This window comes from Bos mutus, chromosome 1 (genome assembly GCF_027580195.1).
Source record: "Bos mutus isolate GX-2022 chromosome 1, NWIPB_WYAK_1.1, whole genome shotgun sequence".
NCBI lineage: Eukaryota > Metazoa > Chordata > Mammalia > Artiodactyla > Bovidae > Bos > Bos mutus.
The window spans coordinates 120,760,809-120,832,897 of NC_091617.1; the positions used below are offsets into that span (position 1 = coordinate 120,760,809).

At 38.2% G+C, this 72,089-nt stretch overlaps 1 protein-coding gene and 1 long non-coding RNA gene across 9 annotated transcripts; one reads left to right on the plus strand and one right to left on the minus strand.

The window, feature by feature from the left end:
* Positions 1 to 12,702: 12,702 nt before the first annotated feature.
* On the minus strand, positions 12,703 to 31,931 carry LOC138988650 (uncharacterized). 4 transcript variants are annotated; one of them, XR_011464922.1, is made up of 6 exons: positions 31,708 to 31,931; positions 31,499 to 31,618; positions 29,047 to 29,093; positions 27,818 to 28,307; positions 17,927 to 19,387; positions 12,703 to 15,445 (listed from the first exon to the last, which is right to left on the minus strand). It is a non-coding gene; the product is annotated as an uncharacterized lncRNA (long non-coding RNA). The 4 variants fall into 4 exon arrangements; XR_011464921.1 differs by having other exon boundaries at positions 12,703 to 16,148; XR_011464923.1 differs by having other exon boundaries at positions 12,703 to 19,387; positions 27,818 to 27,931.
* Positions 31,932 to 32,295: 364 nt separating this feature from the next.
* LOC102280979 (phospholipid scramblase 2) lies at positions 32,296 to 60,307 on the plus strand. Of its 5 annotated transcripts, none has more exons than XM_070374877.1 (9): positions 32,296 to 32,612; positions 40,667 to 40,706; positions 44,049 to 44,090; positions 47,433 to 47,635; positions 48,950 to 48,992; positions 51,528 to 51,748; positions 53,933 to 54,094; positions 56,763 to 56,924; positions 59,350 to 60,307. In XM_070374877.1, exons 2-9 carry the CDS (start codon positions 40,694 to 40,696, stop codon positions 59,401 to 59,403), a joined length of 900 nt encoding a protein of 299 aa, XP_070230978.1. In that variant the 5' UTR covers positions 32,296 to 32,612; positions 40,667 to 40,693; the 3' UTR covers positions 59,404 to 60,307. The 5 variants fall into 5 exon arrangements, with proteins under 5 accessions (XP_070230978.1, XP_005899405.1, XP_070230974.1 ...); XM_005899343.3 differs by having other exon boundaries at positions 40,681 to 40,706; XM_070374873.1 differs by having other exon boundaries at positions 32,296 to 32,585; positions 40,681 to 40,706.
* Positions 60,308 to 72,089: the final 11,782 nt, after the last annotated feature.

Here is a 72,089-nt window from a genome sequence, read left to right on the forward strand (position 1 = left end):
TAGATAAGAGAGGCTGAGACACAATCTCTCAATAAATCCCACCCTCATCATGGCACAACAGGGGGGAAATTCAAAACTCCCTGCATCTTCTTGAGCACCAAAGGGTTTGACCCCATATTTGACACCCCACCTTTTAACACTTTCACCTAAGAGATGGACTCCCCAAAACATCCAGCTTAGAAAGCCAGTGGGATTTGCATGCCTAATATCCACAAGGCTATTGCAAACTCAGAGAAAGAGCTTAAAAAGTTAGTGTGGACTCACAGTGGTTATACCCTTAGAGCAGAGGCAGCAATTAAAACACAATCACTCTTTTCAAAAAAGAGGCCTATTTCACACGCTAGCAGCTGTATCCCAAGGAACAGGCTTCTATTTTAGCACATACAAACAAGCTGATTGAAAGACTCTCCAGAGACCAATTATCCAGTGGTATGAAGCTAGAAATGAATTACAAGAAGGAAATTCACAACTATGTGAAGATTAAACAACATGCTATTACACAACCAACATGTTAAAGAAGAAATCAAGTGAGACGTCAAAAAATATCTTGAGACAAATGAAAAAGGAAATACAGCATTCCAAAACTTATTGGATTCAGCAAAAGCAGCTTTAAAATGAAAGTTTAACCTACATTAAGCAACGAGAAAGATCTGAAATAAACAACACAACTGTACACCTTGAGAAACTAGAAAATGTGACACAACTAAGCAAAAAGTTAGTAAAAGGAGGAAAATAAGAAAGATCAGAGTGGAAATAAATGATAGAGACTAAAAAAAATCAAAATGATCAATTGAACAGCTGATTTTTGAAAAAAAGTACAAGGGAAAAAAAATTGTCCCCCCCACCACCACCAAAAAAAAAAAACAAACCCAGAGGTCTCAAACAAAATCAGAACTCATAAGAACATATTATGAACACATATATGCCAAAAAATTGTATCATTTCAGTTCAGTTCAGTCACTCAGTCATGTCCAAGTCTTTGTGACTCCATGAACTGCTGCACGCCAGGCCTCCCTGTCCATCACCAACTCCCAGAGTTTACTCAAACTCATGTCCATTGAATCGGTGATGCCATCCAGCCATCTCATCCTCTAGTCGCCTTCTTGTCCTGCCCTCAATCTTTCCCAGCATCAGGGTCTTTTAAAATGAGTCAGCTCTTTGTGTCAGGTGGCCAAAGTATTGGAGTTTCAGCTTCAATATCAGTCTTTCCAATGAATATTCAGGATCAATTCCCTTTAGGATGGACTGGTTGGATCTCCTTGTAGTCCAAGGGACTCTCAAGAGTCTTCTCCAACACCACAGTTCAAGAGCATCAATCCTTCAGCGCTCAGCTTTCTTTATACCCTAACTCTCACATCCATACATGACTACTGGAAAAACCATAGCCTTGACTAGATGGACTTATGATGGCAAAGTAATGTCTCTGCTTTTCAATATGCTATCTAGGTTGGTCATAACTTTCCTTCCAAGGAGTAATCATCTTTTAATTTCATGGCTGCAATCACCATCTGCAATGATTTTGGAGCCCCCAAAAAATAAAGTCCACCACGGTTTCCACTGTTTCCCCATCTTATTTGCTATGAAGTGATGGTATCAGATGCCTGATCTTAGTTTTCTGATTGTTGAGCTTTAAGCCAACTTTTTCACTCTCCTCTTTCACTTTCATCAAGAGGCTCTTTAGTTCTTCACTTTCTGCCATAAGGGTGGTGTCATCTGCATATTTGAGGTTATTGATATTTCTCCCGGCAATCTTGATTCCAGCTTGTGTTTCTTCCAGCCCAGCACTTCTCATGATGCACTCTGCATATAAGTTAAATAAGCAGGGTCACAATATACAGCCTTGACGTACTTCTTTTCCTATTTGGAACAAGTCTGTTGTTCCATGTCCAGTTCTAACTGTTGCTTCCTGACCTGCATATAGGTTTCCTAAGAGGCAGATCAGGTGGTCTGGTATTCCTATCTCTTTCAGAATCTTCCACAGTTTATTGTGATCCACACAGTCAAAGGTTTTGGAATAGTCAATAGAGCAGAAATAGATGTTTTTCTGGAACTCTGTTGCTTTTTCAATGATCCAGGGCATGTTGGCAATTTGATTTCTGGTTCCTCTGCCTTTTCTAAAACCAGCTTGAACATCTGGAAGTTTACATTTCAAGTACTGCTGAAGCATGGCTTGGAGAATTTTGAGCATTACTTTGCCAGCCTGCATTGGCAGGCAGATGCTTTACAACTGAGCCTCCTTGGAAACACATAAAATTAACCTAATGATGTGTTATTTCCACCTAGAAATCCACAAAGGCTTATACAGGACTGGCTATGTGCTTCTCTACTTTGTGTGCTTATATATTTGGGTTAGTAAGAAGAACTATCCAGAGAATAAGTCGATTTTTATATAATAATTTTTTGCTTCCCAGGTGGCACCAGGTGGTAAAAAAAAAAAAAAAAAAAAAAAAAAAAAAAAAATTCTGCCTGGCAATTCAGGAGATGCAAGAGATGCAGGTTCAATCATCAGGAAGGGTCAGGAAGATCCGCTTGAGTAGGAAATGGCAACCCACTCCAATACCCTTGCCTAGAAAATTCTATGGACAGAGGAGCCTGGTGGGATATATTCCTTGGGGTTGCAAAGAGTTTAACATGTGTGAGCACAACACAAAGAAATGACATCGGAGACAGCAGGATTCTACACAGCAGAAGGAAAGTGAGCTCAAATAATTCTTCATAAAGGTAAAGCCCATGTCATAGGCTCAGTCATTACACTAAAACTATTCATTTGAACTTAAGTTTTCATATATTCTGTCTCAAGCAAATAAATCACTTACGGATGAAATGTCAAACAAGTTATTTGCCATCCCACATTTGACAAACATCATACTTAACCCAATTTTAGTCTCTACGTGTAACACCTAAATTTTCACCTAATTAAACAGTATCTCTACTATATATATATATATATATATATATATATATATTGTTATATATAACAATATCTACTGGAGAAGGGAATGACAAACCACTTCAGTATTCTTGCCTTGAGAACCCATGAACAGTAATGAAAAGGCAAAATGATAGGATACTGAAAGAGGAACTCCCCAAGTCGGTAGGTGCCCAATATGCTACTGGAGATCAGTGGAGAAATAACTCCAGAAAGAACGAAGTAATGGAGCCAAAGCAAAAACAATACCCAGTTGTGGATGTGACTGGTGATAGAACCAAGGTCCAATGCTGTAAAGAGCAATATTGCATAGGAACCTGGAATGTCAGGTCCATGAATCAAGGCAAATTGAAAGTGGTCAAACAGGAGATGGCAAGAGTGAACGTCGACATTCTAGGAATCAGTGAACTAAAATGGACTGGAATGGGTGAATTTATCTCAGATGACCATTATATCTACTACTGTGGGCAGGAATCCCTTAGAAGAAATGGAGTAGCCATCATGGTCAACAAAATAGTCCGAAATACAGTACTTGGATGCAATCTCAAAAAATGACAGAATGATCTCTGTTCGTTTTCAAGGCAAACCATTCAATATCATAGTAATCCAAGTCTATGCCCCAACCAGTAACGCTGAAGAAGCTGAAGTTGAATGGTTCTATGAAGACCTACAAGACCTTTTAGAACTAACACCCAAAAAAGATGTCCTTTTCATTATAAGGGACTGGGATGCAAAAGTAGGAAGTCAAGAAACACCTGGAGTAACAGGCAAATCTGGCCTTGGGATACGGAATGAAGCAGGGAAAAGTCTAATAGAGTTTTGTCAAGAAAATGCACTGGTCATAGACAACACCCTCTTCCAACAACACAAGAGAAGACTCTACACATGGACATCACCAGATGGTCAACACCGAAATGAGACTGATTATATTCTTTGCAGCCAAAGATGGAGAAGCTCTATGCAATCAGCAAAAACAAGAGCAGGAGCTGACTGTGGCTCAGATCATGAACTCCTTATTGCCAAATTCAGACTGAAATTGAAGAAAGTAGGGAAAACCACTAGACCATTCAGGTATGACATAAATCAAATCCCTTATGATTATACAGTGGAAGTGAGAAAAATATTTAAGGGACTAGATCTGATAGATAGAGTGCCTGATGAACTATGGATGGAGGTTCATGACATTGTACAGGAGACAAGGATCAAGACCATCCCCATGGAAAAGAAATGCAAAAAAGCAAAATGGCTGTCTGGGGAGCGCTTACAAATAGCTGTGAAAAGAAGAGAAGCGAAAAGCAAAGGAGAAAAGGAAAGATATAAGCATCTGAATGCAGAGCTCCAAAGAATAGCAAGGAGAGATAAGAAAACCTTCCTCAACAATCAATGCAAAGAAATAGAGGAAAACAACAAAATGGGAAAGACTAGAGATCTCTTCAAGAAGATTAGAGATACCAAGGGAACATTTCATGCAAAAATGGGTTCGATAAAGGACAGAAATGGTATGGACCTAACAGAAGCAGAAGATATTAAGAAGAGGTGGCAGGAATACACAGAAGAACTGTACAAAAAAGATCTTCATGACCAAGATAATCATGATGGTATGATCACTCACCTAGAGCCAGACATCCTAGAATGTGAAGTCAAGTAGGCCTTAGAAAGCATCACTATGAACAAAGCTAGTGGAGGTGATGGAATTCCAGTTGAGCTACTTCAAATCCTGAAAGATGATGCTGTGAAAGTGCTGCACTCAATATGCCAACAAATTTGGAAAACTCAGCAATGGCCACAGGACTGGAAAAGGTCAGTTTTCACTCCAATACCAAAGAAAGGCAATGCCAAAGAATGCTCAAACTACTGCACAATTGCACTCATCTCACACACTAGTAAAATAATGCTCATAATTCTCCAAGCCAGGCTTCAGCAATACATAAACTGTGAACTTCCAGATGTTCAAGCTGGTTTTAGAAAAGGCAGAGGAACAAGAGGTCAAATTCTCAACATCCACTGGATCATCAAAAAAGCAAGAGAGTTCTAGAAAAACATCTATTTATGCTTTATGGACTATGCCAAAGCCTTTAACTGTGTGGATCACAATAAACTGTGGAAGATTCTGAAAGAGATGGGACTACCAGACCACCTGACCTGCCTCTTATGAAACCTATATGCAGGTCAAGAAGCAACAGTTAGAACTGGACATGGAACAACAGACTGGTTCCAAATAGGAAAAGGAGTACGTCAAGGCTGTATATTGTCACCCAGCTTATTTAACTTCTATGCAGAAACGCTGGGCTGGAAGAAGCACAAGCTGGAATCAAGATTGCCGGGAGAAATATCAATAACCTCAGATATGCAGATGACACCACCCTTATGGCAGAAAGTGAAGAGGAACTCAAAAGCCTCTTGATGAAAGTGAAAGTGGAGAGTGAAAAAGTTCACTTAAAGCTCAACATTCAGAAAACGAAGATCATGGCATCTGGTCCCATCACTTCACGCGAAATAGATGGGGAAACAGTGTCAGACTTTATCTTTTTGGGCCAAAATCACTGCAGATGGTGATTGCAGCCATGAAAGTAAAAGACGCTTACTCCTTGGAAGGAAAGTTATGACCAACCGAAACAGCATATTGAAAGGCAGAGACATTACTTTGCCAACAAAGATCCATCTAATCAAGGCTATGGTTTTTCCAATGGTCATGTATGGATGTAAGAGTTGGACTGTGAAGTAGGCTGAGCACTGAAGAATTGATGCTTTTGAACTGTGGTGTTGGAGAAGCCTCTTGAGAGTCCCTTGGACTTCAAGGAGATCCAACCAGTCCATTCTGAAGGAGATCAGCCCTGGGATTTCTTTGGAGGGAATGATGCTGAAGCTGAAACTCCAGTACTTTGGCCACCTCATGCAAAGAGTTGACTCATTGGAAAAGACCCTGATGCTGGGAGGGATTGGGGGCAAGAGGAGAAGGGGGCAACAGAGGATGAGATGGCTGGATGGGATCACTGACTCGATGGATATGAGTCTGCATGAACTCTAGGAGTTGGTGGTGGACAGGGAGGCCTGGTGTGCTGCGATTCATGGGGTCGCAAAGAGTCGGACATGACTGAGAGAGTGAACTGAACTAAACTATATATTGAATGATGTAGTAGAATTCTTGATAGCAAAAAAAAGAAAATCCACTCTGGATAATTAACGCATGAAAAAAATGTATTAAAAGGTATAGTTTGCAGGGTCTTGGGGATGGCTATTGTGTTGGCACCCAGAAAGAAACAATGTCCTAATCTTTCAAGGAATTCTCCAGAATGCAGGTCTTGTGTGGAATTGTAGAAGAACATCAGGAATGAAGAAATTAGAAATTCATGAAGAAGATGAAAATGTGTAGCAGATTTGTTAGAGAGGACACTATGGCATCAACATATGGAAAATGCAAACTCTCACAATATTTTCATCTTCCATAGTTTTCATTCATAAGCCTCAACAACCAGGGCTGGAGCTTTGGAGAATCATTAATTTGAAAATAAAATGTGAGCATTCAACAGCTAAAGCGAAATGTAAAGAGAAGTCACAGCTACAATAATGCAAATACAGCTAAACTGTGAGAGTATCTGAAGACTTCAAATTTTAATTCAATAAAGTTAATTAGAAATGGCTGTGAACACAGGGTCCCTGAAACAAATTATGCTTGTTATAGGAGTTCAAATGATCCAGGTTACACAGAGACTGGAGAATTGCTGTCATTGTGACTGAGAGACTGATACAACCTACTGAGAACAAGTACTCAGGGCACGGGGTTTGAGATGCTTAGAACCAGGCTGAGTATAGGCCTTAGTGATATAGATGATAAATATTATAAATGTTGTCACATAACAACAAAGACAAGGGAAATTATATCATGATTACCTTTCATTATCAGTTTCGCAGTTTTCTCCAGAATCTATTTTAAAGATAAATCAATTTGAGGGTAAAGTTAAAATCCTAGCTGTTTTGTTCCACCAGAAACCATGAGTCTTATTTGCTACGTGATATTTGCTAAAAATTGGGATAAATTCCTTTTTTATAGAGAGAAAACAACATCTTTCAAAAAATAACCTTGACTCTCTACACCTTGAGGAGATTAGGCAGAGACTGAGAGGGAGAAAGAATAAATCAGAATATGATTTGCACTTTAATTTGGAAGAAAGCTGGAAATGCCAAATAAACTTTTTAATGTCCCAAAATAAATCTCTGTCCTTATGTCCACCCAACACTCTCTGAAGCACCAAGTTACTAATGCTGTGGTTTAATCCTAACCTCAAAGAACCAAAACAGGAGAATATTATAATAACCATACTCTGGAGCTCTTTCAAAGAGCCTCACCTGTGAAGCATGCCGATTGCAGAGAGCCCTATTCTTACCTTTTTCTTTTTTCTGCAAAAAGCTTCATTGCTTCCCTTTGGTCCACAGCTTAGGCAGGGCTCCTGGGTGTTAGAAAAGCTGCCTAGAGCCTTCAGAGAGAGGCTCAGGCAGAAACCCCTGGTTATAAGGGATGCGGAGCAGCCCCTCAAAGCTGCTTAGGTTCTGGAGGTTCTAGCCTTGCTTGAGGGTGAGCCTTTGGAAGAGATCCTCGCCCCACTCCAACTGGGCCCACCAGCCTGTGCAGGCAGTCACGGGATCACCATCTTCCTGGTGAGCTTCACCTGCTCATCTAGGACAGGGCTCGCCAATAAGTCACAGAAATAGGGGTCTATGCAGGAGGAACCCAGGGCATGCACATCCCAAACTGCCTGGTTCATGTTCTTTTCTAGGGCCACTGTGGCTTCCATCGTGTCCAGGGCTTTACCTCACTTACTGTGGGGGTGGCTTCTGCCTGTCCTAAAAAGTAGCTGTGGCCTTTGCATTGGTTTTGCATCTTCAGGAGATACTGGGTGCCCTGAGCTCCTTCGTCAAGTCGAGGAAGAAGTGGCCCAAGCCCTCTGGAGCTGCAATATCTCAGTGGAATCAGAAGTGCTGAGAGGATTTTTGTTGATGAGGAATGGGCTGTGGCAGCTACTGTTAATGGCAGGCAACAAAGGCAGAGCTCCAATCACCCATTTTGGCTGCTGAGTGTATTTCTTCATTAGTAAGCAGAAAGAAGTATCTATCGCCCTTTTTTGGCCCAGCACAAGCCTCAGCTTCTAGGACTGTGTATCCCTTAAGGCAGGGGTCCTCAACTCCCCTCCCCACCCTGGCCATCATGGACCAGTACCAGTCTATGGCTTGTTAGGAACCTGGGAACCTGGAAGTGCAGCGAGAAGTGAGCAGTAGATTGGTAGGTGAACAAAACTTCAGCTGTTTTTATAGCTGCTCCTCAGATGGGACATTCTAGTTGCAGGAAAACAAGCTCTGGGCTCCCAATGATTCTGCATTATGGAGAGTTGTGTAAATTCTTTATATATCACAATGTAATAATAATAGAAATAAAGTACACATAAATTTAAGGTGCATTAATCATCCTGAAACCAGCCCCCAACTCCCAGTCTGTGGAAAAAAGATGGTTTTCCATGAAACCAGTCCTTGGTGCCTAAAAGGTTGGGGACCACTACCTTAAAGAGAGTAGCAGCACCCTCGTCTCCCTTAACCAAGCTGCTGCGAAGGAAAGCAGAGTTCGTGTCTGGCAGTGCAGCTTTGAAACAAGTCACAATATAGTCCCTCCCTCCACATAATGTATTGTCTATTTGATACGCTCATTCTAAAGTTTATCTAAAGTTTATATATATATGTATATATATATATATATATATATATATGAAATACATATTCATATATACAATGTGAATATAATTGTATACATATACATATATGCCGGGAGCCGGTGAGGCATTCCACTCGTGACAAAGGTCATGAGGAAGGAGGCTCGGCATACGCAAAGGCGGGATCGAGCCTCAGGAGTCCCCCCAGATATTCTCGAGCATCTACCCCCAAAAAACCAGAGTCTGCCTGCTTTATTGCTTTGTGCTCTCACCTCTGACTTTACTGGGGGCTGTCCCCCACCACCATCTCGCTCTCTCTGTCAAAGAGTTAACTTACAGCTCCAATTAATAAAGTTCCTGGGCAATTAGGAGTGTTTAAATCCAAACCCCTCAGATGGCTCTCTAACTCGCCTGACAAGTTTACCCGGACTCCTACAGCTATGCACACGATTGTTTACAGTCTCCCAGCCTCGAGAGGCATGGGAAGCTTAAGATATTCAAATAGCTTAGAGCCTCTCAGAGAGTTAGAAACTGTCAGAATAAACTAGTAAAGGATTTCATTGATGAGCCAATGCTTGTTGCCAAGTTTTCACATCCCCTGAATTGTGTCCTTGAATGTGTATTAATTAATATAGTTGGTATGTAGAAAAAATAAGTAGTGGCCTTGATGTTAGTAACTTTAGACCCTTAAGGTAATAAATTCTTTCCTTTGTTGTAAACCCATTACACATCCACCCTATAGGAATGCAATTTTATCTTTGGAAGATGGCACCAAACCGTAAAATAATTACTCTTAGAGAAAATAAGTCTTTGTTGATAAGTCCTTGTCAAGAGTCATAAAATGTTAATAGGCCTTCTGGCCAGAAGATGATGTAAATCACCTAAACCATTTGTATACGATAAATTTGCAGGAAAGAAACCCTGGTTTTTGATAAGGGTCAAAGACTGCTGACTTTGCATCCCCTATTACCCTCTATGTGTAACTTAGAGTATATAAACCCCTGTTAAAAATAAGGCTACGGGCCTTGCTCACCAACGCTTGTTCTCCCCATGTCATTCTTCCCTTTAACTTCCGGCTGAAGTCTCCATCTGGAGCGCGGATATCCTCTGCGACCATTTATTTGCCTGGGCTTCTAAGACCCACTTGAGAAGCTGTCTAAGGTGGGGCACCTTCCGCTATTCGAGAGGGCGCCTGCCGTCTCCGTGGTCAGAGCTAACCTGGTGTCACGGGTTATATTGATTTTCCGTGTAAACCAAGCTACTCAGCCTCTTTTCTCCACTGAATTTTCCTACTGAGCTATCCTCATTCTATTACTCTTTATATCTCTAATTACCATTTGAATAGGTCGCCGATGCAGTCTCCCCTTCGAATACCCTGGATCAGCCGGGGCTGGACCTCAGCACATATATAAAATATAATAGCTAGGACATGGAAGCAACCTAGATGTCCACTGGCAGATGAATGTATAAGAAAGCTGTGGTACATATACACAATGGAATATTACTCACAATAATATTTTTAATATTATTATTAAAAATAATGCATTTGAATCAATTCCAATGAGGTGGATGAAACTGGAACCTATTATACAGAGTGAAGTAAGTCAGAAAGAAAAACACCAATACAGTATACTAATGCATATATATGGAATTTAGAAAGATGGTAATAATGACCCTATATGCGAGACAGCAAAAGAGACACAGATGTAAAGAAAAGACTTTTGGACTCTGTGGGAGAAGGCGAGGGTGGGATAATTTTAGAGAATAGCATTGAAACACGTATATTACCATATGTGAAATAGATCGCCAGCCCAGGTTTAATGCATGAAACAAGGTGCTCAGGACCGATGCACTGGGATGACCCTGAGGGAGGGATGGGAGGGAGGTTGGAGGGGGTTTCAGGATGGGGAACACATGTATACCCATGGCTGATTCATGTCAATGTATGGCAAAAACCACTACAATATTGTAAAGTAATTAGCGTCCAATTAAAATAAATTAATTAATTAAAAAAAGAAAGAATAGTGAGGGAAGATTATTATAAATATCGAAATATACTGTAAAGTTAAATCATTAAAACAGAGTACTACTGCACATGGTACTTGAGGAAAACGGTAAATAAAAACCAATGGGTCAAACTAGAGAAGCCGTGTACATATGAAATTACACATACAATAAAACTGGCATTGTCAAATACATATTGGCGCTTGCCAAGGGCATTTGCCATCTGGCTCTATTGGAATTGAATTCTGCGCTGCTGCAGCTGCTGCCCTTCACCACACCCTGAAGGGAGTTCAGTGTGGAGAATGAGGCACTTTGTACTCCAGGGAAACTCGTGGAATGGTCTTTAGATAGATATTTTCAAGAACTTATTTCATGATCCCAATCCTTGTATCTCCTCATATCTAGAAAAGCACTAAATCCTTTCATGGTGACATCAGCTTCTCAAGACTAACAGAAAACATTTTGCAAAATGAGTGCTTGATTGCATTGAACTCCCCTTCACCAAAACCACATATATGACCTTCCCCCACCACCACCTCTTTGATTCCCTGGTGGCTCAGCCAGTAAAGAATCCACCTGCAATGCAAGAGACCCTGGTTCAATTCTTGGGTCGGGAAGATCTGCAGGAGAAGGGATAGGCTACCCACTCCAGTATTCTTGGGCTTCCCTAGTGGCTCAGCAGGTAAAGAACCTGCTTGCAATGCAGGAGGCCTGTGTTCAATTCCTGGGTTGGGAAGATCCCCTGGAGAAGGAACGGCTACTAACTCCAGTATTCTGGGCCTGGAGAATTCCATGGACTGCATAGTCTATGGGGTCTCAAAGAGTCGGACACGAATGAGCGACTTCCACGTTCACTACCTCTTTGGAACAGTTTCTCAGAGCTATCTGAGGTGCTGTCTCCAGGGCTGCAATCCTCATTTTGCCCCAAATAAAACAACTTGCAGCCCTCACATTGTGAATCTTTTTTAGCCAACAGCACCTTAAAGCAGTGGAGAAGAATTAGCTATTTTTAAAATGGCATTAGAATAATTTGAGGATATTTAGGGAATAAAGGATCAGCTTATATGACATATACAAAAGCCATTATCAGATGAAAAATAAAATGCAAAAAACAAAAGTATAAAAAGATTAGAATAACCAGAAGAGATTACTTTCAAAATGATGATTTGAGGAAGGTATTCTAGAGGAAAAAATCAGGAAAATATTTTCAAACTTTAACCAGCTCAAAATTTAGAATCCTCATATTGTTGGGGGTAAATGTCTTAAAAATTAAAAGTCTCAAAGAAAATACTAATATCAGTGGGCTATAAGTTTCTAGAAATCTATAAAAATTAAATTCCATAAATGGATGGAAATCATATACAATATGAGCATCCAAGGTATCTATAAATATACATTTGTTCTCAATAGCAATCAAATCATATAGATTATGAATTTTGTCACCTTGAAGTCAACATTCATGCATATTCATTATTTCAAACGATGTGTTAAAAGAAGTTATTTCTTTTAGAAGTTTCAGAAGTGAAAGTTTTATATACTTATTCAAAAGTCTTAACTCTCTACTTTTGCAAAAATGCAATCATCTTTGAAAAAAAGATTAGACAACCTTAAAACTCAATTAAATCACAATACCTTTACATAATTTTAAACCTCTAAAGATATAGCTAATTTTCTCATGTTTAAAAACACAAGAAACAAAATGAATTAACTTATTCACAGTTTTTAAATTACTAAAAGTTAAAAATGTTGATATACAGATTGTCAGCATAAGTATGAAACCTGTGTGTCCTTGCCCCTTAATTCTGCATACTTTCAAGCAAGCTCAGTCTTCATCTGTTTCTGAATACTTATAAATTCTGATATATATATATTATCATATGTGAAATGAATTGCCAGTCCAGGTTCGATGCATGATACAGGATGCTCGGGGCTGGTGCACTGGGATGACCCAGAGGGATGGAATGGGGAGGGAGGTGGGAGGGGGGTTCAGGATGGGGAACACATGTACACCCGTAGTGGATTCGTGTCAACGTATGGCAAAACCAATACAATATTGTAAAGTAATTAGCCTCCAATTAAAATAAATAAATTTATATTAAAAATAAAAAATAAATTCTGATATCATGATTTAACAAAGTTGCACCTATTAAACACTGTGGATATCTATCAAACTAATTCTCCAGAACTCAGTTGAATATAAAGAGGCAATCTGGAGGATTCTAGGGCTTGTAAAAGAGTTGGACATGACTTAGCAACTAAATGACAACAACACAACAACTAGTAGTGAATGTTTAGGAAATTTTGAAATTATTTTTGAAATTTTGTCATGGCCCATAGGCCAATTAGCTCAGTGAATGTAGTTGCAAATATACATATATCCTCACATATATTTTACATGTGTGTGTATGTATGTGTGTGTGTATACCTGTATACACATAAGGTTGTCAACTTAGATTTTTCTTTTAGAAAATGAGAAGTACTAATGATGTCATCTAGTTGCTGGGGACACAACAAAGATTAAGGCATCCACTGACTGATCTGCTCTCAGCTTTTCCTTTCCTTTGCCTGTGTCACATGCCTCGTGTGGTAAAAGAAAGGGCAAAGCAGCCGTGCTGAGATGGTAGACATTTATCTCATGTAGAAATCATTTTCTCTGAATGGCATGATGGAAGAGGACTTCTATTTTGTTTCAGAATGAGCCTTTCAAAGGAACACATCCTGAACCCAGTTAAATACAAAAATTTATATGTGCAATCATGACTACAGTCCTTAATAAAAGAAGGGGGAAGTTCAACTGTTAAGTCTCATAAATAGATACATTTGATGTCATTTGAATGAAGAAGCATCACAGAATGTTTAAAATATTGACACTGGAGATGGAGTGAATGACTTCAATCCTACCAACTGTGGTCACATTTCTTAACTCTCTACAAATATCCATCATCTGTAAACTTGGGGAAAATTTACCCTTAAGTATAGAGAATGAAATCTTAATTATAGAAAATTAAATAAGCATATATGTTCAACCTTAGAGAATTAATAAGTATATATATTAAACTTAGTTCACAATATAGTACTCAAACCAAAGCCTGCTACATAATAAGTGCTCATTGCTGTTTTATTCATAAAAATATGTAGATTTGTCCATTTATGACATTTTAAATCTCTTAACCCTTGTGAGGGCTCTAACTGTTCCAGATCCAATCACCTACTACATATCTGGAAACTGACGAGAGTAAAACATTAGTAGAAAAATATGAAGTATATTTTATGAAGTATAATATATGAAGTATATATTATGAAGTAAAAATATGAAGCATATTATTTCTATTTGTGTTTGTTATTAACATTTCAAGTATATCCTGAAGTAATTAAAGTTTCATCTTAAAAGAGAAACTGAATTTATATAATTTGATATCTAGTTGATATCTAAGATTGAATATCATATATCTACAATTTAATTTTTACTAATATAATGGTACTGCATTTTTTTCCATTTGGGGGCTTATAGAAAGGATATCTTTCTTCATCTATGAATTTTAATAGATATTTACATCAAAGAGCTCCTCAGAAATACTGCCTATTGGGAAACAAATTTGAAAGATTGTAAAATTAATCCAGTAGGTTCCCTATATCTCTTCTCTCTTCATATGCAATTTGCACACCAAAAATGATTATTAAATTCCACATAAATGTCAAACATTTAATATAGCTGTAATTGTAATCCTGATTAAGTATCTCACATGATGCACAGTTCATAATGTTCATACATATATAAACATACATACGCAATATGCAGTATAACATAAAAGAATAAGAGAAGTCAAAAAATATGCAACAATTCTAGATCCAGATGAGATGGAGTAAGCACACTGCTCCCTGTGCTTAACACAGCTATAAAGCCTGGGTTGGCAAGAGATCTGCTATTTAAGGACTCCAAAAATTTAATAGTAAGTTGCAGATTAAGTGAAGACCCCAAGAGCTTTCATTTATGCATGTCTTTATCTCCTGATACTTACTGTATTAGAAATTAAAACTAAGAAATTGTTAAAACACAAGTTATATTCCATCAGAACTATAGAATATAGCTAATATTCCATAGCTATCAGATTAGTTATGTCATCACCACATATCACAAGCTTCTGGAAATGCTCACTGTGACTTCATATAAAAAAAGAGTAAAAAGTGCAGGTAACATCTTAATGATACAGGAAACTATATCCACCACACTTTGAGAACTGCTGTCTTGCATGTGATGGATAAAGAATACATATTATTTTGATACATACATGCAATATTCACCTTGTGAAACAAAGATTCACACATATTTTAAACACTAGTTTCATACTAAAAATTTAAAAAGAATACTCGATGTAAAAGCTAAAAAAATTTTTTTTTTTAAATGACATTTCTAAGTAATACAGACACATGTCATTTGATATCTTTCCCCAGTTCTGGTTCCCAGCATTCCTTTCTAAGGCTTTCCATTTACAGAGGATCATGGTAAAGTTAAGGAAGATATCAAACCCTTTTACAATTGGGATTACATTGCCATTGAGAAAGAACTCACTTTAATCAGTTCGGTTGTTTATATATAAAAAATTCTACATCAGGTTCCCCTAATTTAGGGACCAAATTCAATACTAACAAGGCCATGTCTGGGATGGTAGAGATGACTAAAATCAGTATTCAAATATCCTTGAACAGTCTCAAGTTTTCCAGAGTTCCAAAGAGAAAACTTGTCTGTTAAATTTCTTGTTATCCAATGACTATTCGGAAAAAGACAAATGGTTCAGCATTTATTGAGGAACATCTGTGAGAAGATATCAGATATTATGTCTATTAAAAATTACAGACTTAAGATGATCTATCTAGAGTAATATTTTTGAAACCTGCTAGAAAGAATATTATGTAGATTACCTTTGATTTTTTTTAAGGAAGATTGATTTTTAATATTTTTTTAAAAATCAGTAAAAATCATTTTCCTCACTTGGCTTTAAAAATGTCAGGGGCTAGGAATTTTCAATACTCAAATAATACTTTTGATTTTTTTCAAAGAAAATTTAACTTCAGCAGAAGAGAAATTATACACGTATAACCATTTTAGAATTTTGAACAATATAAACAAATATAGCATACATGATAGAACATAAGTGGATTTGGAGAATATTAAAATATAAATGTTAATTTATGACTTTAAAAGATCTTAAGATATTTTAAGCATGGTCATGGACTTTGGCATCAAGGGAAGGTATAATCTCTTCAATAAATGATGCTAAAAAAATTGGATCTCCACATGTGAAAGGATGAAACTGGATCCTGATACTGTACACAAAAATCAATATAAAATGGACTAAAGAGTTGAACAAAAGATCTGTAATCAGAAAACTACTAGAAAAAAACAAGGGCAAGCTTCTTGAGGTTGGTCTTGGAATTCATTTCTTGGCTATGTCACCAAAAGTATAGGAAACAGCAGGAAAAATTAAAAAGCAGAACTTGTATCACACTAAAAACTTCTGCAAAGCAAAGAAGTAACAAAATGAAATGGCAACCTACAGAATGAGAGAAAATATTTGCAAAATATATATCTCATAATGGGTTAATATTAAAAATATATTTTTAAATTATACAACTCAATTAAATAATAATCCAATTTAAAAATGGGCACAGGAAATGAATAGCTATTTCTACAAAGAAAGCATACAATTAACAGGCATACAAAAAGATGCTCAGTGTTACTGCTGCTGCTGCTGCTAAGTTGCTTCAGTCGTGTCTGACTCTGTGTGACCCCATAGATGGCAGCCCATCAGGCTCCATAGTCCCTGGGATTCTCCAGGCAAGAACACTGGAGTGGGTTGCCATTTCCTTCTCCAATGCATGAAAGTGAAAGTGAAGTCGCTCAGTCGTGTCCGACTCTAGCGACCCCATGGACTGCAGCCATGGGATTCTCCAGGCAAGAGTACTGGAGTGGGGTGCCATTACTAACATCAGGGAAATGCAATGAGTTATCTCACCTTACATCTGTTAGAATGGCTAATATGAAAAAGACAAAAGAGAACAAGTTTGGCAGGTTATGAAGAAAAGGGAACATTTGTACACTGTCAGCTGAAATGTAAATTAATGCAACCACTATGAAAAACATTATGAAGACGCCTCAGAAAAATTCAAATAGAAGTGTCATATGATCCAGCAATTCCACTTCTGGGTTTATACCAAAAGGAGTGAAATAAGGATCTCTAAAAGATATCCGCACCTCTATGTTCATTGCAGCATTACTCCCAATGGCCAAGAAATGGATGCAGCCTAAATGTTTCTTGATGATAGAGAAAATGTGGCATATAAACATATGGAATATTATTCACCTTTAAAAAAGAAGGAATTTTTGCCATTTGCAACAATATGGATGAACCTAGCGGACATATGCTAAGTGAAATTAGCCAGACACAGGTGGATAAATACTAGGTGATATCACTTACATGAGAAATCTAAATAGTCAAACCAATAAATGCAGAGTAGGTGCTGGGGTAGGGGGGGAAATAGGGAGGTATTAGTCAAGCAGTACAAATTTCAGTTATGTAAGATGAATTAAGTCCTAGAGGTCTACTGTAAAATATAATGTCTACGGTACACAATACTATAGTATATATTTAAAAATTCACTGAAAGTAGTACTATATTAAGTTTTCCTATAAAAATTAATAATGATAAATAAAGAGGGCAGTGAGATATTGTAGGCAATGAATATGTTTATGATATTGATTTTGGTGGTTCTTTCACAAGTGCATGGTTGTGTGCTAAGCTGCTTCAGTCGTGTCCTACTCTTTTGTGACCCCAAGAACTTCAGCTGCTAGGCTCCTCTGCCCCTGGGATTCTCTAGGCAAGAACACTGGAGAGGGTTGCCATGCCCTCCTCCTGGGGATTTAGGTGAGATATTTCAGGTAATGAATATGTTTATGATATTGATTTTGGTGGTCCTTTCACAAAGGTATACTTATGTATAAACTTAAACACTTGGATACATTAATTATGTACAGTTTTTTATATGTCAATTATACCTCAATAAAGAAACTTAAAAAACATATTTTAACTGCCTAATTTTGTTTCTAATCAAACAGGTAAGTTATTGGTTCACTGTCATACAGAAGGACTAAATGATATGTACTCACTAATCTGATAATAATTCCAGAGGACAGGAAAAATCAAAACTGGTAGTATGACCATAACCCTGTTTTGCCAGGTAAGTAGTAGAAATAGGGAAGAAAGGAATCAAAGTCCAAACATATTACATATCTTACCTTGGTTATCTTTGTTATCCTCAGTGAAGAGAGTCATGTCACTATTGGCATCATTTTTGCAATTTGATAGTAATATTAATAGTTTGCACAAAGTCAAATGCAGACATCCCCAAAATATTTTCAGTTCAGTTCATTGCTCAGTCATGTCTGACTCTTTGTGACCCTATGAATTGCAGCATGCCAGGCCTCCCTGTCCATCAGCAACTCCTGGAGTTCACCCAAACTCATGTCCATCGAGTCAGTGATGCCATTCAGCCATCTCATCCTCTGTCGTCCCCTTCTCCTCCTGCCCCCAATCCCTCCCAGCATCAGAGTCTTTTTCAATGAGTCAACTCTTCGCATGAGGTGGCCAAAGGACTGGAGTTTCAGCTTTAGCATCATTCCTTCCAAAAATCCTAGGGCTGACCTCCTTCAGAATGGACTGGTTGGATCTCCTTGCAGTCCAAGGGACTCTCAAGAGTCTTCTCCAACACCACAGTTCAAAAGCATCAATTCTTCAGCGCTCAGCCTTCTTCACAGTTCAACTCTCACATCCATACATGACCACTGGAAAAACCATAGCCTTGACTAGAGGGACCTTTGTTGGCAAAGTATTGTCTCTGTTTCTGAATATGCTATCTAGGTTGGTCATAACTTTCCTTCCAAGGAGTAAGCATCTTTTAATTTCATGGCTGCAGTCACTATGTGCTTTGATTGTGGAACCCCCAAAAATAAAGTCTGACATTGTTTCCACTGTTTCCACATCTATTTCCTATGAAGTGATGGGACCAGGTGCCATGATCTTAGTTTTCTGAATATTGAGCTTTAAGCCAACTTTTTCATTCTCCTTTTTCACTTTCATCAAGAGGCCCTCTAGCTCCTCTTCACTTTCAGCCATAAGGGTGGTGTCATCTGCATATCTGAGGTTATTGATATTTCTCCTGGCAATCTTGATTCCAGCTTGTGCTTCTTCCAGCCCAGCGTTTCTCATGATGTACTCTGCATATAAGTTAAATAAGCAGGGTGACAATATACAGCCTTGACGTACTCCTTTTCCTATTTGGAATCAGTCTGTTGTTCCTTGTCCAGTTCCAACTGTTGCTTCCTGATCTGCATATAGGTTTCTCAAAAGGCAGATCAGGTGGTCTGGTATTCCCATGTCTTTCAGTTTATTTTCCACAGTTTATTGTGATCCACACAGTCAAAGGCTTTGGCATAGTCAATAAAGCAGAAATAGATGTTTTTCTGGAACTCTCTTGCTTTATCGATGTCCAGCAGATGTTGGCAATTTGATCTCTGGTTCCTCTGCCTTTTCTAAACCCAGCTTGAACATCTGGAAGTTCATGGTTCATGTATTGCTGAAGCCTGGCTTGGAGAATTTTGAGCATTACTTTACTATTCAGCTGGTTTCAAACACTTTGAACATGAACAGGGACCAATCTAGCTTGAGGCTCTTCAGTGAGAAAATCATTCCTGGAGAAACTGAATAGTCAAAGGGAAAAAAGAAAAAACTCTAGATTTTTGGGGTATCTGCAAAAAAAAGTTCAGTTACAACGCATTAACCCTATAGTGAGGCACACAGATCAACAAAGCCTGTTGCTGAAATCTGCTAGTTCACTGCATCTTAAATATATAAAAATAGGCTATCTAAGAATCACCAGATACCTAGGGGAGGTCTCAGACAACAGAGACAAAAACAAGAGAAAAGCAAACATGGAAAAAATAGATGATAAAATGGAAAAAATAAAGTGGAAAAGATAGTTGATAAAATATTGGGAAAAAATAAAAACCCATAATTAATATCCTCCGAGACATAAAAACTATTTATAAAACATGAATATAAAACTGTAAGAAAAAGTATTTGGGGTCGTGGGCAGGAGTTGAAGACATAAATAGCAAAAATTTTAAATCAAATTTAGGTATGAAAGAGAAATTGAGGAAAATCTCTTGAAAATTAAAAAAAAAAAAAAAAAACCGAGAGGGGAAATAAGGAACAAAAGGTATGAGAGGCTAGAGGGGAAGGAAGTGGGAGAGAATTGAAATAAAGGGAAAGGTGAATTTTGAATACTCTATTAAGAAGGAATAAAGGTTTACTTTGGCTATTGTCAAAAGTTCAGAAATAAAATAAGTAAAACCAGTTCATCACCAAAGTAGTAAAAGTTTTCTGTGCACACACTGGAAAGACAGTTTGAGAACTGGACACACTCAAATACTGAATGAGGCTCTGGGTAAATGATTAAAGACAATGACTATTTTTTATTCACAGTGATTGGTTACAATCTTATAATTTTCTTAAGGAATAGAGAATAGGTTAGTGGCTACCTCATATCAATTTTGGGAAACACACTATGTTGTCCTTATGATATCAAGACCCATAAACAAGAAATTTAATGACCTAGACAACCATGATGATGTGGTCACTCATCTAGAGCCAGACATCCTGGAGTATGAAGTTAGGTGGGCCTTAGGAAGCATTACTACCAACAAAGCTAGTGGAGGAGACAGAATTCTAGCTGAGTTATTTATAATCTTAAATGATGATTCTGTTAAAGTGCTGCACTCAATATATCAGCAAATTTGGGAAACTCAGAAGTGGCCACAGGACTGGAAAAGGTCAGTGTTCATTTCAATCCCAGAGAAAGGCAATGCCAAAGAATGTTCAAACTACTGCACAATTGTGCTCATTTCATATGCTAGCAAAGTTATGCTCAAAATCCTTCAAGTTAGGCTTCAGCAGTACATGAACCTAGAACTTGCAGGTGTACAAGCTGGGCTTCAGAGAGGTAGAGAAATCAGAGATCAAATTGCCAACATTTGTTGGATCATGGAGAAAGCAAGGCAATTCCAGAAAAAAAATCTACTTCTGCTTCATTGACTATGCAAAAGCCTTTGACTGTGTGTTTCAAAACTAACTGGAAAATTCTTAAAGAGATGGGAATACCAGGCCACCTCACCTGACTCCTAAGAAACCTCTATGCGGCTCAAAAAAGCAACAGACCCAGACATGGAACAACTAAGTGGTTCAAAATTGGGAAACGAGTAGGACAAGGCGGTATGTTGTCACCCTGCTTTTAACTCATATGCAGAGTACATCTGGGCTTCCCTGGTGGCTCAGTGATAAAGAATTCATCTGCAGTGTAGGAGATGCAAGAGATGGCAGTTTGATCTTTGGGTGGGAAATATCCCCTGGAAGAGGAGATGGCAATGCACTCCAGTATTTTTGCCTGGGAAATCCCATGAACAGAGGCGCCTGGAGGGCTACAGAACCATGGGGTGGCAAAGAGTCAAACAAGACTTAGCAAGTAAACAACAGCAACAAAGCAAGAAATGACCCGGGCCAAGTTAATATCATGAAACAAGCTAAATTAAGCTTTGTAAAACTAAACTGACTTTGTCTGCTCTGGAATTTTCAAGGCTGCTTTTCCATTTGTGTTTAACACCATTGAAAAGAGCGTTATACGTGCAGCCAATGTTGGACTCACTAAACACCAAGGCCTCTATAGTCTAGAGGAAACTAACTTAGGAGGTTATTATATATTTTCTAAGAATGGAGGAAGAATAAAGGGAAAGGGAAAACTGAAGCATGCCTACTGAATCTCTATGTTCAGTTTCACAGCTCATGAGTGCTAACCATCTCTTCTTTGCAATACTATTAGACAATTTTTTGAGAGAGTCCTGAAAGTATGATTTGCTAAGTTTGGTTCCGTTTTAATTACAAATGGAGATAATGCTCTTATTTTGAGAGACCACTCTGTATCCCAAATTAATCAACCCAACTCTATGGTTATTCCAGGCCTCAAAACTTCTCTAAAGAATGGATTGTGAATTTTCAAACTCTAATCCAAAACAGCTGGTGCTGGGAAAGATTGAAGGCAGGAGGAGAAGGGGATGACAGAGGATGAGCTGGTTGGATGGCATCACTGACTCGATGGACATGAGTTTGAGTAAGCTCTGGGAATTGGTGATGGACAGGGAAGCCTGGTGTGCTGCAGTCTATGGTTGCAAAGAGTTGGACACAACTGAGTGATTGAACTGAACTGAACTGAATTCAAAACAGGTCTCTCCATAATATACCATATTGAAACATCTTGATATATTTGAAGCTGAAGCAGACCTGTATATTTTAAAATTTTTTATGAGTCCAAGCTTCCATGCTCAATTGCTTCAGTAGTGTCCAACTCTTTGAAACCCTATGGACTGTAGTCCACAAGACTCCTCTGTCCGTGGGATTCTCCAGGCAAGAATACTGGAATGGGTAGGGTAGCCCCAGGATACCACCAAATAAACAAGCAGCTTTGTTTCAAATCTCAAAGCTTATTTTTTTTTATAGGCACAAAAGATGATAAAGTTTAATTTGATTGATCTCTGACAATTTGGTCTCTCAATGAGGGAGTTAACCTTGCAGAACTGCTGGGAGGGTGCTATGGGGTGGGAGGTGATCAAGAATGGTTCACAAGATAAACTAGCTATGGCTACTAAATTTGGACCCCATTATGATAACCAACAGAGAAGGCAATGGCACCCCACTCCAGTACTCTTGCCTGGAAAATCCCATGGGCAGAGGAGCCTGGAAGGCTGCAGTCCACGGGATCGAGAAGAGTCAGACATAACCAAGCGACTTCCCTTTCACTTTTCACTTTCATGCATTGGAGAAGGAAATGGCAACCCACTCCAGTGTTCTTGCCTGGAGAGTCCCGGGGACCGGGGAGCCTGGTGGGCTGCCGTCTATCGGGTCGAATGGAGTCAGACTTAGCAGCAGCAGCAGCATGATAACCAACCATGGCAGAGGAATAAGTGGTGCTTTCTCAACCAAGATTAATGAGAAAAGGAATAGGGCTGACCACCAAGATTATGACACCTCTCACTGCTGTTAGCATTAGATTACATTCAGGAATGACAATCAAAAGTGTAACTGGTATGGCATGAGGCCAATGTAATCAGAATAGGTGCTGGGAATAGAAAGAATTCTAAAGATTTCTCCTCCAGTTGGCCCTAGTTGGCTGATTAAGCCCAAACACTTGTCTTGGCACTGCCATGAAAGTTATTAAGGTTATTAATTAGCTAAACTTAACATAGGGATATTTATAATCAAATAAAGCATAAACTGGGGCTTCCCTTGTGGCTCAGCTGGTAAAGAATCTGCCTGCAATGTGGGAGACCTGGGTTCAGTCCCTGGGTTGGGAAGATCCCCTGGAGAAGGGAAAGGCTATCCACTCCAGTGTTCTGGCCTAGAGAATTCCAGGGACTGTATAGTCCATGGGGTTGCAAAGAGTCAGACACGACTGAGTGACTTTCACTTTCCATCACACTTTCCAAAGTGTAAATACCTGAATATTCACAATCCATGTAGATTGGTCCCATTTTGTACAGGTATTTAGTGGCAAGGGCCAATAGTACTGATACATAATTCACTACATACCTAGGAGTCTAACACATCTAAAACATTCTAGACACTTATATGTTTGATATAGGACCCTTCACAGCATTTTACATAATAGAATAAATAAAATATATCATGACACAATTATCATATGAAATATTAAATGCAACCCTCAAATAAATTTTTGAATGAAATAATTTCTATATGAAAGCAGGATACTAAATTATGCAGGCTACTAAATTATGTCAATGATCTGAGTCTAATTTTATTAAAATTACAAATACACATGGACATACTAGAAAGAAATATGTTATGTTATAGTGTTCATTAACGTGTGGTAGGTTATTAGTAACTTTTACATATTTTATTTGTATTATCAAAATCCTAAGTATTATTATTATTTTGCAATTTGATATTTTTTAGAAACACTGAACATTAATTTATGCAATTAGTTTGCTATTTATACATATGGCACTAATTCTATATGTTATTTTGCCAAATTGACCTTTTAGTACATTGGTTCCCTCATCTTCAAAAATCATTTGACTTAAAGGATCTAATATCTCTTTAAACACAAAAATTCTCAGAATATCTAAATATAGAAGTGTCAAGAAAGCCCTAGGTTTATAATGTATTGTCCTAGAATCACTGCTTGGACTTGGCACTTTGCTATTTTGAACTCTGAACATGATCATGTCTTAAGTCATAATAAATGATCTTATTTTTCATTCTATCATTACATGAGTTTTGAACACAGCTAAGAAAGTACAAACAAGAGCACAAACTGTTGGGCAGTTGCTCTCTTAATTTTTCTTTATATTATTTTAAGTAATATTCTCATAGAAAAGTCCATATTGTCAAAGCTATGATTTTTCCAGTAGTCATGTAGTAGTAGTAGTGAGAGCTGGACCATAAAGAAAACTAAGCACCAAATAATTGATGTTTTTTGAACTGTGGTGCTGGTGAAGACTCTTGAGAGTCCCTTTGATGTCAAGAAGATCAAAGCAGTCAATCCTAAAGGAAATCAACCCTGAATATTCATAGGAAGGACTGATGCTGATGCTGAAGCTCCAATACTTTGGCCACCTGATGCAAAGAGCTGATGAAACTTTTTTCTTCACCATTATCTTATTACAAACGAATATACTTGTGATCATGCTAATTCACTTCAGTTGTGTCTGACTCTGTGACCGCCCCCCCCCCCCATTGACTTGACTCTGTAGCCCATCAAGCTCCTCTGTCCATGGATTTCCCAGGCAAGAATACTGGATTGCGTTGCCATTTCCTCCTCCAGGGGATCTTCCCGACCCAGGGGTAGAACCCACATCTCTTATGTCTCCTGGATTGGCAGGTGGGTTCTTTAGCACTAGTACCACTAGCTTCATCAAAATTCTGGTGCAAGAGTTCCCATGTGTTGAAGGGCAGGCTGGTAGAGTACGATCTTCCCAGAAGAATAAAGATCACACAAATAAGTGCAACTCCTGATCTGGTATGATTTTAAATGATACTACTTTGCAAATGAATTCAGTTCACCATCTGAGTTTGCAAATATGTTTCTTTGCATATTTCTTCAATACCAAGCAGTTTCTTCCTTGTACCACAAAACAAAACAAGCAAAAACAAAGCAACAGAACTAAGTGCACATCATTACTGGAAAGATTAATACTAAAGTTTTCTTTTTTAAAAAATGTACATAAAATGTTGAATTACCATGAATACTAAACTAATGAAAGTAGAGGTAACATCTAACAGAATCATAAGTAGCTGCCATATGTTATGTGTTCAATGTTGAATTCATTGGTGACTTGACTGCAGGTGATAACAAGCAAGCAGTAATGTGATCAGAGGAGAAAGCAAGCAAAGGGTGAACATGATGAAGTGTAATTAAGTAATTGAGATTTTTCTCTATTGACCTTATATGCTACCAATAATGAACTCAGATTAACATGTGACATTCTTACTATAATGATTCACTGAGAAGAGGAAGATATTATTGACCTTCTGTGGGGTTTTGTTTGTAATGAGTTACTTTATTATGTTTAAATTTGGGATTCATAAAGGGGTATAATACTCGAGCTCACCCTCTGACTCAGTAATAAAAAATTTGTTTTTCGTAAGCATGACACCTTATAACCTGAATATGAAGTTCCTCCATTAACAGGGCTTCAAATTGTTCTTAGAGTCTATTAAAGTGTCTCTTCTCTTGTTTTTGCTTGTGATACATCCAAAAAAGTTAATGTTTTCTATTAAAAATGTTAGTCTAATGAACTTGATTCCTTTTAGGGCTTTTCATTACATCTTCTTGGTTAGTAATCTTATAATTGCTTATGCTTACTTTTAAGTAAGCTTGATTAGCAGTCATTTTATTTACTTTTAAAAAAGTCCTAAAGTTGTCTATATTTCATTACTGCTACTGCTGCTAAGTCGCTTCAGTTGTGTCCGACTCTGTGTGACCCCACAGATGGCAGCCCACCAGGCTCCCCCATCCCTGGGATTCTCCAGGTAAGAACACTGGAGTGGGTTGCCATTTCCTTCTCCAATGCATGAAAGTGAAAAGGGAAAGTGAAGTCGCTCAGTCGTGTCCGACTCTTAGCAACCCCATGGACTGTAGCCCACCAGGCTCCTCCGTCCATGGGATTTTCCAGGCAAGAGTACTGGAGTGGGGTGCCATTGCCTTCTCCGCTATATTTCATTACTTCCTTTTTATTCTGTAAACCACTGAAATATGATGTCCATTCCTAGCATTCCGATAAAATTGTCCTTGCTTAGATTGGTAATGGGCTTTGTACTTACTAGACCCTCTGGAAACTGTTAAATATTTAACTGATAGCAAGAACAAATGTATATTAAAATGTCTCTTGTGCTCAGATTTCCTGGATTTTCTTTGAAACCTAATAATTATCTCTCTAGATAATTGTTTGATATTGGCTAAATAAGTAGAAATTTTATGCCCAAAATTTAACTCTTTGTTTTGTTGGTTTAGATTTGGGGTAAGTAAAATTGTGCAAAGTGAAGAATCAAAACAGATAAGCTCATCAGATGGTGACTGATAAAGCTGTAGCTACAAGTTTAAACCTCAGGAAAAGATTTAGCCCTGTGCCTCCTCCCAGGGCGACAGTAGCCAGCGATGCAGCAGCCTGGTCACTCCCTTCCTGCTCACTGGAACAGAGCTCTGGAGCACTCCTTCTCTCTCTTTCTTGTCTACTTGTCCCTCACCGCTCCCTCCAAAAAAGGGAACTACGGTACCACAGGGCCCTGAAACTACATAGCGAAATACTACTTTATTTCCACTTAACTCATATCCCCAATAGGCTTCGGGTTGTGGTTAAGATCATGGGATATATTTTCTGTTTAGTGACTTCCTTTCCCTTCTAGGATAGGGAAGTAGAGGTCATAATAAATTAGACATGGTATTGAACTCGAAGGTCTGTGTGAGTACTCCTTTCCTTGTCATTAGATGCAAAAAATGACAGGATCTTATGACCTAAGGGCTAAGTGCAAGACTCTGCCCCACAACCACAATTTCTCACACCTCTTACAGCTATAACACCACTGATCACTTCCCCATTAAAAGTCTCTCCCTCCTTAGTTTTAGAAATATTACACTTCTGTTATACATGGTGCTCTTTGTCCTTTCCCACTTTCAGTCTCACCAGTGTTTAATGAGCTCATTAAACACTGGGGTCTCTTATTTCCATGCTTGACCCACTCCTCATGCTCCAAACTCAATACTGTAAGTCTGTTTCAATATATTCAACTTTTGTGCATATTTCAAGTTTTCTCAACAGATATATAGGATCCACTGTCTCAGGTTTGATACCCCCAGGCATCTCACACTTGCCTAATCTAACTAGACTTTACTCCTAATCTCATTCTGTGATGTCTATATGTATGCACTGTCATCTATCCAGTTTTTCAAAATGAAGCCATTCTTAAAATAATCCCCTCCCTATTTCCTCCCCCAAATCTGCTGTCACCAAGCAACATCTATATTTTTACTTTTTCCTGTCTCTGGAATGCATCTTCTCCTTTCCGAATTCACTAAACACGATCTCTCTCGTTATTTTTCAGGAAAGTATCTTTGTCACTAAAATGATCTCCTTTCTCTTCCTACTCTACAAATCACTCTGTCACAATTTAGTCCTTCTTAAAGCAAGAAGTGACTTAGTATGCATGCAAAGCAAGAGCTTAATAGTGTCTTTTTCATACTTAAAATTGTATCATACTTCAGTCTCCAGGATCAAACCCAATCTCTTCAGCACAGTGTATGACCTCTAACTTGTGGTTCCTGCCCAACTTTTCCAGAATTGATTAGTCTGGATGCTGATAGCTCCTGTAACAAATTGTAATGACTTTTCTCACTCCAACTTTCTTTCTCTTCCCCATAACTGACAAGGTGAAAATTTCTAATCCATGGGCAGCTTTCATTCACACAGTGTTTCAGGGCCACAAAACCTCTGTTTTGTAGTTCTGTCATCTCTTAGGGTCTTAGCATAAACCGATGGAAGAGAAACAGTATGGTGAAGGCTCACCTGCTGCTTAAGATTCTTAGCTTGGAAGTAATAACATTTGTTTCTTCTCAAACTCTGTTGGCTGAAATTCAGTCATAGGGCCACATGTTAGTTGGCCAGTTCTCAGTAACAGTTCTATACCAAGGAAGAAAGAACACAAACTTTGGTGAACAGTGTACTTTCTCTGCGTTAACACAGACTGTCTCTTTCCATTCCATGTCTTGCTCCCTCATGCACTGCAGCCATACTTAACCCTCATAATCCTGAAATACACTACGTCTCTTGGCATATATTGCTGCCTTTTGCTCATGGCTATCTTCTACTCATCTTTAAAAAACATAGCTGAGAAATCTTTTTGTGTAGAAAACCATTACAGAACTCTTATTTTTGGATTAACAACCTCCTTATGTATTCTATATTTTTTTGTTGCAATAGGTTCTTGGAAAATCTTGATAGATGCAGTTATGTACATCATAATTTCAAAAATGTCCATTTCTCTTTTCAGTGGGACCTGAAAAAATATGAGTATTAAAAATGAAGCCTGACTCATTTAGACCATATTAAAAATTTATGAAAATATTTTTTGGTAAAGTCAAATTTATGATTTTATAAGTAGCTGTTATCATACATCTGGCAATATACAGTTTGTTAAACAGGAGCTTTTTGTTATTTTTAATCATATGTAAAAAACCTATAAAGATGGTATAAAAATCAATTCCTTAGTAACTCATTACTTATCTTTCTGAAGAGATACAAGTGAGGCCATATAATTGAGTTCTGCCCAAGGAAATGTAGACAGAAATACGTATATCAATTTCAAACCTGGCCCATAAAAACCCTTCATAGGCAACAACTTATCCTTTCTTATGCAGACTCAATGTCAAAGCCCAGAAAAATCTCAAAAACCATACATGAAATTTCCATGAGCCTGGGTCCTTGAGTGATGCTGTAAAACAGAGCCCCAAGTCCACCAATAGAGAACATTTCCATTTGGCTGTTGTGTCATGAAAAAACAAAACAAAACTATGTCATTGATATTTTGAGGTTGATAATACCATCAGCATTATCCAAAATTATGCCCAGAGTTAATGACTAAAGAATTCATATATGGTGACCTCTTGGAAAATTAAAAATCTTTGCTTACATTAATAACACAAAATAGAAAATTTTGTCTAATGGTGAGCCTGAGGTACCCATATGTCAAGACCTCCTTATGCTGTTTCCCAGGAAATCTATTATACCAACTTCACCTTGGGGCTGCGGCACTCTCTTGGAGCTACTGGTTACAGCAGCTGGCCTAAACAGGAAAACAAAGAGCAAAAAAGAGGATTTTAGAATATGTTTAAGATTTTCAGTGGTACAATGCTAAGATTACTTTATATTAATGCTGTGCCATGCTAAGTTGCTTCAGTCACGTCCAACTCTTTGTGACCCTATGGACTGCAGCCCACCAGGCTCCTCTGTCCATGGGATTCTTCAGGCAAGAATACTGGAGTGGGTTGCTATGTCTTCCTCCAGAGGATCTTCCTGACACAGGGATTGAACCCATGTCTCTTAAGTCTCCTGCATTGGCAGATGGGTTCTTTACCACTAGCGCCATATGGGAAGCACACTTTTTATTAATAAATACTCTCAAACAGCTTAAACAGAAAGCAAGAATCATGAAGAGTTACAACCATGGTGTAAAATTATTAAGACATAAACCCCATCCAGGTAGAAGGGGACAGCAATATAGAAACTTGCTCATTTTGAGTAAGAAATCAGGTGAAAAACAAAAATAAATACTCTTGGTGAGTCCACAACCACAGGCCAGACTTCATAAAATAAAACATCTGGAACTATGTAAGTCAGGGTCAGTGCTACAATTCAAAGGGGTCATCAAGTTCTTGGGATCTTCCCACAAGTCCTATATGTTTGTGTATATATGTGTGTATATGTAAGTGTGTATTCTTTGGAGGGAATGATGAAAGCTGAAGCTCCAGTACTTTGGCCACCTCATGCGAAGAGTTGACTCATTGGAAAAGACTCTGATGCTGGGAGGGATTGGGGGCAGGAGGAAAAGGGGATGATAGAGGATGAGATGGCTGGATGGCATCACCGACTCAATGGATGTGAGTTTGAGTGAACTCCAGGAGTTGGTGATGGACAGGGAGGCCTGGCATGCTGCAATTCATGGGGTCACAAAGAGTTGGATATGACTGAGCGACTGAACTGAACTGATATATGTATTTGTGTATGTATATACAGGCTTCCCTGGTAGCTTAACTCAGTTCAGTCGCTTAGTCATATCCAACTCTGTGACCCCACGGACTGTAGCACTCCAGGCTTCCCTGTCCTTCACCAACTCCTGGGGCTTGCTCAAACTCATGTCCATCGAGTCAGTGATACCATCCAACCATCTCATTCTCTGTCATCCCCTTCCCTTCCTGCCTTCAATCTTTCCCAGCATCTGGGTCTTTTCCAATGAGTCAGTTCTTCGCATCAGGTGGTCAAAGTATTGGAGTTTCAGCACCAACATCAGTCCTTCCAATGAATATTCAGGACTAATTTCCTTTAGGATTGACTGGTTTGATCTCCCTGCAGTCCAAGGGACTCTCAAGAGTCTTCTCCAACACCACAGCTCAAAAGCATTGATTCTTCAGTTCTTGGCGTTCTTTATAGGCCAACTCTCACATCCATACATTACTACTGGAAAAACCATAGCTTAGTAGATGGAGCATATATATATATATGTATGTGTGTGTATATATACACAATTATATTTAAAATTAGGTAGGAATGCTTTTCTAGAAATCTTCAAGATTTTTCCTCAGCCAAATCTGAGAAATATGCCAACATGTGCACCAATAACAGGCAAAGGAGACAGGCTGGTGTCACCATGATTGTCCACCAATCAAAATTCATACTTCAGACTAGGACCCTTGTTCCATGAATGCACTGCTCCCCAATATCTGACCAAAATAGGATATCTTAACCAAGTGGTTCTTAAAGCGAGGTCCATAGGATAACATTATCAACATCACATTTGAATTTATCAGAAAAGCACATTCCAGGCTCAATCCCAAACTACTGACTCAGAAAATTGAAAATAGTGCTTCACAAATTGAGTTTAAACAAGAATTTCAGGTGGTTCTGATGCACATTAAAGCTTGAGAACCACTACTTTACCCTATAAAAGCAGATGCTGAGTTTTGGGTAAGCAACTAATAGTTTATGCTATGCATAAACATTTTCTAATTAAAAGTACTTTTCTTTAGAGATCATAATAAAATGAAAGCAAATGTAGTTAAAACAAAACAAAAACCAAAGCTATTAAAAGTACAAGAACAACAAGAAAATGTTAATGTACAGAGGGGAATAAAATCTTAACATGTTTGAGAAAATAGGAAGAGGCAGATGTAACTATTTTGTAATAGGAAGTTATAGTGTGTAAAGAGGGGTGTAAGAAGAAAGAGATCCAACTTAGCACCACAGAATCTGAGAGAGACTGTCCTAGAGACTGAAGACTTCCTGATTTCAAACAAAAGGGGGAATAAAGTTGAAATTATAGATCAAAATGAGAAATTCTTGGAAATCCATATTCAAGAGGCTGAAGCACCGACCCTCATTCTCTATTGCCATGGAGAGAATGTGGCAATGGTATAAACCAACCGTAAGCAAGATGATGGAGACAGAAATGGCAACCCACTCCAGTATTCTTACCTAGATATTCCACGGACAGAGGAGCCTGGTGGGCTGCCGTCTATGGAGTAGCACAGAGTCGGACACGACTGAAGCGACTTAGCAGCAGCAACAGCAGCAAGCAGATGAAGGAGATTTCTTCTGTTAAAAGAAAACAGAACGTCTAGAGATTCAAGAACAATATTCATAGAAGAGGGGAGATTGAAAAATAACATTGTAATGCAACGTACTGGATCTCTACAGTTTTCCTATTCCTTCTGCAATAGATAATTAGCAATCAGAGAGCTAAAAGGCAAGGTACATCTCACTTCTTTTCTCCATATTCGGCTTTAATTGTTTAGAAGGTCATGTGTCACTTTGGTAAATGAAAGTGTGAATTGAAAAACAACAATGAATCTTTTATTTTAACAAATATTTTCTTGATGTGCCTGTTTGCTAGTAGGAGCGCTGTAAACAGTAAACATTCTAAAAGGCCCTTCAAAGGAGTTAAACGCCATTTAGTGGAAAGAGAGACAGACAGGAGCAGAGAGAGCAGAGAACAAAACAGAAAAAGGCTTGTTTCAAGAGATAAAACCATCTCAACTCGTTGCCATGTGTACTCTTTACTGCTCTCAGCTTCCCGGCTGGAAAGCTACTGGACTCTAAGGGACAGAGGTCGGTCAAGGCAACCGTAAAGGAAACTCCGCTGAACTCCGCACCCAGAGTGCCCCCGGAGGCGGCCACTCCCTGTTAATGACTTTGTAAGTTTCCAGCTGATTTCGATCTCAGTTCCTCGCGGACCTGAATCTCAAGACACAAGTATTTGGTGCCGCTCTAGGGGGCAAGGAAAGCAGCCTACAGCCTCTCCTCGCCGCACCGGGGCGTCGGTCCAGCCCCCAGGTCTCGCGCAGAGACGCGGAAGTGCCCAAGTGAGGAAGAGGGCCGGAAGCCCCTTTGTTACCCAGGATTTAGGAAACGAAACTAGAAACCACGGGTTTCGTCACCGACGTCGCTCAGAAGCCTGGGTAACTCCAGCCAAGATTGTGTGTAAGGAGCACGCTCGATCGCCAAGCGTTGCAAGCAGAACACAGGCTCCGCTCCCGGGTTCCCGCAGCTCCTCTCACCGCAGGTAGCCCCGGAGCAGCTGTGCAGACAGGTGGGCGGGCACCCGGCGCGGGGCAGCGCGGGTTCCCAGGGTGGGCGGAGGGGCGCTGGGGCACTTGGGAGCGAGGGGCGCGAGCGCAGGCGGGTTTCGTTTGCGCTGAGATTGGGGGTAGAGAGTGGGGGCTGGGGCCCCAGCGGCCTAGAAAAGCGACCTCCGAAGCTGAGCAGGGACTGAGCCCGGGGCCCGGGAGTCCCAGTCCCATCCTGGCCAGTCTCAGAGTCTTTCCAAGGTCAAGGTATTTCCTTCCTGAAACCGCCTTGTAGGTTCGAATTAGCTTAGTCCATCTCTTAACATTGGCCACCTCATGCGAAGAGTTGACTCATTGGAAAAGACTCTGATGCTGGGAGGGATTGGGAGCAGGAGGAGAAGGGGACCACAGAGGATGAGATGGCTGGATGGCATCACTGATTCGATGGACGTGAGTCTGGGTGAACTCCGGGAGTTGGTGATGGACAGGGAGGCCTGGCGTGCTGCGATTCATAGGGTCGCAAAGAGTTGGACACGACTGAGCGACTGAGCGACTGAACTGATCTCTTAACGAGCGGAGCAGCGTATCTCCCCGCATTTGAGGGAAATCAAAGGGACGATTAATAGAGCCTGCTAGCTGTCTTTGAACAGGAAGTATTAATTAGGATTGTGGATGGAGGCAAAACTATGCTAGGCACCCGGAAACACAGGAAGAATTGCCAAGACAGGTGGTTTATCACGTAGAAGGTAAAGTAGGAATCCACCTGCCTGACTTGAACGTGTCTCTACTACTTGATATCTGTGGACTCCTGGGCACTTTCCTCCTATACATTCCTTTCTTGGCTCATATCTGAAATTGGGTAACGATCAAAAGTTACAAGAGTTAGAGTATGATGTATAACTTTGGCACTGCAGAATATGCTCAGTAACGTTAGATTTATTACTTTTAATATCTGACCAAGCCCCTGCTTCTCCAGGCTCACTGTCTGGTTCCCATGTGATTTATTCAGACAGCTCTTCCAGCAAGTCCTGGCACAGCCACTTTCCAGTTCCAGGAACAGGCAGGCAATATTTCTCTTAGTTTAGCAATCTGAGATACATGGTTAATGTATGTGCCACTTGCTTAGTGAGAAGTATCAGGCGATTCAGGATACCCTTCTTCTTCCTGGAACTTTCTCGACAATAGAACTTTCTCTTAATAGCGCCCTGGCAAGTATTAGGATTGTAGGGCTTTGAACGCTGAACAAGCACAAAGAAATGGAAAGGGAAATGAGTAGGTTTCTGCATTTGGATAGAAGTATCAGATAAGATGGCCGAGTCACAGGTTAGCCAGACTTCACATCTGATTGGTAACTGTTCTTTCTGACCAAAGGGAGTGAAATAATACTGAACACACTGTTGAATCAATCATCAAGCACCAATTAAGTGTCCTGTCCTGACAGTCCATGTGCTGGCTTTTGAGAGTTTAGAGAGACAGAAAACCTGTAAGAACTGCTCCCTGTCCACCTCTCCATTTTCTTGTCTAATGATCTCTTTCTTTGCTCTGCCACCCACAGATCTTCATAACCTTGAATGAGCCAAGCTCTCTCACTCCAGCCACAGGACTTCTACCCATACAGTTCCCCCTGCCTCCCTGCCTCAATGCCTCGCCCCCCCAACACACACACACACACACACACACCTCCCTAACCTGGTTGATTTTAAACTGCCTTTGGCACTCAGATCTCACTTTTTGACAACCCACCACCACCATCTAAATTAGTGCCCCCATAACACTTTTTATAGAGCCATTATTTTTATTCATAACACTATTATTTGTAATAATATGTTAATTGTCCATCATTTTGTCCTAATGATTGTTATAGTGCCTTCCATGCTCTGTGCCTTCAAGCAATATTCCTGGAAAACAGGCACAAACTTTATACTGAGTGAATATTTACAGACATATGTATACATATATATGTGTGTGTGTGTGTGGATTTATTTATGTGTGCATGTGTGTGTATGCTCTTGCATTTTCTTTCATAGTGCTAACTTTAAAAACCAAAGCATTGTAGTTAAACAGTGCTAACTACTATGTTTATATTTTTCAAATTTTGAAAATAAGTGTTTACAGAAAAACTCTTGCATGCTATCCACCTTACATAAGAAAGATACCATAAAGAAAGTCTTTTAACAAATTTCACTGGAACTTGGCAATTTGGGAGAATGTCCTTTTTTTTTTTTCCTCAATGAGTCAAGGACATAATGGCAAAGGAAATGAATCATGAATCATTTAAATGAGCTAGATGAGTGAGTGAGTGAAGTCGCTCAGTCGTGTCCGACTCTTTGTGACCCCATGGACAGTAGCCTACCAGGCTCTGCCGTCCATGGGATTTTCCAGGCAAGAATACTGGAGTGGGCTGCCATTTCCTTCTCCAGAGGATCTTCCCAACCCAGGGATCGAACCCAGGTCTCCTGCATTGCAGACAGATGCTTTACCATCTAAGCCACCAGCTAGATAGTGAGGTATATAACATTAAGTAACTATCTGTGCAGGGGTCCAGCCCCAGCAGAATCCAGGGGTATCCTCAGGATTATGGTATAGGCAATAAGGAAAGTAAAAAGAGAGAGAGAGGCTTGATCTTCCTTGGTTTACATAGAAAGCCAATAAAGCTCCTGTGTTCCAAGGAGTCATCCTGAAAGAAGAACAGAAAGAGAAAAGGAGAGAAAAGGAAAAAAGAATGACACGGGGAGACCAAGCTTCGGTGAGCGAGGCCCATAACTTTATTTTCAAAAGGAACTTTCATATCTTGACTTGTACATAGAGGGAAATGAAAGATGCAAAGTCATACAGAGTCAGCCCAAACATTACATCTGTTTTGTCTTTATCAAAACCAGGATTTTTTCTGCATACCTTTCCCACAAACAATGTTGTGTATAATATCTTCTGGCCTTGGAGGCCTGTGGACATTTTATGACCCTTTTTTGATAAAGGCTGATCAGCCAGAAAACTTGTTTTCCCTTAAAGTGTTTCTTCTTTATTTCTCCAGCCTCAGAAAGTACTAAACAGAGTTACATTCTCACTGAGCAAAGGTGCAGTGGGTCACAACAAAGAAAGAACCAATTAGCTCAAAGGTCTGATGTGGTTAATTCCAAGGCTGCTACTTGTTTTTCTTACATTCCAACTATGTTAACTAATGCACTCCCAGGTACACACTCCCAGGTATGGGCACTTGGCAGCAAGCTTTGGCCCAATAATGAAGCCCTTTACCAGTACTATCTATTCTAACAATTTTTCATCCCTTAAAGGACTCTATGCTCATTAGGACTTTTAGAATGTTTTGGCTTCCCGTGCCTTTCAAGGTTGGGGAGTTGTGAACAATCATGTGTGTTAATTGCAAGAGTATGGATAAACCTGTCAGGCAAGCTAGAATGCCAACAGAAGGGTTAAAATAGAAATATTCCTTTCATGCCCAGGAGAATTATTAATTAAAGCCCTAAGTTGACTTTTTCCAGAGAAAGGTGGTCAGGGATAGCCCCCTGTTAATGACAGAAGAATTGGTGAAAGGCACAAAATAGTAAGACAGACAGATTCTGGTTTTGGGGTAGATGCTCTAGCAGATTCAGGGGGTCCCTTGAGGCCTGATCCGCCTTTGCCTGTCAGATTCTCTCCGCATGACCTTTGTCATGGGTGGGATCTCCCGTGGTGGCTTCCGGCATATCTGGGCTTAGTTTCCTCATTTATAATCTTTCCGGACTTTGTTTCCTCATTTATAAGGAGGAAAGGAAACAAAACAAATTTGTGAGGGAGCTATAAGTTGCCAGGGAAAGGTTTTTCAGGAGTAATAAAGCAACCAAACTAGGATAACTAACATAAAGATTAGTTTATGTGTCTTTGGTCTCTTTGGTTTAGTTGTTTTGTAGGACACTTGACCACCTGTCAGATGGCACCAATTGATGTAATGCCTATGATTTTCTTCAAGGTTTACTGTTAAATGCTATTCCAATGTGGTTCTAAGTATATTTGTTTTCATTTCTTGAATGTAAAATACCACAGTGGTATTTTATAGATAGGGTTCTTCCCTGGTGGCTCAATGGTAAAGAATCTGCCAGCTAAATGCAGGAGATGCAGATTTGATCCCTGAGTTGGGAAGATCCCCTGAAGAAGGAAATGGCAACCCACTCCAGGATTCTTGCCTGGAAATCCCATGGACAGAGGAGCCCAGCAGGCTGCAGTCCTTGGGGCTGCAAAGGAATCGGACATGACTTAGTGATTAAAAAACAAAACACATTTTATAGATAGACTCCTTCTCATCAGGTCCCTTGCACTGATAATAGCCTCAGCCATCCCACTCTGTGCCATCTTGGATGTGCATGTTCTGATGTACTCAAATCCACACCAACATCTTGGCTACCTATTTGTGTGAACCAACCCATCTGTGTTTGCTCCATTTGCCCTTTACTAAAACTACAGTTCAACAAATGAAATGCTTTCCCTTTAGATGTTAACCTTTTAAATGTGTAAATTTTACCTGCAAACATAGCTGAGCAACATGGAAATTGCTTGATTTGTGACTTACCTCAGCAAGTACTGAGTTCTCCACTACCTCTGTGTAATTCCTTGCCTCTCCCTTAGTCTAGTACCTCATTTTCACTTATTCACAGGAAGTTAAGGATATAGAATTCTGGGATTGTGCTTAGGACAGTAATGTTTTCCTAAAATAATAACACATATTCCCATCCTGGGACTTGGAGAAAAATGTCAACTGGCTTGGTTTTAGGCAATTAAGAAGTGGATTTGGATAAATAATCCAAATCTAGTTAATACCTAGTTTATAGGCATAGTAGTTTCAGAATCTTTCAAAAATTAGGGATATTTACCCTTTGAATTGCAGGTTATACTTTAATATTTCTTGACACAATAAGAATGAAACTTCAGAACCCTAAGAGATGGGTCAAAGGGTTTCCTGGAATATGAATTGTGGGAACATAACTGTATATGACCTGCACTATTTCTCCTTCTCCCTGGTAGGAGAGGTTTATGATTCATATCCCAGAGCATCGATAGAATAGGTCTGATAGAATAAATCTGACAGAGATATGCTTATATGTGTATAGTGTATGATGCTTTAATTTTCTCAGATGCTCTCATTTAACAGGTTAGGAGTATGTAGTAATCCAGTTATAATTTGAAGTTCTGTATTTGTCCTGAAGCAGTTATGATTCCAGTGGTACAGTATATAATATGATTTCATTAGAGGTTATGATTCCAGTAGTACAGTATATAATATTATTTCATTAGAGATCTTTTTCTACTACTACAAGATAAATATGATTTTCTTGGAAGTCTTTCTGTGATTTGTTTCTTACTAGGAGCAGTGGAAGACATGATTTAAAAGTTATATTGAATTAAGTAACTAATTAATTATTCCAGGACACAGCCCAGTCATTTCCAAAACTGAGTGGTGTTATTTATATCTTGTAATAGACCCATTAAGTCTGTCGTTTTACCTTAAAACAGCAAAGGAGACCAGACAGGGATGAACATGGGGGATGTCTTTAGTCCACAAATACGTTGTTCTACCTGGCACACGTACAGGTTCCACTGTTACTTCACATTTTATACCAGAGCTTATGATATACCATTTTTCCTGCTTGAGATATTATGAAATTGTGAAAATTCTAAAACCTACAGAAAATTGAGGACCCAGATTTTGTTCTGTCGTTTTACCAACAGATACTCATCCTCACAAAGCTATAGGTTAAGACTCAAAGTAATGTGACCTGGTGAAAGTGAAAGTCGCTCAGTCGTGTCCGACTCTTTGCGACCCCATGGACGGTAGCCTACCAGGCTCTGCTGTCCATGGGATTTTCCAGGCAAGAATGCTGGAGTGGGCTGCCATTTCCTTCTCCAGGGGATCTTCCCAACCCAGGGACTGAACCCGGGTCTCCTGCATTGCAGACAGACGCTTTACCATCTGAGCCACCAGGGAAGCCCAAATGTGGCCTGGTAGGAAGGGAAAATGTAAATATGAGCCAATTAGCTCTGAGTCTATTTAGTTTCCCTTCCTTGGATTTCTGTGTAAGGAGGGAATTATCTCTGGCTTCATGAAAGGTAAACAGCCTTATAGTCACAGTTAGTACTCATTCGGCAAGGATTTGGGAACTTATTTCTTTGTTATTTAAGAGCCTCCACCTATTCCTAATGTGATACACAGCATTCGTGTATAAATTTCCTCTCTTTTTAGCACATTCTTTATTTCTGACAACACTGGATTTCCCAGGATCAAACAACAAAATGATAAGAAATACACTGTAAATTAAAACAATTTTTTCCATTTCAAATGGATAGACTTGCCCTCCAGAAACAATGAATTTTTTTTTTTTTTACTAATTTAGTGATTTTCTCATAAAAATAAATTACTTAATTCTAAAAATAATATCTCCGGGTATTATTTGAGATTTTTCCTTGAACTGAGTTTCCTTCTGGCCCTTTAGGAAAGGGAAGAATGACTGAAACAGTACTTCCTTAAAATTACTTAGTTGATTAAAGAGCCATATAACATTTTTTAAAAACTAATCATACTTATAAAGTGATCCTAAGAGAAACAGTGGTAAAGTAAAAACTTGAGCTGTTTAGTGTGTTAATTAAAGGATACTACCCATTTCTACTCCAGAATGTATTAGGTTTTAAATTTTTGTATATGTTAAGGAACTCTTAGTACATTTGAAGATAATGAGTATGAATTTCAATATACACTCTTTGATCACAGAAATGAGTGTTGACAAAAGTAATCATGGCTTATTGTATATAAGAATTTAGTCTTTTTTAGCTCATGTGATAGAACATAAAACACTAATATGGCCTTTGAAAATTTTTGGCATACGTTTATTACTTGTGTTTTTTAGTTTATTGTTCACTGTTCTAGAATAACTGCAGAAAAGCATCAATGTTATTTTTTTGTTCTTTTGGCCTGAGGAGGTCCATAGCACTTGGTTTCTGACCAGTTAATGCTAACAGGGGTTATTATTGTTCTAAAAAAATCCAAAAAGTCAACACTGCAACAAGAAACATATTTTTTTAAAATTTTCCAAGGCTAAGAAAACCCATTACTGAACTTCTTGAGTATATATAATTAAGAGGTGACTATAATTGGAATATATTTAAGAGCTTTGCTGTATTATTAAAATTTATGCTTATGACAGGCAATGACAAATCAATAATTTGGAAGAGAGGAAGGATGCGGTTTCTTCTCGGGAACACCAGATTTTAGTTATGGATATGGAAGGATCAGTTGGCTTTTACTTATCATTTAGGGTAACACAGTAGTTGGAGTTATTAAAGGGGCAGCAAAGACTGGAGAGGGCCTGGAAAGGGTTGAGCTGATTCATGTTAGTGTGCAGGTCCCAGATAAAACAGTCAAGTAGCAAGTTTTTGCCTAAGGTGTTAATTATAATTAACATGCATACCGGGATTTAAGGTGGAGAGGTGGAAAAAGTAGTGACTAGGTAATAGTGGGAAAGACTAGGATGGGATCAAGTCACTAGAAGACAAAAACAGCTTCTACAACCTCTGGGTGTACGTTTTTAGGCTAAAAGTCATTAATTGATATACAAACGGGGAGCCAGGCCTTCTCAAATTTGCTATTCAAGCCGGGCAGAAAATATCCTCAGGGCCTGGGATTTCCAGAGATATCTGCGATAGTGTGACCTGATAGCTAAACTTTCTCCCTTTTATGGTGGACCACAGCTGGAGCCCAGCACTGTGGCTCGGTCCTGGATTACATGCTCCCTGTAGGTTGTGTAGATTGGAAGGCTCAAGTTTTTAACTGGAGGGCCTTGGGCTCACAGTGTTTCTTTTCTGTCTTCCTTCCTCTTTGGACCCTTTCCTCCCAAGATATTTAGAAATCGTTCACCATCCTGGACTGACCCACAATTTCTAAAATCCTACTCAGAAACACAGCAGTGGGAAACAGAGTCAAGACCGAAGGGTTCAAATGACCAGATTCTCAATGGTTCGATGAATAGAGGAGTATCTTGTGTGAATATAGTTTCCGGGTATCCTTTTACATATTTGACCTATGTATTTATATCAGGTCTTCTTTTTCAGAACTGTTTAAATCATGGACAAACAAAGTAAGTAATCTGTTTATTTTCCTCCTATAATATTAAATCTCTTGTTAATGTATTATTTGTCAAAATGTTTTATTCAGTTTCTGAAAGAATAGAATTTGATTTGTGTTGTTTATGTTCCAGAACCCTCAGTCTGGGGCAGTGTTTTGACTATAGAGAAGATGTACACAAATATCCACTACCACTAACTTTCCCTTTAAAAATAAAAAAGCCTTAGATAAACCTATGAAATTTTAGGCTTAAAAAAAATGAAATCTTAGGCTTACTGGAAAATATATAATTTAATATTATACTTCATCTGAATCAGGTTTCCCTTTTCTTTGTACATTTTATATATATATATATAAAAGACTATTCAAGTCATATTATTTAATAAACAATGGACTTAATATGCCAGGGCATTGTAATAAAATGCTCAGTTACATCCCCAATATATATCTCATAAAATACACATTTGAATAGGTTTAAATAACTATGTCTTTATTTTCTGGCTTTTTTTTTTCCTCAAGAAAATTATAAGATGAGTATTGGCCAAACATGTAATAAAAGACTTTGTCTTTTAAAAAATCTAAGTTTCTGAAGAGAAAAAAAATCAAATGGGAAAAAAAATCCTGTCTTCGGAAGGATCTCTATTCTCTATCTTTACTTAGATAACCAAAGAGATGTTTATCTCTACCACAATGCCAGCCTTGCTACATATATCAGATCCTCTTTAGGGCCAGAAACCTTGACTTTCTTTCACAAAGTTTCATGATTTTTCTTAATATATGCTATATTAATTTAGTTAACAATACTAAAAACTTTCAGAATGTAAATTCATATAATATTAAGCTATTTTCTTTGCTGTAAGCTTTAAGATGCTTCAAGTCACTTAAATAATTGATTGGGTCATGGTCATAATTACCTTTTAACTCTTCAGCTTCATATATACAAATGTATGAATTTGTGTGTATATGTGTACATAAGTAGAATGTGAATGTATGTGTGTGTATATATATATATAAATATACATATACACTGATATAGAGAAATAACAATAAAAAAACTTGTTGACAATATGAAAGTCCTATGATTTTTTAAGTTATTCTAAGTTGCATTGCACAAATGCAGAAATACATCCATAATTCATTTGCTCTTTGATCTACTTGAGCACTTGCCCATTCACTTATTGTTTTTCTTTGTATAACTCCCCCCTGGAATTCCTGAAACTGGGATTGTTGCTCTGATACTGAAACCCCAGAGATCATAGCCTCCTAATTTCTTGACTCTGTCAGCTCCTTGGTTTGTGTGTGTATTTACTGTTGCTCAAACAGCGGTACCTGGTAAGAAGTGCCAAAATGTGACATACCATTTAAGGATGGGTCTCTAAGTCACACTTGTAGTGTGTTTCCTTGAGATCTGTTGAGTCTTACTCTGTGAGGCAGCTGTGGGCAGAGCCTGAGGAGCTAGAGAACTAGAGCTGGCCCACTCACCTGAAGCCAAGACAAACAAAGAAGAGATGGTTAGGACAGAATGACTTGTGATATTGCAGTGATGTGTGATAATTTGGGGTATGCTGTGGTCCGTATGGGGAAAAGCCCTAACTCAAGTAGAGGATTTTCTGTTGCCTGATTTGCACAGTATCCATGGACTCCATTCAGCTGAAGTTATTATGAAGCCAATAATGAAAAAAAAAAAAAAGAGGGTAGGAATAGGGCATAACCCAGTCTTCCTGTGAAATCATATGACTTGAGTGGTCTTTCAAGGCACATGATAGAGAAATATACAGGAAATGTGTCAGATTGAAAGCCTAGTCAACTTTTTCTTCTCCATTCATGCTATGTTCCCATTATTCAAAAACAAACTATTTTGAATTTACAGTTAATAAGCCATAGGAAAGAAAGGAGAACATTGCATAAACAGAGTGTCTGAAAGCGAAAGTGAAAGTGAAGTCGCTCAGTCGTGTCCAACTCTTTGCGACCCCGTGGACTAGCCTACCAGGCTCCTCTGTCCATGGGATTCTCCAGGCAAGAATACTGGAGTGGGTTGCCATTTCCTTCTCCAGGGGATCTTCCCAACCCAGGGATTGAACCCAAGTCTCCCACATTGCAGGCAGACACTTTAGCCGAGTGTCTACTAGACCATAAATTCCATAAAGGCAGAGCCAGTGTAGCCATTGAACCTAACTGAGGGCTAACACAGGACATGCTAATAAATACTTATTTTCTGGCCAAGGTGGTTGCTAAAGGAATGACTAGACAAATGCAGATATGAAGAAATAGGAAACTGAAAAATTTGTACATACATTGAGATTATTGAAAGCACACTGATTAGCATATAGCAAAATGTAATATATTTGTTTATTGTAATTAACTCAGTTATGATTTTTGTCAGTCAAATACTAGGAATTTCCTATGGTATAAACTTAATGGGGTAGTTCCAGAGTAAGTATTAAAAGTATATTTAAATACTGAAGTACATATAAATATTTAAAACAATTCTTAAAGCAACAATTATCAGATCAGATCAATCGCTCAGTCATGTCCGACTCTTTGCGACCCCATGAATCGCAGCACGCCAGGCCTCCCTGTCCAACACCAACTCCCGGAGTTCACTGAGACTCACGTCCATCGAGTCAGTGATGCCATTCAGCCATCTCATCCTCTGTCGTCCCCTTCTCCTCCTGCCCCCAATCCCTCTCAGCATCAGAGTCTTTTCCAATGAGTCAACTCTTCGCATGAGGTGGCCAAGGTACTGGAGTTTCAGCTTTAGCATCATTCCTTCCAAAGAAATCCCAGGGCTGATCTCCTTCAGAATGGACTGGTTGGATCTCCTTGCAGTCCAAGGGACTCTCAAGAGTCTTCTCCAACACCACAGTTCAAAAGCATCAATTCTTCGGCACTCAGCCTTCTTCACAGTCCAACTCTTACATCCATACATGACCACAGGAAAAACCACAGCCTTGACTAGACAGACCTTTGTTGGCAAAGTAATGTCTGTGCTTACCAAACCCACATCCAACTAATTTCATTTATCTGTTTCTCTAGTCTATATGTGGTTTTAAAACAATCTATTTTTTCCTCATAACAAAATCAAAATATGGAAAAGAACACTCATCAGACTTTTTTGAGACATAGAAATTCAGTACCAGTAACTTAGCTGCCTATTTTATTCAAAGAGAATTTGAATCAGGATTCTACTGCAAATTACCTTTGATAACAGGCACCACTTTTGTTAAGTGAAGAATCCACACCGTTTCAGTACAACACGAGAACATGTAAATGAAATTATCTAAAAACTATGCATTTTTCTGATATGTATATATATTTTTAAGAAGATATATGTTTACCTTTTGTTGAATTACAGATGTGCATATGAATCCTCCACACCCAGGAACAAATTTAACAGGTGAGTATCCCCTTGAATATCCATCAGCAGCATTCCCAGGTAAACATCGGCTTAAAGAATAAAAAAAAAACAAAAACCAATTTATCAGTTATGGACATTCCCCAAAGGATGTGTGTGTGTGTGTGTGTCTGTATGTGTGTGCCTATCTCTGTGTGTATTTTAGTAGTGTCTTTTATTAAAGGGGCAATAATGAAATTGACAGTGTAGTTCTTGATTTTTTCTTTGATTATATGTTTTCATAAAGATCATTAAAATATTTTTTCTATACAGGATAGTAAAAATATAGTGTTAATAAAAACAGTAGTGAGTTGACAGTAAATGAAATATAAGGTTGCACATAAATTGCACAAAATACACATATTAAGTAACAGATTTTATTCGTTCTCCATTTGTTTTGAAAAATATGGTTATTCAATCACATTTAGGAAATTTGTCTATGGGTATTTCTGAGTTATTTATTATCTGGAGTTAATTGTGTTTGGTGATTTGCAAAAGAGATGACTGCTTAAGCATGGAAGCTTCACTCAACTGAAACATAGCTACCCGGGATAATCCTCACTTTCATTTTGAAACACAAAAATGTGAAAGCTTTACTTTTATATACATACTCAACTGTGCCTTGCCTTTCTAAGAAAGGTAACTGAGTCGTATCACTACATACACCAAGGAATATATTATGTCTTTTGAACCACTGCCTAGAAGGCTTCAGAGATTTTCGTTTAGACAAACGCAGTCATCAGCATTTCCAGAACTTTACCAGATGGCAGAGTTCATTTGCAAGTGGGCAGGCTACATCTTGAGAGACCAGGACTTAGGATCAAAAGGGATCCAGTTTGGCCACAAGGGTTTATGCATTTTGTATTCTGCTCTGAGCAAGCACATCTCCTTGGAGCTGAGTGACTTGTTTAGCTGTCTAGCCAGGAACCTCTCAGTGGAACCTGGATCTCCTCCAGATGTTTGTGTTTAAAAAAATGTGAAGTAGAAAGACTGCCAAGGTTCTAAGATAATAGTTCTCAGAGGTGCCTAGGCTTAAGTATTACTTGTTAACTATTGAAAACCTTAGTACCAGGGCACCATCCCAGGAAAATTGAAGCAGAAGTTCTGGTTGTGGCACCCTGGGATTAGTAATTTTTTAATTTCCCAGGTGATTCTAATGTGCAGCCAGGGCTGAAAACTGCTACTTGAAAATTTTATATGGTTGGTGTTTAGAGAATTATTAGCACTTGGGGGATATTTTAATCCACCCATGGCTAAAAAACAGTAGATGGTACATAATTAGGTTATAACCAGACTGGCGAGCTTGTGAGAAAAATAGCTCAACTTTGTTTCTCAAGTCTAAGGCTCATGTAGCACAGGTCTTTTATGATAATGATGCTAACAACAGTGATGGATTAAAATTGAGAGCTTATCATGCCGACTGTGGATTAACTCATTTAATTGCCAGACAATATTAACAGGGTAAATACTATTAATTATTGCCATTATGCAAGTGCAAAAACATGCATAGAGAGACTGGATCAGGCTTCAAGTTCTGGCTTCTGTATTTAATCACTGTGTAGTGGTTTTAAGCAAGTTGCTGTGCCTCCAAGCCTCAGTTCTTGTGTATAAAATGGGCATAATATTTTCTAATTCAGGTGGTCTGAAGATTAAATGAGACTATGTGTAAAACACCCAGAACAATGCTTTACAATTAATAAAGGACAAATATTTGCTCTTATATTAGTAATATATTAAATCAGTTGGGCTTTAAGTAAATGAAATATTATTTCAGGTAATTCCATATGCCTATTTAATCCATTGATTTGGAAAATAACTATTCTCTCAAAGAATCCTGTGAAGATTTAATAATGCTAGTAATGTAACCAATTAATTCACATCTCTCCCTCACTGGCTTCCTATGGTTTGATCTTTGCACTATAGTCAGTGCTGTTTAAAAATAGATATGTTAATGTTACAGACAGTACCTAATGGGTGAGGCTTCTCTGGTGGCTGGCTCAATTGTAAAGATACCACCTGACAATGCAGATGATATGGGTTCACTCTCTGGGTTGAGAAGATCCCCTGGAGAAGGAAATGGCAATCCACTAAGTATTCCTGCCTGGGAAACCCCATGGACAGAGGAGCTTGGTTGGTACAGTCCATGGGGTTGCAAAAAAGTTGGACACAACTTAGGAACTGAAAACAACCAACAACTATTAAAATATTGTAGGACACAGAATTTTCTTTGAAGTTATATTCCATTCCTGTGGAACAGTTCCTCTGTGGACTATTCATTTAAATTATAAAGTTACAAAGCTTCATATTTGTAATCACAAATTCATGTGGAATAGAATAAATACTTATTGAATTTCTTCCAAGACTGTGCTTAATAAATATTTGAGACAATTTTGCCTGCTAGAAGTTTTTACCTTCCTTGATTCTCAAGTTATATTTTCCAGAGAGTTGCTAAATTATGAAATTTAAATTTGGAATGTAAGTATCATAATTAAACTTTTTTTTTTTGTCTATGTGGAGGGTTTTAGGAATGGAATATACCATGGGTTAAAACTTCAGGCAAAACTGTTAACCCAAGGGAGTATCTGGACAGTAGTGGAAGGAATGACATGCATTTACCTCTTTATGAGGGTTTCTCAACAAAGGCACCATAATATTTTCAGAGGGATAATTCTTTTTTTTTCAGGGCACTGTTCTGGTGCTTTTAGGCTATTTAGCAACATCCCTGGCTCTTACCCACCTGATGCTAATTCTACCCTCCAATTGTAACAGCCAGAACGGTCTCCAGATGTTGTCAAGTATGCAATGAAGGGACAAAAGTACTGTGAGATCTATATATATTGGAAATGTCACTTGTTAGAATTCTAGAATCATTTTTTCACAAGGTGATTTCGCCATAGAAATGCTGAGTCAGAGCCTCTATTTGGGGCTTTCTACTCAATGCCATCCCTCTTTTTCAAGAAGCCGTTTCAGAAGTTTTATGTACCTGACTCTAGATTGTTGTTGACTTTCTTTTACTTTCTTAGTTTTCAGGCATATTTTCATCTAAATTTTGAATGACAAGGGTAAGTCTGTGTGGCAACTCTGTACACAGAGCCTAAAACCCTCAAAATAGGAGTGGACATGAAACCACAGCTATCTCATTGAAAAATCACTGAAAGATAAAAATATCTTAGAATCCTAAGAATCTTAAATATCTTAAGATTTTAAAATATCTTAGAATCCTGTTTCTTAGAAACAGGATTTCTGAGTAGAAAATGTAGTTTGTAGACAACTGGGGTGATCCTAAAAGACTTGGTTTGCATTTTTCTGTGCAGTTACGAATTATTTCACATGCTCATATTTCAGGACCTCCAGGACATATTGGCTATCCTGGCCCCCAGGCTGGCTATGCAGTGCCACCACCTGGCTATGCAAGTCCTGGCCCAGTCGGCTTTCCTGTCCAACACCAGCCAGTGACTGGTCACCCAGGAGCACCCACACAGGTGCCATGGATGCCAGCACCACTACCTCCATTAAACTGCCCACCAGGACTGGAATATTTAACTCAGGTAATTCAATACCTAAAACACTCATTAAAAACAAAACAGTGCTCCCAGTTTACTTAATGAGATTAACAATTAACTAATTCACAAAAGCGTGAAACAGTAAACAACTTTACTAACAAATTACTCAAATTCTTCTAGGTCAGGTTTACTTTTACAGCAAAATGCAAATGTCTTAGGAAATTGTGTGTTCTATGATCTTGAATATAATCTGCAGTAACAACCAATAGCAAACCTTTAGTAAGCACTATTTTCCATGCTTTATTCTTAAGTATAATACATGTTTTAACTCATTTAATTCTTTATGAAAAATTCTGTGATATGTAAGCATTATAATTATCACCATTTTACAGAAGAAGAAACTTAGGTACAGAGAAGTTACATAATTTGCTCAACATCAAAATGCACAGGAGTAGGAACAGATTTTTACTTCCGGGACCTTGCCTCTGAAAACTGTGCCCTTTAATCCCAACACTGAATAATTTCCCAGGAGTTGGAAAGAAACATCAAACTCGATTTAGTGTTCGTTTTCTACAAGTGGTACTAAGAAAGGAGTTAATAATCTGTGTATAATATGACCTACCTTTTATAATAATTAGAAAAATATGTTTTTATGTTGCTTTTGTTCTTTGGAGGACCCAATTTTATTAATGCTACCAATAAGGAAAAAACATTCCTGGGTTTTAATGTACAGCATAATGGCTTACCTCAGCAATATGAGGTTTAGTATTTGTTTGCCATTAGAAATCTGGTAAGTTAGTTTTCAGCAAATGAGCTCTCTCTCTTGCACTCTGCACTAATTTAATTTCCCATAATGCACTTGAGCAGCATATAATATAAGAATTTGGTAGTTCCTAAATTGTCTAAGAAATACCCTAAGTATATATTTTTTCAAAGAAAAATTAAGCCCTTACAATATATTTGGGGAAGTCATCACCGACTACAAATGATATTAAGCACACTTAAAAAGAAAAATGTTTTTATTTGTAGAAAAAAGCTCTTCAAATGGATGACAAGGTCTTAATATTTCTTAGGCCCTTTCTGGAAGGAACATTTTTTTCTAATTTTATAGGGATTCCAGTGTAAGTCAATTTTGCTTGACTTGAATTTGCCCACATTAAAAATAAACACGTTTCAGTAGTTGTTAAAAATATACTAACTTTAGTTTTATATCTAGAAGTGATATAAAGTTATTAACTATTGATAATATTGATAAATGTTGATAACTGATTATATACATTCTTTTAAAACATACAAACACTGATGTTAATTTGTTTGGCTTAATAACATGGTTACAGCTTTTTTTTTTTAATATAATAGATAGATCAGCTATTGATTCATCAGCAAATTGAACTTCTGGAAGGTATGTATTCATTGTATTTATCATATTTCTAGGAAGAGGACATTTATGCAGACAAAAGCGTATCATCAAACACAGATATAACACCTTCAATGATGTTGAAATTAAACTTGGTTTTAAAAATGTCTCTTTGATAGTGATAATCCTGATAAGGATTATCAGCAGCTCATTTTTTGAAATTAATAGTCAAGTGGTAAAATACCATTAAGCTGGACATCTGTCCTCATGATACAGACCATGACTTGGGAGGAAACCAATCAAAACTTACTTATGTTCAATCTTCTCTCTAGAAATCACTTCAGTGATTCTATCACTAACCCACCCTAACCTCTATCTCTTCAACTTTTCTTTCTGCAGTTTGTGATGAGCTTGAGATTGTCAAAGAGTCACAAGCAGTAGTTCAGTTACCTTACTACATTTCCAAAGTAAATGAACACTGAATTTGGATGGATGGGGATGTTTTGGAAAACCTCATTATTGTCCATGGTTTTTCTTGGGAGTTCAGATGAACCCTATAAAACCTTGGTTCCACAGGCTATGAATTATCACCTTGGGCACAGGGCCAGTGCACTGAAGGGTGCTGACCAGTCAGCCAAAACACCTGACTTCTAGAATATCACTGCTGTTCCTATGAATGGGGCCTGACTCCTACAGTTGTTTCGTTTGGTTCAGGGCTCCTCAGGTGCAAAGTAAACTTAAGAAAGCCAGTAGATGTTTTAGGACTGCTGCCAGGGAAAGAGAACCTGGGTAAATTCATGAACCAACATATTTTCCTTATAGACAATTCAGCGAAAACTCTAATGGATTTTAGAATATATCTATTAAATCGTTCTTCACATCTCTGCAAAGTTCTTTACCACTGATAGGAATAATAAAGTGAATTGTACTACTATAGTAATATGGTTAATATTTGGTTAGAATATATAATTGTTTATTCCACTTAAATTACTTGTGATGTTCACTGTTAGAAATTTAATGTTCTCTTTTTTTGGGCGGGGGGTTCCTGCTGCCCAGCTTGTGGGATCTCAGTTCCCTGACCAGGGATTGAACCCAGGCCCTCGGCAGTTAGAGCGTGAGATCCTAACAACTAGAGCACCAGGGAATTCTCTGTGGGGAGTTTTATTTATTTTATTTTTTTACTGTCTGGTCATGTCTCTCAGCATGGGCGATCTAAGTTACCCAACCAGAGATCGAACCCACACCCCCTGAATTGGAAGCGTAGTCTTAACCACTGGACCACCAGGGAGTCTCATCACATTCTCATTTTTATTAGTTTGTTTATACCATGTTTTCTCTGGAAAGGAGTATGATAATTTGAATTTTCATTTTTTTTAATGATTCATTTTAGGGTTTATTTTTGATATTATAAAAACCAAAAAATCAGACACTGTGCATTATATAGCACTCCATTTATAGTTTTCAGATTTATAAGTTTTATATATATTTGAAAAAAATATGTATGTATTAGTCATGAAATACAAAGTAAATTTCAAATTTAATAATTATAAATTCTTCAGTTTCTTAAAAAGTATATCTAATTTTCTTATTTTTGTCTTAAATTGCAAGTTTATATTTTACCATTATAAATAGTATAGAGAAAAGATTGCTCAGTTTATTTTTTAGCACCTGAGACGTGTCCCAGTTCAAAACTTAAGAGATAATAAAGACAAAACCATAGAATTCTTTTATTTGTTTTCATTTTTTTTACGTAACTAGAAAGAAACAGATTATGTAAGCTCACTTATCTCACTTTACAGATAAACAAGCTGAAGAATTTTGAGATTAATTTACTTAAGAAGCACTTAGGTAATAGATCCCATTTAGTGATTACTTTAACTTTTTTATGTAAAAAATTTGACAGGTGGATATTGAGGTAAAGGGTGGCTCTTTTAAAGGCAGAGTCAGGGTCTGCCTAAGTCATAGCAAAGACACCTAAGGGAGGTCATGGTGACGAAACTTGTGAAGAACATCTGTATCTAAATCCATCCACACCAATATTAGAGGCTGATTTTTGTCTCTATATGTTTTAACTGTTCCATATTTTGATGATTTCTAATATCCCATGACTCACGTTAATGAAGGCTGTGGACAAGTGTGTGCATGTGTGCTCAGCTGTGTGCCACTCTGTGTGACCCCAGGGACGGGAGCCTGCCAGGTTCCTCTGTCCATGGGACTTTCCCAGCAAGAATACGGCAGTAGGGTGCCATTTCCTGCTCCAGGTGATCTTCCTGACCCAGGGATTGAACCCCCATCTCTTGCCTCTCCTGCATTAGTAGGCACTTTACCTCTGTGCCACCTGAGAAGCCCTTGTATCTCATATAGAAATTCCAAATTTCTCTGTACTCTAATACCCTCTCCTCCATCCCCTTCATTTTTTTCTATATTTAGATCATTTCTAAACATCTTTCCTTTTCTTCCTCCTGTGTTAAATGAAGTACCGTCTAAAAATGGTATAGCTAGACACTATAGCATCTTAGGATAGACTGATTATTCTTTTAATGCTGTAGACATAATGAGTCCCTCTTTTTATGTTTTTAGTCCTGATAGGTTTTGAAACTAATAACAAATATGAAATTAAGAACAGCCTTGGACAGAGGATTTACTTTGCAGCAGAGGATACTGATTGCTGTACTCGAAATTGCTGTGGGCCTTCTAGGCCTTTTACCATGAGGATTCTTGATAATATGGGCCGAGAAGTCATAACTCTGGAAAGACCACTACGGTGTACCAGCTGCTGTTTTCCCTGCTGCCTGCAAGAGGTGGGTGAGCGATTAACATGGTAATTTTTACAAATACTTTGCAAAGTAGTTCTGTAGAAATTTTCACCTTATCAGTGAATTTATAGAATAAAATGAGATTTAAAGGTGAAGTAGTTCACCAGCTATTAGTTTATGCTTGAAAGTAAATTGTAGGAAGGCAGGCAGGTGGAAAGGAGTGATCAGTTTGGCCCACATTTCTGAGTATTATGCCCTCTGGGGTGAGATCAGAGATCTCAGAGACCAGACTTCTTGATCTTCAGGGAGAGCTGAGAACGTAGGGTACCTGGGTCAAGGCTCTTACCTGAAATGACCATGAGAGGCTGGCCAAAGCCAGATGAGGGCCCCATAGGGAATATCCTCCAATGCCATCCCAGTAGCAAGTGGACAGAAGAGTGAGGAAAAGAACACATATGTTCATCTCATAATTTTAGCCAACCTATAGGGATCTAAGGAGGGCTTCCCAGGTGACACTAGCAGTAAAGAACCCTCCTACCAATGCAGGTAGATGTAAGTGACATGGGTTCAATCCCTGGATTGGAAAGATACCCTGAAGGAGGGCACAGCAACCCACTCTAGTATTCTTGTCTGGAGAATCCCATGGAAAGAGGAACCTGGTGGGCTACAGTCCACAGAGTCACAAAGAGTCTGACACAACTGAAGCGACTTAGCACAGGTGGCTTAGTGGTAAAGAATCTGCCTACCAGTGGAAGAGACCCAAGAGATGCAGGTTCAGTCCCTAGGTTGGGAAGATGCCCTGGAGTAGGAAATGGCAACCCACTCCAGTATTCTTGCCTAAAAAATCCCATGGACAGAGGAACCTGGTGGACTACAGTCTAGGGACACGCAGAGTCAGACGTGACTGAGCACGAATGCACACACAGGGAGCTACCCTAGTAGAGGCTCCCTCTGAGAAATTTCAATTCCTGTTTTTCAGTTCTCCATTTGAAAGAGTAGTATATTTGAGTTCCTGTAATTCCTATTACAGAATAGTGCAAGTTGTGAGCACCTTCAGGCCCATAAAGATCAGGTGTCTTTTCCATAGCACTTGACAGCCCTATGACAGAGAACATGGATCTTGGGGGGGACACCAGGGCACAGTGTTTAGGAAGTTGACCTTTGCTTGTATCTCCACTGCCCTGAGACCAGTGCTGCTTGGGTTGCTCAGTCGTCCTCATGGGTAGCTGTGAGAGCAGGACAGACAGAACTACAAGCACATGGAAATTTGATGTCTAATACTGTACTGATTTTGAAAGGATAACTGAAGTTGTTCACACTGAATTATTTTGTTTTCCATGTCAATTAGTTTAGATATAATAATATTCAAGATTAGCTGAAGTAAAACAGAGTTTGATAGAATATGATTTACAATTTATAAAGCATGTTAGCATATAATTGGCCTTAATAAACAGATCTAGGAAGTCCTTAGTTACAGATGAACATGCCGAGATGCTCTCAAGGTTGCGGAGTTGAGGTTCAGCTTCAAGATTCCAGGCCCCATCTTCTTTCCATGCTGGCACTACTGACCTTATTTGAAGATTGCTCCAGTGATCTGGACTCTGTCCATACATCTGCTGCTGCTGCTGCTGCTAAGTTGCTTCAGTCGTATCCGACTCTGTGCAACCCCATAGACGGCAGCCCACCAGGCTCTCCGTCCCTGGGATTCTCCAGGCAAGAACACTGGAGTGGGTTGCCATTTCCTTCTCCAATGCCTGAAAGTGAAAAGTGAAAGTGAAGTCGCTCAGTCGTGTCCGACTCCTAGCGACCCCATGGACTGCAGCCTACCAGGCCCCTCCGTCCATGGGATTTTCCAGGCAAGAGTACTGGAGTGGGTTGTCATTGCCTTCTCTGGTCCATACATCTAAACCCCTATTTTTAAAGGAGTTTAAAAAATAGCTTTTAATAATTTAGACATTTTTCATAAGTATGGAAATTGAAAAATATATGAGACTGACAGAGCAGTACTTCAGAGTAGATACTGGGCATGCAGCCTCCCTGAGTTGGTGTCTCATCTCTTCCACTTTGCAGCTGGGGAATCTGATACAAGTTAATTTACCACTCTGTTCCTCCCCTTACTTACTGTATAAATAGGGATAATAGTAACAACCTGGTAAGGACATAGAGTGAGTTAACTGGTGCTTAGAACAGTGTCTGACAAACGATTTATATATTCTTTTGCTTTTGTAGATAGAAATCCAGGCTCCTCCTGGTGTCCCAGTAGGTTACGTTACTCAGACCTGGCACCCTTGCCTGCCAAAGTTTACAATTCAAAATGAGAGGCGAGAGGATGTACTAAGAATTTCTGGTCCATGTGTCATCTGCAGCTGTTGTGCAGATATTGATTTTGAGGTAAGACATGTGATAATGTTTATAGGTTTTGCTTTCCTAGTTAATAAAATAAGCTGGGAGGATGTTACAAATATATTAAATGAATATTTATGTCCTGATGTTCCAAGAGGGACTCAGTATGCTCATATATTTATCTTTGGTCAGAGAGATGGTTATTGCTCTGATTAAGTGTTAGTGCTGATTATACTAAGTGGAAAAAGAGAAGCAGAGATTTATACTAAGTGGAAAAAGAGAAGCAGAGATTTGTAGTCAAATAAATATAAACAAAGCATCTAACATTTAAACATGGTGGTTTCTGTGTAGAGGCACTGTATATTATCCCTTTTGAGTAAAACATTAAGCTTGTCATTAACGTCTGGTTTCCAAAGCATATGGTCTTTGCTTAGTCTGAAACACAGGCTATCAGTGCTCTAGGCCCTCTTCAGAATCTCTGGCATCTTTGAGTTCCTACAAAAAGCCCAGTTACACAAAGAGAATTTTAACAACAATAATATATGAGGTACAACCCTACCATGCTTCTCTATGATCTGTCCTTTATCCTTGTATTAAAGTAACTAGAAATCATGATTTATCTGTGTATTCACTACCTCAAAGAACTTCATTTCAGCAATTTTCAACAAATGGGGCCCAGACTTACAGCCCAAATTAATTGGATGCAAATGCTTAAAAGTCAAGCAACTATAAATCTTAATCTTGATAACATAATTCTCTTGTATAAGCATAAAATCTGTTAAACTGGACAATTTCCACAGAAGGGACAAATTCTAAAACTGAGCGGGGCTGGCCCCCTTATGATGAACCTATAGATTTCTTTTTAGAATAGTTTATCAGTTATTTGTATTAAATTTATGTTAATCAATGTAATAGTAATATAATACAAGCTTATTATTTCTAGAAATTGAAATCATTTTATTATTTAGGTTTTTGTTTTTAAGATTTTTTTGTTTTAGAATTTAGTTAAAAATCATCTAGTCCTATTGACTTTCCAGTTGTACATCCGTATATACTTTTCTGTTCCTTTCCATTAAAAATTTACATATTCTTACATAAATTTCTGGTGAATTTTTAAATTTCTTTATGTAGGAATAAAAAAGGAAATCTTAATATCTTATAAGTCTAGTAGTAGGATTGTGGTGGCTGATAAATTATTTTTTGTATATTTAAAATTTTTTTCAAAAATTAAAAATAATCAAATTAAAAATAAAACGTAAGGTATAGATGTTTACATGACAGCTATTAACAGATGAAACATGTAAGTGTGCAATAGGGAATTTGTATTAGTCTGTTTTGCCATCGTAGCATAACAAACAGCCCCTAAAACTCATTGGCTTAAGAAAACAGGAATTTATTCTCATGCTTATGGATCTCAAGGTCAGCTGTGTCTGGAGGATATAGGCTTAGACAGATGGCCCTGATTTAGGCTGTAAGTTGGCCTCAGGTCTGCCCCAGGTATGTTCACTCTGGAGTTGCATCAACAGCAGCTGCCTGGATCATGGTTTTTTAATGGCTGATCACTGGAGAGCAGGACCAAGGCCAAGATCTCTGCTGGTGTCACATCCACTAACCCTCCATTGGTTAAACAAGGAACATGGCCAAGTCTTAATTTCAGCGTGCAGGGAAGTATACTGGATTCCAGACGGAGGACACTGAAATGACTATTTGATGAACAGTAATCCAGGCTATCACAGCATTCACAGTAGAAGTTTATTTCAGGTTTTTAAAGAACTTAACTATGTACATCCAAATAAAATGAGTCAACTGTTTTTAATCTCCCCACATTTACGTAGCTGGTTTCAACCTAAGATAGGGCTTCAAATGTTGTTACCGGCATGTGTGGTACCTTGTGTACATTTGAAAAGCACACTTCTCTTCCTGTTGTGATACAACCCTGCCTATAAATACCCTGGCGAGTGTGGGCTACATTCAGCCCCCAAATGCCCACTTTGTGAGGTTCATTCCACTGGCTACAAGCTGTTCTGTTCTTTATCATGGGCCTGAGCTTTACTCAGATAGAAACATAAAATTAGAAAAACTTTACTTTGGAGTCCTTTTGTTTCATACATCCTTCTTCTTTTATTGTTCAGTCCCATTCTGTTGTCCAGTCTTAGCCCAAGCCTTGACCTGGGGCATCCCATCAAGTTACTTATTGGTTACTTTACTTCACTCAAAACTACCAGTCCTCTTTTCCAGCCTCTTGGCATTTTATGTTTTCCTGAGTCCTTCCATCACCTTTAAACACTCGACCTATGTCAACTTTCTGTGCTAATCTTAAAGCTGAAGTCAGATTAGAGTTTCATTTACTACCCGCTCCCCCCACCAGATGGCTTCTAGAAATTTCATTCAAATAATCATTTCATAGTTGTATCTTTTCTTGCTTGAATTTTATTTTGGATAGATTCAACTAATTTATTACTGTGTATCTTAATGGAGAATAGAAAATGTTAACTCTTTCAGCTAAACTAGTTTCATATTGGTTCTCTGTAGCAAATAAAGTTTTTAAAATGAATCTGTAAGTAAACATAGGAATCTACCTGCTTCTACTGAGTGATATAATGTTCACAGTTATGAATGGCATATAATTTTAATATTGGTTTCATTTTACTTCTACTTGGAAAGTAGCTTTATTAGTTTGCTAGAAGTTTTTGTCCTTTTTCTTTTTTCAATTTAGGTTAAATCTCTTGATGATAAGTATGTGGTTGGCAAGATTTCCAAACACTGGACTGGCCTTATTAAAGAGTTATTTACAGATGTTGATAACTTTGGCATCCAGTTCCCGTTAGACCTTGATGTGAAAATGAAAGCTGTGATGCTCGGCGCATGTTTCCTCATTGTAAGTTTACTCCTGCTAATCTAGGGTACAGATGGTTTCTCTAGTTTTATTCTGAAATAATTTTTAAATTTTATATATTTAAATGACCTTAAATTTGTAGGTTTTATTGAAAGTGGTCCTGTTTAATCTTAGCTCTGAAATTCCATTTTCTTCTGCTACTCTTGGTTCACAGGTGACTAGCTTCTCTCTGGAGGGTCTGTGTAGTTTCACACTGTAACAAAAGGATGTTATATGTTAAGGAGAAGTTCTGGTTTTAGTGGTTAAAAAAAAAAAAGCCAACACCACCACCAATAACCAAAGAAAACCTCAAATTGATACTTTGGAGAAGAGTTTGAATCTTCTAGTGTGTTTAAATGAAATAAGTCTCAGTGAAACAAGGAAATTTCTTCCTTATTCATAATTAAACCATCTAATACAGAAATACCAACTGCAATAAGAATGTACATTTGATCAAGGAGCTATCAATTGAGAGGAAATATATGGAATACAGCATTGATTCTGAACTTGTCTTCACATTAAATTAGCTAGGAAGTTTTTAGTAGTAAGCCATACCCCAGTTTAACTAAATCAGAAGCACACCATTAAAAGTTTGTGTAGCTCCCCAGATGATTCCTTATGTGGCCAATGTCAAGGTCTCTGGGGACAGAGTAGTGGTTTTTCCACCTTAGCTGCACAGTAGAAACACCTGGGTAGCTTTTGCACTCCCTATGTGAAGACTACCCAGATCCAGTAAACTAAATCTGGAGATGGAACCAAGCCATCAAGTGTTCAAGCTGTCATAGATTGCAATGCAAGTGAGGTTTGGAGCCACTAGATTAATATCTTAAACACTGACATGCAGAAGCAATCAGAAAAAAAAAAAAAAAAAAACACTAAAAAGTGAGAGAACATATAGAAAAGGATTCAGTTACTTCAACAAATAAATATCAGGAAGATAAAAATGAAAAGAGAAATATCAGTTTAATACAGTTTGTAGACTCTGTTTGGATACTGATTTAAACAAACCAGTATAAAAAGACATTTACAAGACCCTCATGCATTTGTGAACACTGGCTATTTGATGATATTAATGAATTATTAAGGTTTTTAAAATGATGTTGTTATTATGGTTATACAAAAACAAAACAGTCCACATTTTTTAAGGGTATATACTGAAGTATTTCAGTATGAAATAATATGGTTATTTATCACAGATTTGCTTTTAAATAAGGGAGATGAAGCCAGGGGGACATAAGGGGTGGATTAATTGGTGAACTAAGCTGGGTGAGTAGTCACTGGGACTTTATTTATGCTATTCTATCTAATTTGGGACAATATTTTCTATATAAAATTTTAAATATAACTACAATTCTGTTTAAAAACTGTGCTTTCAACAAATGTTTATTTCACATGAGGAGAAAACTGTAATCTTAATCTTGGGGAACTGTTTAACCAATGATTTACACACCATAACCAAAGATATGATGTGTACAGGGCAGAGAGAGTAGTCTGAGATGTCTGGTTAGATGAGATATGGGATTGGAGGGTGGTGGTGGGGTTATGAAGTGAAAGTCCCTCAGTCATGTCCAACTCTTTGTGACCCCATGGACTATACAGTCCCTGGAATTCTCCAGCCCAGAATACTGGAGTGGGGTTATTAAGAAGTGAATATAGGGTAGATTGGGCAACTTCTTATAGACCTTGGGAAGATACTAAAAATTGTTTCGTTAACTGGTTAGTTTTAAGCTATGTATAAATAGAAATAATTATAAATCCAAATTTTAGAATGATAAATCCTGATGATGAACTGTATTAGTGCAACTGCAAGTGAATGGTTATAAAGATTCAGTTATTCCTTTATAAAGGGATAAAGGAAAATGACAGATGTGAGAGAGCTAAAATCCATACAATTTAGAAGTCATAGGGATGAAGATTTGGTTAGAAACTGATGGAGTAAGACAAACTGAGGAACAGAGAGACAAGCTTGGAAGAGAAGTCATAAAATTGGGCCCCAAAATTCTAAGATGTTATTCTAAGTCTAAGATGGCTGTCATTCTCCTGAAACAATCTAAAGATTGTACATGGAACTCCATGTACAGTCACAACACAAGTTATATTACTAGAGAAGGAGTTCAAAAAGCTGAGGAAGAAATATTGAAAGAGGAACGTTCTAGGAAACATGAAAAAAAGTGAAACTTACAGAAATTACCTGATAATTACTTAAGTTCATGCAGGTATCAATAAGTTAACAGAATTGTAGGATTTAATTGCCATTAAACTGGAAAGTTGAAGCTATCAATTTTTCCTGGATCTACCTATTACAGTTGATTTTTCTTGTTTAGCAAGTATGTTATTGTGTTTCATCAGATCCCTTAGCATTTATGCATCTGAGAGCTGATCTCTGCTTGGTGCTGAAAACTCATTTCTATATTTTGTTTTTCTCTAGGACTTCATGTTCTTTGAAATGACTAGAGGTGAACAGAGAGCAGGAGTGTGGTAGTACATTCATGAAAGTCTCAGAAAATCTGAAGTCCGTATATTGATTGGGACTATGTAAAAGAAAAATTGGGTGGATTTTTTCTTTATGTAAATGACTTATTACAGCATGTGTAAATTATACTAGGATACCTGAAGCTTCAGGATTATGATTTTACTTTTCAAATTAAAGAGTCTATTTTCTATATCACTTACTTATAAATGTTTTTATACATTTTCTTTTTCATTGTGCATTTTGGAGAAAGGATATAGAAATTTTTACATTTAAACATAACTTCCTATGATGAATTGCTTTAAACTAGAGTTTCTGCTTTGTTTTCAATATGTACAGCAAAATTAATTAAAGTCTTTTTAAAGTAATACTAATATAAACATACATTATTTTATTAAATCTAGTTATTTCCTATGTAATAACTGTTATTTTGCAAAAATGATATATTCAAAAAAGTTCAAAATGAACATAATTTTCAGTGTTTATTTTTACAATTATGCTCAAATAATACTCAATATTCATATTATCAAGTGTATTTTTTTGTTCAGAAAATCACACTATGTTTAACTTCTATAATCTGCAGCTATTAACATTTTTATATTGACAAGACTATAAATTACCAAATTTTGATGATTTTTCATGAATAAAAGAATGATTGTGTACCAAAGAAGGACACACTTAGAGATTCACTCACTCTAAAACTGGGATACTATAATATTTTGAAGTAATTATTTATATATGGAATAATTAGCTTCTGTTCTATATTCTTTCATTCATGGAATATAGTAGTTTTCAGATCACTCAAGTGTTAATTAAATAGAACATATATATTCTGTCTGACTATAAATGTTTATAATGGTCTATTAGATTATTTTTGCCAACAATTAAATAACCAAAATAAAACATTGCTGATATAGTTCTTTGAATGTTTGATTTTTGTTTTTAAACAAACTGTTAACAGTCAATTCACATGATATTCTGAACTTTACACATTTACCTCACGCTCCCTTTCAAATCTTTAAAGAGCTAAAGCATATGATAATCTTTGGTAAAATACATATATACCTGTGCTGGAAACTGAGTTTTCTTCCTGTCAGAAAGTTAGTGCAATTTTTATACACTGTTTTGTAGGGAAAACTGAATCTCGTGAGAGATGTCCAACCCACCATTTACCTCATGGAAAGGAAAAGTGTGTTTAGGAAATAAAGAGCTTAGGGGAGATTCTCTTTTATCCACAGCAGAACTCCAGCACCACTAGCTCCTAAGGATGGCAGAGGAGCTGGAGGAGTAGTCATGGCTAGACCACCTTTCACTAGCCTAAATAACTCACCAGTTGTCACATCCAGTGATGAGGTATAACCAGGCACTAACATTCAGTTTGTAGTTGGTACAGACAGCATGCCAGATACAGTGAGGTATTTGCACAGCTGGATTCTAGTGGCATTAGTTATGCCAGTTAGAGAAGGGAGGCTTTCCAAGCTAGCTGTAATGCCACAGTCAACCCAAAATGAGGCTAAAAGGACTAATGTTATCCCTGTGAGAACTATATCTGGCTTTCACTTCCCCCTTCCTCCTCCCAATCTCCCCTAATCCTCCTCCTTCTTCGGATAGAACTCAAGATCTCTGGGTAAGCAAAGTAAAACTACAACTTATCTGAACAGTTCTTTCCTTCTTCAACTACACAAAGAAGATCTGAGCAGAAACCCACACTTTATCTGTAGAACCCATTTAAGTTTAAATACTAGACGAATATGCTCTCATTAAATATTTACAAAGGGAAGACTCATGATACATGGAAAGCTGCAAATTTATGAAAAACACTAGGACTTGCAACAAATGTCTTTGTTGGTAATCTCAATGAGATTTGAAAGAATGTTGCAGATCTATTTCTGAAACAGGCAGGAGAGAAAAAGGAACACTCTGATGAGGAAAAGTTTTAATAAAGTTGAAAAGTATGATAGCCACCCTTTAAAGTATGAAGGAGACACTGGAACAATATATTGAATTTGGTAGAAAGATAACATGATACAATAAAAGATATTTTAAAGAATAATCCCAGAAGTCAGATTAACACAAAGTACAGAGAGAAAGGGTAATTCCTGAGGAACACATAAATCCACGTCAAGTCACACACAACATAAATTCCAGAAGCAGAAATTAAATGGAGCGAAGAGAATACTTTATTTCCAATCAAAACAGACTGCTGTCTCTAGGTAAATGGATTTATCATATACAAGAAAAATGAATGAAAATGACCTATTTGTTTATAACTTTTGAAGAATAATTTCATCTATACAAAATTCCAGGTTATTGATTTTTTCCCTCACTAAATATTTCACTCCACTCTCTTCTTGCTTGCATGGTTTCCGAACAGAAGTCAGATATTATTCTGATCTTTGTTTTTCTATAAGTATGGTATTTTCCCCTGGCTCCTTTCACAATCTTTTTTAATCTTTGATTTTATGTAGTTTAAAAATAATATGCTAGGGTAGGTTTTTTTTTTTTTTTCTCCTCATTTTTTTCCTGCCTCATGTTTGCTAAGCGCTCTGAACCTGTGGGTAGGTGTCTGACAATATGAGGAAATTCTGTTATTATTATTTCAAACATTTCTTCTGTTTGTTCATCTCTTTATCTTTCTTCTGGTATTCATATTACATTTCAGTTCAGTCGCTCAGTCATGTCCGACTCTTTGCGACCCCATGAATTGCAGCACGCCAGGCCTCCCTGTCCATCACCAACTCCCAGAGTTCACTCAGACTCACGTCCATCGAGTCAGTGATGCCATCCAGCCATCTCATCCTCTGTCATCCCCTTCTCCTCCTGCCCCCAATCCCTCCCATCATCAGAGTCTTTTACAATGAGTCAGCTCTTCGCATGAGGTGGTCAAAGTGCTGGAGTTTCAGCCTTAGCATCATTCCTTTTATGTTACACTTTTGTATTTTTCCCACAGTCCCTGAATTCTTTTTTTTTTTTTCCATTCTTTGATCTACCTGCTTTTCAGTTTTGGAGCTTCCTATTGAGACATTCTCAGGTTATATCTTCAGCTGTGTCTAGCCTACTAATAAGCTCATCAAAGACATTCTTCATTTCTGTCGCAATGTTTTTGATCTACAGAATTTCCTTTTGGTTCTTTCTTAAGGTTTCCATCACTTTGTTACCTTCCCCTTCTATGTTTGCACGCTGTCTACTTTATCCATTAGAGACCTTAGCATTTTAATCATGGTTGTTTTAAATTCCTAGTGGTAATTCCAACACCCCTTCCATATCTATTTCTGATGCTCATCTCTTCAAATGTGTTTTTTGACTTTTGGTATGCATTGTAATTTATCCTGATAGCTGGGCATGATATACGAGATAAAAGGAATATTGTAAATAGGGATTTTTGTACTGTGATGGTGACATAAGGGAGAATGGAAAGTGTTCTGTACTCCAGTGATTACATCTCAGTCTTTTACTGAGCTTTCCCCTGTGGACTGGAAACTTCACAAGTGTTTTTTTCAGTATTTTTTTTCTCCCTTCTTTGATGGGTCAGGAAGGCTATCAGTGAGCTGGAGTTGGGTATTTCCCTTCTATCACATGAAAGGCTAGAGCTGAATGGAGTTCAGTATTTCCTTGCCACCTGGTCATTTAGGCCATGGTTAACTACTTTTTCCTGAGGGCAGACCTTGTTAAGAACAGAGTGCTCCGGTGTCTTTCAAAATGAACCTTTTCCCCTCCCCCTGTAGGAAGCACAAGGGCATTTAATTGTTTTAATTTACTGTGAGAACCTGATTGAGCTCCTGAGGGAACCTGTCACAAAATTCTGTCCCATCCTCCCCACACCCACCAATGACAGGGTTCTTGTGGAGTTTTTAACTCCCTGACTTGTGCACACTGAGTGTGCACCAATACATTTTCCTTCTATGGCACTGGTTCCTGTAGGTCTTAGCTCTGATAAGCCCTGATTCCCTGTGTTCACCTGTCTCTTCAGTCTTGGGGCAGCAGTTGCCCTTGTGACCTCACTTCTGTTGCTAGATCCTAGAGTTAACTTTTCAGTCAGTTCAGCTTTTTATTTTTTAGGATAGAAGGGCGACTTCCAAGCACCTTCATGCAAAACCAGAAGTCAGTAAAGTGAAAGTGAAACTCTCTCAGTTGCATCAGACTCTGCGACAACATGAACTGTAGCCTGCCAAACTCCTCTGTCCATAGAATTCTCCAGGCCAGAATACTAGAGTGGGTAACCATTCCCTTCTACAGGAGATCTTCCCAAGCCAGGGATCCCAGGTCTCCCGCATTGCAGGCGGATTCTTTATTGTCTGTGCTGAAGAAAGCCCAAGAATACCAGAGTGGGTAGCCTATCCCTTCTCCGTGGATCTTCCTGACCCAGGAATCGAACTGGTGTCCCATGTATTGCAGGCAGATTGTTTACCAGCTGAGCTACTAGGGAAGATGGAAGTGGCCCTTTAATTTTTTAATGTCAAAATTGTTGCTACAATCAAATTCTTCTCTAGCTTGCATTTAGGCTGTTATTTCTCCTTTTCATGCCATTAAAAAAAATGGTAATTTTATTATGAATGTGAGCACATTTTACCCTATATCTATCTATGTTCTGTTTGTGATTCATCTTCTTTACTGGAGTGTGTGCTCCTTCTGGGTAAGCTCTGCCTCAAAATCATTTTCTTATCTATCCCCAATAATGACAGAAACGCTGTCCATTGCATATAGTTAATGTCAATAAATATTTCTTTTCATGTTGTGGAACAAATGAAAATTTTAAACAGATAACATATAACATCCCAGATGACTAAAAATCATCAAAATTTCAAAACTGAGAGTGTATTAACATTTCATGTAAAAGGAAAACAGGAGTTTATTTCATGATAGACCCAAGAAACCTCCAAAATAGCTAGAGTTTTTAAAGATGAACTGACAGAAATGCAATACCCATAATGAGAGTGGTAGCTCTGGCACTGTATGTGTCAATGATACTCATCCTGGGGGTTATAAATACTACAATAACAGAATCCAAGCTCTTAGAACACTGGCAAAACAGGACCTCTGAGAAATAGGATTAAAGGAAGAAGAGTGTGAAAACCATGCTCTACGAAGTGCCTCAAGAGAAGACGTGGGTGCTCAACTATGGAAGTGGAATATCTTTATTCTTATATATGTGCTAAGCCGCTTCAGTGTTAAGTCATTTCAGTGTTAAGTCGCTTCAATCGTGTCTGACTCTTTGTGACCCTATGGACTGTAGCCCACCAGGCTCCTCTGTCCATGGGTTCTCCAGGCAAGAATACTGGAGTGGGTTGCCATGCCCTCCTCCAAGGGATCTTCCCGACCAAGCTTGCACTGCAGGCAGACTCTTTGCCACGTGGTAAGCACAAATTTATTCTTAATTGTTCTATAATATCACAGATTTCTTAGCTATAAAACAGATACCATAATTATATAATTCTCATAGAGGTGTTATAAGAGTTAAGTCACTACATGTTAAGCTCTTAAAATATGTTCTGGCACACTCTAAACACTATAAAAATGCTAGATAATATTATCATTATTATTCCTCCAAAGGGTTGAACAAGGACTAATGATTACACATTGGAGAAGGGCATGGCAACCCACTCCAGTATTCTTGCCTGGAGAATTCCATGGACAGAGGAGCCTAGTGGGCTATAGTCCATGGGGTTGCAAAGAGTTGGATATGACTGAGTGACTAACACTAACACAATGATTACACATAGAGAGATTTTTCTTTGTATAAGAAAGAGCTTCAGCATAAATAGAATTTTACAACCTCTCAAAATAGTGAGATAGTTCATCTTTCAGCTTAAAGGCTTTGAGGTCAGAAACAGAGAGAGTTTTAGTCGTGTGAAGAAGTCAAACTGCACAACCTCCCAAACTCTATATAGGAACTACTGATGAGCTAAATACAGCTATAATCATAAATGACAAGTGTCTTGGAAAGTCAGGAGTGAGGAGTCTGCAAGATGGTCAAGAGAATTCCAAGCTGCCCTCCTGGCACTAAGCTGCAATTACTTACACTTTCAGTCAGCAATGTCTTCACGTTGGTGAGTATATTTTCATGATGAAATGTGTGGCCATATGTACAGAACACTAACATTGGGATTCTTTAGACATAAAGAACAATAAGAGTATGGGTTTAGGAGAAAAAGAGAATAAGTCAGGCATTGGCAAAGTGTCCACTTCATGACTCTAAAATACATCTTTTTTAAAAAATAGAGAGTAGTCAGTTCAGTCACTCAGTCGTGTCTGACTCTTTGTGACTCCTTGATCTGCAGCACACCAGGCTTCCCTGTCTATTGCCATCTCCCAGAGCTTACTCAAACTCATGTCCATTAAGTCGGTGATGCCATCCAACCTTCTCATCCTCTGTCATCCCCTTCAATCTTTCCCAGCACCAGGGGAAAGATTTGGTCAAGATATTCCCCCCAGTAATCTTGACCCAGACTTGCCAGTGAGTGTCCAGGAGTCTCTGGCAGAGGCATGGGTCTGCGGAGACACTGGTCAGAGGTGGCCTGGTGCAGGGTCAAGGGAACTGAGTGCAGCAATGCCTGCATGGGACCTTTAGAAGGAGGTTGCCACTATCTTCATTACCTCCACCATAGTTTGGCCTCAGGTCAAACAATAGGCAGGGAACACAGACCCACCCATCAACAGAAAATTGGATTAAAGATTTACTGAGCATGGCCTTGCCCATCAGAACAAGACTCAAATTCCCCCTCAGTCAGTCTCTCCCATCAGGAAGCTCCCATAAACCTCTTATCCAGCAGAGGACAGACAAAATGAAAACCACAATCACAGAAAGCTAATCAAACTAATCACACTGACTACAGCCTTGTCTAATTCAATGAAACCATGAGCCATGAGTGTAGGGCCACCCAAGACAGTCGGGTCATAGGGGAGAGCTCTGTCAAAATGGTCCACTGGAGAAGGGAATGGCAAACCAATTCAGTATTCTTGCCTTGAGAACCTCATGAACAGTATGAAAAGGCAAAAATAGAGGGTAAGCAAAGGTATTAATTGGAGAATATACCATCTAAGGCATAATGTCCCCAATGAGCATGGCATGCTCTGATCATCGATAGGAGATAGCCAACTAGAGCACCTGCCAGTATTTTGTTTCTACCGAGGAAAATCCACAAAGTCATGTAGAGGACTGTCTATGTACTATTGTGCATCATTTGTATGTGGGTGCATGTGTGTGTATGTATTATAGTTACTAAGAACTAGGCGAGAACATGTTCTTTTTCCATATTACTCATTCTGTAGTTACAAAGGATGACCTGAGAGACTCTAGGATTTGATTCAGCACTAAGAAGTTCAGCCCTAATTTTTCATAAGGAACTACTTTATATCATAGGCTCAATATTTACCTAATAATATTGATTATAAGTAATAATACTCAATAATGATCTAAAGTCATTAATTCCACTTAGGTAGCTCAGTCAGTAAAGAATCTGCCTGCAATGCAGGAGACCCCGGTTTGATTCTTGAGTGGGAAAGATTCTCTGGAGAAGGAAATGGCAACCCACTCCAGTATTCTTGCTTGGAGAATCCCATGGACATGAGTTTGAGCAAACTCAGGAAGATAGTGAAGGACAAGGAAGCCTGGTAGGCTATAGTCTATAGGGTCTCAAAGAGTTGGAAACAACTGATGTGACTTAGGATGCTTGCACAGTCATTATAGACATACTACTTGTGTGTCCCAGTCACTAGGTTCTGCACTACTTTCAGAGAAGAACAGAGAGTCCCTTTCAATTTTTATTTCCTAGTGCAAAGCACAGTTCCTGATGAGATAAAAGAAGTCTGAGAAATAGCTACCAAATGAAAGTCAATCTTAGCTTCTGACTCAGAAATATGTACCAAATTTTCATTATATTCACTCCCTACAATATAAATGGAACAGATCCCACAGACTTATTATTGGATTATGTAATAGTGAGATATACACACACACACACACAAACACACACACACACACACACATATATATATATTAGTTGTTAAGTCACTAAGTCATGTCTGACTCTGCAACCCCATGAACTGCAGCACACCAGGATTCCCTGTCCTTCACTATCTCCCTGAGTTTGCTCAAACTCATGTCCATCAAGTCAGTGATGCCATCCAACCTGATGTCATCACCCCCTGATGTCCCTTTCCCCTCCTGCCTTCAATCTTTCCCAGTATCAGGGTCTTTTCCAGTGAGTCAGTTTTTTGCATCAGGTGGCCAAAGTACTGGAGTTTCAGCTTCAGCACCAGTCCTTCCAATGAATATTCAAGGTTGGTTTTGTTTAGGATTGACTGGCTTGATATCTTTGCTGTCCAAGGGACTCTCAAGAGTCTTCTCCAGTACCACAGTTCAAAAGCATCAATTCTTTGGTGCACAGTCTTTTTTATGGTCCAATTCTCACCTGCATATATATGTATATAACTCACATAATATAATATATGACTATTGGAAAAACCACAGCTTTGATTATAAAGACCTTAGTCAGCAAAGTAATATCTCTGTTTTTTAATACACTGTCTAGGTGTTTTGTAGTTTTTCTTCCAAGAAGCAAGCATCTTTTAATTTCGTGGCTACAGTCACCATTCAAAGTGATTTTGGAGTCCAAGAAAATGAAATCTGACACTGTTTCCATGTTTTCCCCATCTATTTGTCATGAAGTGATGGGACTGAATACCATAGTCTTCATTTTTTGAATGTTGAGTTTTAAGCCAGCTTTTTCATTCTCCTCTGCCACGTTTGTCAAGAGACTCTTTAGTTCCTCTTTACTTTAGGCCATTAAAGTGGTATCATCTGCATATATGAGGTAGTTGATATTTCTCTCGGTAATCTTGATTCCAGCTTGTGAGTCATCCAGTTCAGCACTTCATGTGATGTACTCTGCATAGCAGTTAAATAAGAAGGTGACAATATACAGCCTTGACATACTCCTTTCCCAATTTGGAACCAGTCATTGTCATGTCTGGTTTTAACTGTTGCTTCTTGACCTGCCTAAAAGTTTCTCAGGAGGCAGGTAAGGTGGTCTGCTATTCCCATCTCTTTAAGAATTTTCCACAGTTTGCTGTGATCCACATAGTCAAAGTCTTTAGTGTAGTCAACGAAGCAGAAGTTGATGTTTTTCTGGAATTCTCTTGCTTTTTCTATGGTCCAACAGATGTTGGCAATTTGATCTCTGGTTCCTCTGCCTTTTCTAAATCCAGCTTGTACCTCTGGAAGTTTTTGGTTAAGTGCTGCTGAAGCCTAGCCTGAAGGATTTTGAGCATTACTTTGCTAGTGTGTGAAATGAGTGCAATTGTCTGGTAGTTTGAACATTCTTTGGTATTGCCTTTCTTTGAGATTGCAATGAAAACTGACCTTCTCCATATAGATGGAATAGATATACATACATCTATACATATATGTGCGTGAGTGTGTACTCATGTATGTATTGGGTCTTCAACTTATTTATTTTTTTTGAGAATGAGGGTGGAGAAGCACTGATGATGCCATCTAGTTGCTCAGGCCACAGCAGAAATTATGGCATCCGCTGACTGATCTGACCTCAGTCTTTCCATTCCTTTCCTATGTCACATTCCCCTTGTGGTAAAGGAAAAGGCAAAGCCCTATGCCGAGATGGTGGACATTTGTCTCACATAGAAAGTACTCACTCTAACTGATATTATGAAAGAGGGGTTATTTTACATTCTGTCGCACCTGAGATTTTCAAATAAACACATGCCATATCCAATAAATCAATAATTATACTCTGGAATCATGGCTAATTTCCTTAGTAAAACAAGGGAAAAGTTGAGCTTGCAGGTCTTATAAATGGATATATCTGATGTCATTTGAGCCAATAAGAAAAATATAATATTTAAGAATGCTGGCACTGAAGGTAGACTGCCTGGCCTCAATTCTACCTGCTGTGGTCCCATTCCTTAACTTTCTACAAACATCCATCATCTGTCAAACTGTGGTAAAATTTAAAAAATGCAAGGAATTAAATTTTTATAATCAACTTAGCACTTAAACTTAGGTTTGGCATGTAGTAAGTGCTCAGCTGTTATTTTATTTACAAAAATTTACAGATTATTTCCTTTACAGTATTTCTAATCTCTTAATCTTTATAAGGTTCTGCTTCTTCACTTAACTAGAACCAAGAACCTAATATGTCTGGAAACTTGTAAGAGTAAGACATTAGTAGAAAACTATGAAGTTCATATTATTTCTATCTGCATCTGCTGTTAGCATTCCACAGTTACTCTGAAATTATTAAAATCTCAGCCCTGAAAGAGAATTCTGTGAGTTCATTTACTTTGACATCTAGTTGATACCTAAGGCTGAATATCACATATTTACAATTTTTAAAAAAATAATGTATATATAAATTGCATTTCATTTTTTTTCAGTTTTGGAGCTCATAGATATCATTTTTCATATATGGATTTAAATTAACATTTACATTAAGGAACATTATAGAAATACTGCTTAAGAAATATGATATTTATTGGGAAACAAATTTGAAATATTGAACCAGTCCAGTAGATTCCCTGTATCTATTCTCTCTTTTTATGTAATTTGCATATGAAAAAATGATTATCAGAGTACACTTGCCTACAAATGTTGAATATTAATATTTAACATATCTATAATTGTAATTAATACTGGTTAAAGACATCACATGACACACAGTTCATAATATTCATATATCAGTTCAGTTCAGTCGCTCAGTTGTGTCCAACTCTTTGTGACCCCATGAACTAACTGCAGCACACCAGGCCTCCCTGTCCATCACCAACTCCCAGTGTCCACCCAAACCCAGATGGTCAACACCAAAATCAGGTTGATTATATTCTTTGCAGCCAAAGATGGAGAGCTCTATACAGTCAGCAAAAACAAGACCGGGAACTGACTGTGGCTCAGATCATGAACTCCTTATTGCCAAATTCAGACTGAAATTGAAGAAAGTGGAGAAAACCATACACCATTCAGGTATGACTTAAATCAAATCCCTTATGATTATACAGTGGAAGTGAGAAATAGATTTTAGGGACTAGATCTGACAGACAGAGTGCCTGAGGAACTCTGGATAGAGGTTCATGACATTGTACATGAGACAGGGATCAAGACCATCCCCAAGAAAAATAAATACAAAAAAGCAAAATGGCTGTCTCAGGAGGCCTTACAAATAGCTGTGAAAAGAAGGGAAGCAAAAAGCAAAGGAGAAAAGGAAAGATATACCCATTTGAATGCAGAGTTCCAAAGAATACAAAGGGGAGATAAGAAAGCTTTCCTCAGTGACCAGTGCAAAGAAATAGAGGAAAACGATAGAATGGGAAAGACTAGTGATCTCTTCAAGAAAATTAGAGATACCAAGGGAACATTTTATCAAAGATGGGCTCAATAAAGGGCAGAAATGGTATGGACCTAACAGAAGCAGAAGATATTAAGAGGTGGCAAGAATACACAGAAGAACTGTACAAGAAAGATCTTCATGACCCAGATAATCATGGTGGTGTGATCACTCATCTAGAGCCAGACATCCTGGAATGTGAAGTCAAGTGGGCCTTAGAAAGCATCACTACAAACAAAGCTAGTGGAGGTGATGGAATTCCAGTTGAGCTATTTAAAATCCTGGAAGATGCTGCTGTGAAAGTGCTGCACTCAATACGCCAGTAAATTTGGAAAACTCAGCAGTGGCCACAGGACTGGAAAAAGTCAGTTTTCATTCCAATATCAAAGAAAGGCAATGCCAAAGAATGCTCAAACTACTGCACAATTGCACTCATCTCACACACTAGTAAAGAAATTCTCAAAATTCTCTAAGCCAGGCTTTAGCAATACGTGAACCATGAACTTCTAGATGTTCAAGCTGGTTTTAGAAAAGGCAGAGGAACCTGAGACCAAATTGCCCTATCTGCTGGCTCATGGAAAAAGCCAGAGAATTCCAGAAAAACATCTATTTCTGCTTTATTGACTATGCCAAAGCCTTTGACTGCATGGATCACAATAAACTGTGGAAAATTCTGAAAGAGATGGGAATACCAGACCACTTGACCTGCCTCTTGAGAAACCTGTATGCAGGTCAGGAAGCAACAGTTAGAACTGGACCTGGAACAACAGCCTGGTTCCAAATAGGAAAAGGAGTACGTCAAGGTTGTATATTATCACCCTGCTTATTTAACTTATATGCAGAGTACATCATGAGAAACGCTGGGCTGGAGGAAGCACAAGCTGGAATCAAATATTCATATATAAATGAACATATACACATATTCAGTAAAATATAAAAAGAATAGGAGAATTCAAAAAAGAACCAACGATTCCAGATCTAGGTGAGATGGAGTAAGCATACTGCTCCCTGTCTCTCCCACTTAACCTAACTATAAAGTCTGGATTGGACAGAGAGCTGCTATTTAAGGAATGTGAAAATGTAGCAGAAGGCAGATTATGTTAACATCCTAAAAGCTTTTGTTTATGTGGATCATATCTAGTGATATTTACTAGAATTAGAAATCAAAACTGAGATGTTTTTAAAAGAGAGCTCATGCTCAGTATTAACTGTCAGAGCAGTGACCACATATCACAAAACTTTGGAAATTTCCACTGCACACTCATAGAAAAAAGAATGAAAAAGGCAACAGCATCTTAGTGATATAGTGAATAGCTTTTTTTTTTAATTTATTTTTTATTGAAGGATAATTGCTTTAAA

What these genes read in the sequence shown, in the direction of transcription:
- LOC102280979 (XM_070374877.1), top strand. An exon ending in CCCAGGAACAAATTTAACAG is followed by an intron (nt 44,091 to 47,432) that starts GTGAGTATCCCC and finishes CTCATATTTCAG; the next exon opens with GACCTCCAGGACATATTGGC. An exon ending in GACTGGAATATTTAACTCAG is followed by an intron (nt 47,636 to 48,949) that starts GTAATTCAATAC and finishes TTAATATAATAG; the next exon opens with ATAGATCAGCTATTGATTCA.